Genomic DNA, 71,199 nt, shown 5'->3' with positions numbered 1-71,199 from the left:
CTTAACAATTAAACGAATTGATACATGGGCTAAGCTAGATCAAGCTTTCATGATTCAATTTCCATAAAAATAAAAAAATGGCTTAGATTAACTTAATTAATGTTTTATTATATTAGTCTTATTATTAATTAAACTACGTGGAAAAATCATATTCATCCACTATCTCATATTGAATAATGGTTAAATTATCATTTTGGTCCTTTGATCAATTGTTATTGTAATAGCTCGATTTTCGTGGTACCAAAAATGTAGTTTTGGAACCCCATTTTCATAAATCGATTATGTAAATATTAAATATGAATATTATGAAGTTGATATAAAAGAATATTAATGTTTGGTCCTTCAATTTTGTCTATTAATTGCTTATTTAGGTACAGGGCTAAATTGTAAAAGTCTTATAACTATAAGTTTTATTTAGCTAAAGGTTGAAAATGATAAATAAACCATTTTGTTACATCAAATAGTGGATGGTGATATAACTTCCATTAATTTTGATTAATTGTGATTAAGGTTTAATTGATTAATTAAGGTTAATTAACTTTTAATCTAAGTATAAAAAGGTTATTTAGTGCAAAGTTTTCATCTTTATTTCTTCTTCTCCACTGTTTGAGCTTAAAACCTAAGGGAAAAAACCATTTTTGAACTCAAAGTGTTTGACTCTTGATTGGTAAGCAATTTGAAGTCATTTTCTTGTAATTTTTATGTTTTTTAAATAATGAGAACTTGATTTAGCTAGCCCATATACCGGATTGAATGGATTAATTGTATAGATCAAGACTTGAATCAAACCATAGATAATCAAGGAAAAACCAAAATTATCGATTAGTCCTTGAAGATTCAACTTGTTTAGTGTTTTGTCCAGGCAAGTTTATATGGTATTTATTTATAAGTTGTTGTGTATTTGATTTGTAATTATATATGTGTTTGGTTGTGAATTGGTTCCACCTAATATCATTTTTAAAGGTTTAGCTCGAACGAGTGACTTGACATATATACATATTTAGCTTGTACGAGCAACTGGCGCGGTGTAGATACTTGTGTATTAGAGTCCGTTTACTACGGTTCATCGGGTGAAATAGTTTTTATGAAACGAGAAATTAAAATGAGATAAAATGAACTTGATGTTCAAATATAAAAATGTTGAACTGAACAATGTATTGGAATCATGACTTTGATATGTATGTGATTGAACCATTCCTTGATAGAATGGGTTTTGAGATTAGTTTTTTAAAATCATATGAATTGACATGATAAATAATTGAGATATCATATGGTTTGATTATATGTTAAAACTCACATTGTTGATGCTGTGATTTGTCATGTCTAGCCAAACTATGTCAAATTGTGATAGATTGTTATATTTTATTGAATGATAAGGTAAGTTTTGTTTAATGCTTATGAACTTCCTAAGCATTTTATATACTTACCTAGTTTATTTTCCCTTCTTCTTGTAGATCGTCACCTTGCGGAACATGTTAAATCGGATCATCTTGAAGCTCACACTATCCCAAAATTAGTAGTTATTCGGTCATTTTAAGTCAAAGGTTGTGGCATTTATTGTAACACCCCTAACCCGTATTCGATGCCAAAACAGGGTTAAGGAGCATTACCGGACTTATAACTCAAACAATCATATATTTCATATTCATTTCTCATTCCAAACAAAATTCATTCAAATTCATTCATATAGTCCCTAATATGAGCCCTCGAGGCCTTAAATAGACATTAAAAATGGTTCGGGACTAAACCGAGTACTTAAGAAATTTTAAGAAAACATGAAAAAAATTTTAAAGTGCAGGGGACACACGTCAGTGTGGCTAGGCTGTGTGTCTTAGGCCGTGTGGGCATTCGAAGTGGGATCACACGACCGTGTTTCAGCCCGTGTCTAACCCCGTGTAACTCACTGACTTGGGTCACACGGCCAACCCATACGCCCGTGTGCTAGGCCGTGTACCCTTCAAAATGGCCTCACACGACCGTGTGCCAGGCCATGTACTAGGCCGTTCGAAAACTGGAGGGTATACTGACTTGTGCCACACGGCCAAGCCACACGCCCGTGTGCTAGGCCGTGTGAAGCTACTGACTTGATTTCTATAGATGTATCAGGGGACACACGGCCGTGTGTCACACACAACTGAGACACACACCCGTGTCTTTGCCCGTGTGGACAAAAATATGTCATTTTCCAAGCCATATTCCTCATCCACATTGGTACCAACCTATTTACACATAACCATGGCATAAATAAGCACTCAGAACCAACCAATATCAAGTTTATATCATATACTATCCACACATACAACATGATACCCATAATTACATCCATTGACCATTTATAACCTAACAAAATATGCTTCCAAAATGTGCCTAGATGGTCATCACCTATATGAGGCATTGTGCCTAAAACTTAGCATGCATACTACATCTCAATTTCAACCATTTGGTACCCAAAATACCAAATCACAAACAAAGCATTCACCTAACCACTTTACACCATATATCATAAGGCCATTTACATAACAAAACATATAACATATTCAAGTCAAATCAAATGACTAAATACACAACAAAACATATAGACCACATTAGCCAAAATACCTATACATGTCATTTAACCCAAAATATAAAGTCCAAAGTACCAAAATAAGAGTTTGATAGTGCGACGCGATCTCTGACAACTTCCAAACTGAGCGAGATTTCGAATCACTATAAATTATAAAACACGGAAATTGAAACGGAGTAAGCAATTAAGCATAGTAAGTTCGTATGACTAATAAATACAACTTACCAAACTATCCACAATTTAGGTAAACAAAAATAAAAAACATAGATGCAACTTAATTTGTGTAATAGCCCAATTTTAGGCCTAGTCAGAACAGTGGTTTTAGGACCACAAATCCGACGAGAAAAAAAATGTAAAAAAAATGTAATGCCCTGAATTTTCAAAGGTGTCAGAACGGTGATTCAAGATCACTAAATTTGACAAATGAGTAGAAAATATTATTAATTTAGTGAGTATAAGTTAAATATGAAGTTAGGAAAATTTTTTAAATAGTGAACAGTGCACTAGAAATAAATATTAAAATAATTAGAATCGAAAACGAGGTATTGAGACATCAGAGATTTTAAACCGAGCCATAAATATTTTTATAAATATTTATGGAGTGTTAAAAAGTTATTATTAAACTTTCGTCAAGAAATTTTAAAGTTCCGATAATTAATTGAACAAAAAGGACTAAATTGTAACAAATGCAAAATTATAGGAAATGATTAAATAGCTTAAATGATAAAAGGAAGAGGGCTTAAAAGGAAAATAGACCCAAGGTCTATTTGGGCTGGACGGCTAAGGCATGAAATCAGCAAGAAAGTAAGAAGAATTAAGGGCAAAATTGGAATATTGCAAAATTTGCTTAATAAAGTTAGGACCAAAGTGGAATTATCTAGACTTCTCTTCATTTTTCTGCATTCTCATCAGCTAAAACACTATGGAAGAGTTTCTTCAAGCTGGTTCTTCATATTTTTACTGCAAGTAAGTTCAATTCTTGATCATTTCTTGAAATTTTTGTGTTTTTGTGACTTTTACAACTAGGCCCACTTGTTGAATTTATTAGTTTTTGATTCTATGAAAGAAGTTGAAAGTTGCTATGAATATTTTCTGGAAGTTTATGATGTTATATAATGAAATTGAAGCTTTAATTTGTTTATGAGATGATTTTATTAGGTAATTTCTATAGAAATTGATTTGTAGGACCTAATTGTGAAAATGTTTGGAATTAAAGTCTAGTGCTAAAATTCTGATTTCCAAAGGTTATAAAGTAGTTTAAAGTGATAAAATAAAGTGTTTATTGAGAAAAATCAGCTCAATTGAGAGGTTGATTGAGCAGAGATGAAATTATCATTTACTGAAAGCTTAGGGGAAAAATGGTAATTAACATCATGCACTAAAACAGTTTTGGACAGTAGCAGTAGTCTAACTTTGAAAAATCACCAAAAATTGTAGAGATTGAATTAGAGGATTAATAAAATATGAAATTAAATCTTATTGAGTCTAGTTTCTTATAAAAGAAACTGTGTAAGCAATGGAGTTGTAAATCATGAGATATAATAGATTTTGTGAGACAATGTCAGAATGAATTCGGGTTCCCCTGTTCTGGCTTTGGAAAATCATTAAAAATTTTACAAAAATTATTATGAGTTATAATCTATATGTTTAGAATATTTAATGAGTCTATTTTCATAAGAAACAAATAGAAACATCATCCGAATTTTGTACAATGAGATAATTCATTTTTAGTGAAGAGTGGTCGGAACTGTCAGACAGCGAAACAAGGGAAACTTAAAAGAATAAACTGTACTATTTGGCTAAACTAAAAATTCTGAAAATTTTATGGTAAGAATATATGTGAGTTTAGTTTCAGGAAAAATTAACGGATCTTAATTTGGAGCTCTGTAGCTCCAGATAAAAATAATTTAGTGACTCTGACTCGGATAAACAGCTTTGAATATTCATGTGAGTGAATAGTGAAATTATAGTTAATGTTGATTAAGTGTGTTATACACATTAAGGATGTGGAATGGAGAGGAGGGGGAGGAAAATTGGGAAATATATGAATGATTTGTGTATAATTGGTCATATGTTTGATTATAATTGATAAACGATGAAATAGATATGATGCTTATATTTGTGCATTATTGGTCATGGTTTAAGCTCATGTGTGAAAATAAAGTTTCATAGTATGTGTGTATGGTATATTCGGTATATTATTTGGCATGAAATAATGTCATGAATGATTTATGAATTAGCACATGTTGGTAAGCCTGATACATGAATAAATGTGGTGCTCATCCATGCTTATAATGCTTATGCTATATGTGTATTTGGCTAACATATTTGGTATACATGCTTAGGCTTTGGCCAAGTAGTGGCTAGACTATGCCACGTTAAATTTATAAGTTATGCATTGAAATGGTTTATCATGTGGTTAGCCCCAAAAAGAGTTATGTTTAAATACACTAGCTTGCGACTATGGTTGAATGATATGTTTATATCTTGTGTGATGTGCATAGAAAACGAGTGTGGAAAGATAATGAAAAGTAAGTTCATATGGCTGAAATTTAATGATTAAATGTTAATTTCATGAATTATATAATGTATGATGAAATATATATTTATTGATGAAATGAGAATAAAATAAAAATGCGAAAACTGAATAAATGATCAAATTGAGCGGAACGCCGGATTTGAGTACTTCTGATCAGTGACAAGTGACAAAGTGATAAGTGGTAGCTTTAGCTACACTTATCTGATCAAGTGACAAAGTGATAAGTGGTAGGTTTAGCTACACTTATCTGATCAAGTAACAAAGTGATAAGTGGTAGCTTTAGCTACACTTATCTGATCAAGTGACAAAGTGATAAGTGGTAGCCTAGCTACACTTATCTGATCAGGGACAAGTGATAAGTGATCATATGTAAGACCATAGTTATACTATGGCAAAGTGAAAGTGAAGTACTCAATTTTCCGTAACCGTTCCCTAATTTGATTAAGAATGGCAAGTGACAAATGGGCCCAAAAGAATTAAAGTAAATGGATAAGTGGTAGTGTATTTATACCAGGATGATGTTATTTTAAAGTGATGTTTTCATTGCAAAATTGAGAATTTCATAAATGTGTTAATGAATGGTATAATCGATAAACGTTGATTTAAATGGTAAATTCGTATTAGAGTTAAACTTAGTGACATTGAATTGTACTTGAATTAAATAAGAATTGGTAGTGATATGATTTAAATTGTGAGCATGAGAAATTGCGAATTGAATGAAATGGAAATGAAGCATTGAATTGCATGAGTATGTATCGGGTCTCGTAGGCCCTAATTATTATGATTATAATATTTTGAGGATATATTGTGAAAAGTTATAGAAGCATGTTAATTTTATTATGATTATTATGATTATAAATTTATAACTCGGTTAAATACGTTTACAAGTGTATGTGTTTTAGTAATGCCTCGTACCCTATTCCGGTGTTGGATACGGGTAAGGGGTGTTACAATTTGGCCCAAAGCCTATCACACAATCACAATCATGTTAGCCATGTATTTATATATATAATATAAATCACTTCTCGTATTTCACATATATAACACCCCTACCCCGTATCCGTTGCCGAAATAGGGTTTAAGTGTATTACTAGAGTTTACCGATCAGACTCAAATATTTCATATTACTTCATATTCATATCAGAAATTAGTCATAAATTTATCATATCGTCACTTATATAAGTCCTCGAGACCCAAAACACACATTATAAACAAGTCGGGACTAAATCAGAAACTCAGAGAATTTTTCACAAAATCTCAAAAATTTTCTAAGGTACAAGGGACAGACACCCGTATGGCCAAGCCGTGTGGCTCACACGGCTAAATGACACACCTGTGTGTCAGGTCGTGTAGCGTTTGAAGTAGAGCACACAACAGTGTCCCCAGCTCGTGTAACTCTCTGACTTGCAATTCTTCTAGATGTAGGAGTCACACGGCCAAGTCACACGCCCGCGTGCCAGGCAGTGTGAAAATTTCTGAGCATCCTATTTTAAATTTTTAAGTTGCAGGGGACACACAACTAGAACGCACACCCATGTGCTAGGCGGTGTATCACACACAGCTGAGACACACGCCCGTGTCTCTCTGTCTGTGTGGACAAAATAAGGCCATTTCCAAGCCTTATTCTTCACCCAATGGCTAATTTCAACCAACATTAAATTTCCATCAATGGTAACATTTAACCTATACATGTCATTATTACCAAAATTAGTTTACTATTTATATATATACCGAAAAGTCTGGGGGATAGTGTGATGTAGCTCCGACCAGCTTCCAACCTTTACAAGCCTCCAAGTACTATAAAATAGATGAAATAAGACAGAGTAAGAACTTAATGCTTAGTAAGTACGTATAACGAGAAATTAACTTACCATTCATTTACTTATATAATAAACACGCATAATACATCTAAAGATATTTAACAATTAGCCTAACACATATAACCTCAAGAAACATATTAGTCATGTATTTCATGTGAATAACAAGAACAAGGATGAGCTCATCAAGTATTGAGTTTCCAAGTATTTCATGCGTATACAGATAACAGTTCATTTTGATTTCACATGTTCTCATGTCAGAATTTCACTCGTTGAATCATTTGAAATCTCGATGGATACTTGGGTAGTACACCTGAAGTGTACAATACTATAAATCCATCAATTCATACCCGGGAGTGCTTTTATGAGCACTTAAACAGAAAGCTCTCTCTCAAGCACTATAACGGGAAGTTCATTGAGCCTTATAATGGGAAGCTTATCCAGACAATATAAAAGGAATCTCACAAAGAGCCTATAACGGGTAGCTCCAAAGAGCAATTAACGGGTTGCTCCAAAGAGCAATTAATGGGAAGCGTCGGATAGCCATATAATGAGAAGTTCAAGCGAGCACTAACGAGATGCTCACAAAGAGCCTTTTATCGGGAAGCTCATGAAGAGCCATATAACGGGACACTCATAAGAGCTGGGGTGTGCCCACAGCACATGTAGGGTCACAACCAATCGAGATGCTTCAAAGAGCATTTAACGGGAAACTCACAAGAACACTATAACAGGAAGCTTGAGAGGGCTTGTAACAGGATGCTCTTTCGAGCTATGGTACGTCTACAACATATGCAGGAACACTACCATTTTAGGAATCAAAACCCTGTATCTATCGAATCTCATTATCCAAACGAGACATATTTATTTATTAGGGATTTTCAATTATGAGATCAATTACATACACATATATGACATTTACAAAATTCACATATTCAACACTCAATATAAGCATATAAATATACACAATTAAGTTACACGAACTTACCTCGACAATTGTGAGTGACTTGTAAACTACTAATCCGATGCTTTTTCTTTTCCACGATCTAACTCCGTTTTTTATCTATCTGGATCTATACGAGTAAATTTAACATCAATTTAATATAATTTAAATTCAATTCAATCCAAGTCACATCTTAGGCAAAATTATCATTTTGCCCTTATAGTTTTAATTACTGACGATTTCATCCCTAGGCTTGGAAAATGAAATTCATGCAATTTAAATCCTTATCCCAAGCCTAGATATTTTCATATATATCAATAACAGCCCATGAATTCCATGAAATTTTAGAATTTTCCATGAATTCAACAACTTTTCAATTTAATCCCTAAATCATGATTTCATCCAAAATCCTTTAATAAAATACCTTTAAATATCCTTCAACATCTCAATTTCATCATGTAATACTTATCAATGGTATCTTCCAAAACTTTCAATAAAATCAAAAACTAATGAAATGGTTAGTTGGACCTAATTGTAAAAGTCCCAAAACATAAAAATTTCAAGGAAAGAGCAAGAATTAAACTCACATAAAGAAAATATTGAAAAACCAGCTTAAACCCTCTTCAATGGCTATTTCAGAACCGAAAAATGATGATGAAAATGTCTAGAATTTCAATTTCCCTTTTATTTCACTTAAATTTAGTAAAATTTACAATTTTGCCCTTGTTTCACATCAATTCCTTGATTTTTCTATGCTTATGCCGCCTCTCAGCTATCCCATGTGGGTCTAATTACCCTTTTAGTCCTCCTTTATTTACTATTTAGGCTATTTAATCACTATTTCTTTAATTAGCAAGTTTTGCACCTTTTTTAATTTAGTCTTTTTAAATTAGTTAACTACCAAAACGTTAAAATTTTCTAACGAAACTTTAATACTACCTTAATGATACCCGTAAATATTTTAAAAATATTTACGGCTCGGTTAATAGGATTGAGATCTCGATACCTCTTTTCTAAATCACTTAACCTAATAAAGCCTTATAAAATACAAATTACTAATTCAAAAATCTTTTAAAAACCACATTTGGCTCGTAAATATTAAATAATAAAAATTTACGAGCTTATTTACCAGATTTTGTGGTCTCGAACTGCTATTTCTGACATTACTGAAAATTGGGCTGTTACAACATAAATACATGTACTAGTTCGAATCGAACTCATGTAACCTCAAATCATCATTGTGCTTGTTAAACCACTTGGAATACTATCGGATACTCGGGTATCTCGCACACTAAGTTCCAATACATGGTCAAAACCACCTCCATCTCATATCTCATATAGATGCTCACTCTCGAGCCATCACTAGGTCTGCTCACACAAGCTGTCAATCAATACATAGCTACACGGTGTTGTTTACACAAGTTGTAAAGTAACCGCAACACATGCCAGAAACTCAACCACCGGTAGGACGTACGAGACCAGCTCCCAAAACACGGTAACCCCTAATGATATGTCATTTGTATCCTATCTATTCCTAAGATTCAACCAAGATCCTTATGTTGTCGAAACTTCATCGAATATTTCTGTGGAGTCGTATCATCACAATTATAATAATAAAACATTTAAAACACATTTAATTTAATGCTTATTAACATACGAACTTACCTCGAATTAATATGGAGAAAAATTGATCAAATAGTCCACTACTTTGTCTTTTCCCCGATTTAAATCCGAAGGTTGCTTTTCTTGATCGATATAATCAAATTTAACTAATTTAATTTACATTTTACTCAAATTAATCCAAAATTCATATTATGGAAAAATTGCTATTTTACCCCTATACTTTTGACTTCTTTACAATTTAGTCCCTAGGCTCGTAAAATGAAATTCATGCAATTTCATCCACATATATGCCTAGCCAAATTTACTATATGCTTATAGAATCCCCCAGACTCCACAAATTCACACATTTAACACGCAATTTTCATATTTCACAATTTAACCTCTAATTGGTAATTTCATTAAAATTCCTTTAAAAAAAGTTGTTTATTTAACAATAAAGATTCATTTTCTTCCATTAAACTTCAAAAACAACAAGAATTCTCTCATGGAAAAACCATATACTTTCAACCAATTTGCAAACGAATCCCCTAATTAGCTAGGTTAAGCAATAACGATTCCCAAAACATAAAAATCAACAAAAACAAACATCAAATTCACTTACATGCAAGGGATTATTTGGCTGAAATTTTCAAGCTCTCAAAGCTCCCTTTTTGCTAGAAATTTCGGTGAAAAAAGAAACATTAAAGATGATAACTTTAATGTTTTATTTATTTATTCATAAATTACCTAATTACAAATTTACCCTTACCTAACTTTAAAAATAACAAAATTGCCAAGCCATGCTCATCCACTATCACTTTTAATGGTAAATTTACCATATAAGGACCTCCACTTTAAATTTCTATAGCTATTTAACACTTTTAGCTAATAGAACACAACTTTTGCACTTTATGCGATTTAGTCCTTTTTCACAAATTAAGCATACAAACGGTAAAATTTCTTAACGAAAATTTTATACTATCATATTATCATGTTGTATATATTAAAATAAATTTTTTGACTTCGGATTTGTGGTCCCAAAACCACTGTTCCGATTTCACTGAAAACGAGCCGTTACATGTATATAATGTGTAGGTGACATGAGTGTAGTTTAGTATGTGAATGTGTTTAATTGTGGCAAGTTTGTTTTAATCACTACCTATTATATTGAATTGATAAATTGGATTGTCTATGGTGTTAGACATATATGTGCTTCTATGCAAAATATGTGATGTTCTATAACTACAAGAATGATATATGGAATGGTATGAAATGAGATAGAAATGGCAGCTTGTTTGATTGGTGTGTGAAATGAAAATGCATTTAAACATTAGTAACTTGAAACATGCTTGGAAAATGTTACTTAATTTTTATGGTTAATGGTTAAACCTAAGGCTTATATGCCATAGATGTGCATAAGGTTCACAAGTTTAAGCAAATGAAGTGGAAAGATAAGTTTCAAAATGGCATGGCATAAGTATAGTTAGGAAATTTCATGACTTGATTATTAGGTTGAAATGACATTAAAATGTTTAGGTTTAATTGATGAATAAGTGTTGTTTATCATATAAGATGTTGAATTTGAAAGTCTAAGCTTGTTTAGCATGATTTGGTAAGTTTTCAATCAAGTAAATGTGATGATTTGTGAACTTATTAAAGGGTTGTTGTTGTAAGCTTTGAAATAAGTACCAAATAGTCTATTTTTGCCAAAAATAGGGGCCACGTCTTGACGACCAACCTTTCTTGTTGCAACGTCAATTGATAGTAATTGACATCATGATGCCGAGTGGCATGAGGTTGTGATATGACATACTGTTTTGGCGACTTCACGATGTTGGCCCTGAATTTCTAAAACTTTGCAATTTGGTCGTATTTCGTGCTTGGATTGACAAAAGAGCTTTCGTAAGCTTGATTTAGACTCGGAATTGATTGTTTAACATGATTTGAATGTGATTGACACTTAATTGCACATGTGAATGATTATTTACTGTGATTTTGACTGTAGTTACTCTGACAACAAATGTGGCATATTCTAGCTCGGACTCGATGATCAGGTTGGACGAGGGGTGTTGTAGCTATATAGGTCCCCAAGCATTTTTCTAAATTAAAAACTCAATAGTTGTTGAACTTTTACAATTTAGTCCATGAGTTTTAATTAACTATTTTCTCGGATAATTTATTTAACTGATCATTTTCATATTTTCATATGAACTTCGTATATATTCCTATTTTTTATTTATAGACTCGGTTTATGGAAATGAAGTTCAAATGCGTTTTCGACATCACTAGAAATTGAGTCATTACATTTATAATGGTAAACATTAAAAAAATAGAACTACTATAATGTAAACATTGAGAAATGTAAAGATAAATATATATAAAATTCAACAAATAAAAAACATATAAATTATTAAATGTTAAAATGAAAATAATATAAATATATATTTTAATTTAAAATAATAATATAGACGAACCTAAAATTGACTTGAGTTAAATATTTACAAATATTGACGGATTTGACATAATTTAGACTCATATTTTGGACCAAACCAAATTTAAATAAGTATAAAATATATTAATATTATACTTAGTTCTAACCCAACCCCAATCTAACCATAAATACCTCTAATTGCATCCCTCGGGATTTCAGTAGTAGTTTGAGCTTAATTATTCCTAATATAGACAAATAGATGCGTGAGAAATCAAACCTAACAGCATGATCCAAATGCTGAGAACTTGCAAGCCGAAAACATAAATCACTAAAAGAAAAGGAAAATCGATTTAAGAAACGAAGGGAAAAATAATACAACATTTTGATAATTACGTTCCTAAGATGACGTATTATGGTTTAATTTTAACAAAAGGAAAATTAAATTATGGAATTTTCAGATGTTTTAAGAAATTTTAAAGAATTATTATGAAAAAATTAAAAGTATTAAAATGATTATTTAGGGATCAACTTAATTATTAATTATTAAAATTAACGCATTATTTCATAATTTCGTTAAAAGTAACATAAATTAACAGATAATGATTAGAACGTAACAATCTGATATTATTATATAATATTTATGGAATTTACTCTTAAATTATGTGATAACTAATTTAATATTTAATGTGCCACATTTTTATGTTGATGAACATATTTGTGCCATTTCTTAGAAATATGGGCACCAAAGAACTATTATGTATTTTATGATTTAAGTATACAACCTCTAAATTTTTCTCTAAACCCAAACCTCAGAATCAGGAAATTCTTTATTTTCGCATTGGCGCCTATCATTCTCTCTCTATCTGCACTCAAATTTCCCGGTCAACTTCTCTTGGAAGTTACTCAAAATCACAAGCCATGGATGACGTCGCGCCTCTAGCCTCCGAAATTACCACTCGCCATTCGGTATTTCTCTACTCCCCTTCACTGTCTGTTTCTCCGCTTGTAATTTCCGTTCGTTTAGTATATCAACTAACCTAATTTTGGTGAAATTTGTGTGCACAGAAGAGGGCTAGGGTTCATGCTCTAGACGGTGGAGATGAGCCCAGCAAGGCAAACGGTAATGATAGGGAGAATCAAGAAAGGAGCAGCGATGGCAGTGATAGGAGCCCCAACCCAGGGGAAAGGGAGGGTTCACCAGATGATTTTGAAGAAATTCGTCCCAAAACTAAGCGACCTCGACCTGCTGAGGGGACTTCTGATGTCCCCAACAGATCTGAAGAGAGATTAATTGGTAATTGACTTTGAAATTTCTTTTGTTTTGGAATATTTTAATTTATATGCCCATATTGGAGATTTATAGAGTTATGAATGAAGCTTCATTATCTCAGTTTTGTTGGCTCTACATGTTCTGCATATTTCACTATTTTTTCCATAAAATTCCTCCATTTAAGTACTATATTACAGTATAGTGTCTTCCTATGAAGAGTATTTTCCTTGTGGCTATTTGGCCTACATCTTTTAATTTGGGGATGTGCCTATTAATATTTTTGTTTGGATGTGATTTTCATCAGAGGTTATCAAAGGTAGTGGTAAAAATATTTCTCAAGCTGTCAAGCAGTGGGTTGAGCGATACGAGAAGAATCCGAAACCTGCTATGGTTGAACTCTTAATGATGCTTTTTGAGGTAATTCTTGTAGAATTACGAGTAATGCTCATTAGAGAGTGGAAAACAAATAAAATAGTGAAATTCCTGACAGAGTACCGACTACCCACAATATTGGTTTACAACCTTATTGGAAAATTCTCACCTGACCCTGATACTTCTTAGTTCTCTGAATCACTAAATCGCATCATTTGGATTTTTCAACTGTATGCCTTTTTCTCAGTTTGGAGTTTTTGGCTGAAACTAAATATTTTTGATTCCACAGGCATGCGGGGCAAAGTATTACATCAGGGAAGAGTATCTGGATGAGATTGATGTTGATGATGTTGTGGTTGCTCTTGTCAACCTTGCTAGAAAAGTATCCTGTCCATATATATATATATATTTGTTTATGTAATGTTTCCCATTTTTCCTCTTTGGAGGGGGGGGATCAGTTTTTTTTTTACGGAGGTTCACTGATAACAACCTGATATAGTAGCAGTATACTTTTCTGTAGCTGTAATCTGTGTAAAATGCACATATTAAGTGCTCTGTTTTCCAGAACCTTTTATGACTAGAATATTTTTATCTGCTTAATTTAGGTTCAAAAATTTCCAGAATACCTCTATATAAATCATTTTCAGTTTTAAAAGCATATCCTTATTCAGTTGTTTCTTGAACTCCGCATTGGTTAAAAGTATTTAATAGTTCATAGCCATCTTTTTCAAAACAACTTAATAACTCATTTAAAGTTCTAGCATCCGAAATTTCAATGTAATGTGTTGGTTTAACTATGAACTTCAGGGGGAAATTGAAGATTATCAGGGTTCAAAAAAGAAGGAATTCAAGAATTTCAAGGAGAATCTTGTTTCATTCTGGGACACTTTGGTTATTGAGTGCCAGAATGGGCCTTTGTTTGATAAAGATTTGTTTGACAAGTGTATGGATTATATAATTGCACTGTCGTGGTTAGTACATTACCATTGTGAGTATTTTTATTTTGTGCTGCACTATAAGGTGACTTATTATTATATATTTTTGCCTGGTATTGACACTAAGCAGCACACCACCAAGAGTTTATCGTCTAGTTGCTTCCCTGATGGGTCTCCAGCTAGTCACATCTTTCATTTCTGTTGCAAAGAGGCTTGCTGTACACCGTGATACTACTCAAAGACAGTTAAATGCTGAAAGGAAGAAAAGAGTTGATGGGCCTCGTGTGGAGTCACTAAATAACAGGTTATCAGCAACTCATGAGCAGAAACTTGTAATAGATGAGATGATGCGCAAAATCTTCACTGGGTAGGGCTTTTATTTATTTTATTTTTAATAAATTTAAGTATCACTTGATAAATTCATGTTTGATAACAAATTTCTTTTGTATCTAACATGTTCCATATTATGCTTTTTGAAGGTTGTTTGTGCATCGATATAGAGATGTTGATCCTAATATTCGAATGTCATGCATACAGTCGCTGGGTGTTTGGATTTTGTCATATCCTACATTGTTCTTGCAGGATCTATACTTAAAGTATCTTGGATGGACTCTAAATGACAAAGTACAATTTGCTATTTGAGTTATAGGTTCTTACTTGATTTTTATTCTCACTACATTCTTCATAATACAATGTTATTGTTTCTGAAGAGTGCTGGAGTAAGAAAAGCTGCTGTCCTTGCATTACAAAATCTCTATGAGGTGGAGGATAATGTGCCCACTCTTAGTCTTTTTACTGAAAGGTTTTCTAACCGGATGATTGAGCTTGCTGATGATGTTGATGTTTCTGTGGCTGTATGTGCCATAGGGCTTGTAAAACAATTACTTAGGTAACCTATATATTTGCTTTTAATATTTTTCCTGGATTTTATTGCTAATTCTATTATGGAGATGTCTGTCCACTGAAATTGAATCTTTCTGTGTTTTGCAGGCATCAGCTTATACCTGATGATGATTTGGGTCCTTTGTATGATCTACTCATTGATGATCCACCAGAAATCAGGCGTGCAATAGGAGAATTAGTATATGACCACTTAATTGCGCAAAAATTTAATAGTTCCCAACCTGGCCCAAAAGGTTTTTGTTCATCTTTAGATTTAAATATCCATTGTTGACAAATGATTGTATCAATTACTGCTCATTCTTAAATGTCCTTCCTTTCTAGGCAATGAGAGTGAGATTCATCTTGGAAGAATGTTGCAGATATTACGGGAGTTTTCAACGGATCCCATTTTAAGTATATATGTTATCGATGATGTCTGGGAGTACATGAAGGCCATGAAGGTACGTTATAATTTTCCTAAAATTTGGGACGGGGAGAATGAGGTATTAGGAGGAAGGTTTGTACTTATGTTACTTGGAATTGGGTTTGAGTATTGGAACCGGGTATGTTCAATTTTTTCTAAGCTTTTCCATGTGTTTGAAGAGTCCTTGGAGGTCATATCCTCTATTCATATCCAGATATGCGTATGACTCTTTTGTTGGACACATGTGCTTCAAGAAAAATGGAGAGTTGTAGCAACATAGGTTCAAACCTACTTAATCTGAGTGATGGGCAGGGGCAAAGCCAGAAATTGTTTTTGGGGGGGCCGGAATTAAATTGTATATTTTTACGATAGTAAAAATGCAATTTCACCATTTTAATATCTATATATTTATAATTTTTAAATGATTAAATCAAAATTTTATCATTTTCAGGGGGGGGCAAAATTAAATTGTATATTTTTACGATAGTAAAAATGCAATTTCACCATTTTAATATCTATATCTTTATGAGTTTTAAAAGATCAAATTAAAATGCAATTTCACCATTTTAATATCTATATCTTTGCTAATTTAAATTTTTATAAATTTGCTGGATAGTGGAGGCATAGGCACAAAATGGAAAATATTGATTTCCTAAGGCTGGGTATGAGAAGCAATAAGGCCTGTTGGGTAGTCTATTTGTTGCCTAGAGTGTTTATGAGGAAGAAACATGGAAGTAATGCTTATAATTTAACAAAGAACTCGAAAGTTTCATCTGTACAAATTTATATGTTTCAAGGATATATTTTGTCCTTGTGGTGCATGTGAATGTTTGAGTTGTCCTATTTTGATATTTTAAAATGCCAAGTTTTTCTGATTGTTATTATGGTGAAAAACTAGTTAGATGGAATATTTTGGGAGTGTACTTACTGATTTTGCTTCCATCCCTACCTCTATAAATCTGGTCTACATGCTTCTGAGGAACAACTGCATATAACTTTAAAGACATTGATATTCCATAATTATATACGATCTATCATAGTTAATTTTGCAATTTGGCTTTTGCTTACAGGATTGGAAGTGTATCATCTCCATGCTTTTGGATGAGAATCCATTAATAGAGCTAACAGATGAAGACGCAACAAACCTGACTAGGCTTCTTTTTGCTTCTGTCAGAAAGGCTGTCGGATTGAGGATTGTTCCTGCTTCTGATAATCGGAAACAATATTTCAGTAAAGCTCAAAAAGTATCTGATTTCTTTGTTTCATATTTCTTATTCTGATTCCTCACCTCATATAAGGATTTATTTACAATATTATGTTCTTTTTTTGCATTATTAGTTGGTGATTTCTCTGCTCTGTATTGCCACTCATGAAGAAGACTAAAACTCAAACCATCTTTTTTCTTAAATATTAGGAAGCAATTGAAAACAATAGGCGGGATTTAACTATTGCCATGATGAAGAACTACCCATTACTTCTACGTAAATTCATGGCTGACAAGGCAAAAATTTCATCATTGGTTGAGATTATTGTATATATGAACCTTGAGCTTTATTCTCTGAAGAGACAGGAGCAGGTAGGTGATAAAGTTTTCTTGTTGGAGTCTAACAATTAAACACCAACTGATGTGCTTTTCCTTTCAGAATTTCAGAACTACTCTTCTGCTCATCAAAGATGCATTTTTCAAGCATGGTGAGAAGGATGCATTGAGATCTTGTGTAAAGGCTATTAAATTCTGTTCCACTGAGAGTAGAGGAGAGCTGCAAGATTTTGCTCGTAACAAACTAAAGGAGCTTGAGGATGAGCTTCTTGATAAGCTTAAATCTGCAACTAAAGAAGTGATCGTATGTGTTTCCATCTGAGCCTTTTGTTCTTGGTTGTGGCCTTGATCACTAAATGTATAAGGCTGACAACTTTTAAATTTGCAGGATGGAGAGGATGAGTATTCTCTTCTTGTGAATTTAAAAAGATTGTACGAGCTTCAATTGTCAAGGCCTATATCAATTGATGAATTCTATGGAGATAGTATCACAATCTTGCACAGCTTCAGAAATTTGGATGATGAAGTAAGTTGGATGAGCGAAATTTAAAAATTGTTTTGTTTTTTATGTCCATCGCATTTGTTCTTAATCACTTCTCATTCTCATTTAGGTTGTTAGTTTTCTGCTGCTGAATATGTACTTGGATGTAGCCTGGTCTCTGCACTCTATTATAAACAGTGAAACTGTCTCTGAAGGATCCTTATCATCTCTCCTGTCTAAACGTGATACCTTGTTGGAGGAACTTGAGTATTTTCTCAATGCTCCTCCTGAAGTCGGGGAAGGGAGCAAATCAGGAAATCAGCTAGCCTGCAGGGTAATCTTTTTTCCTTAATATATGAATTTAAAAAAATCCCTGAGATTGTTTTCTCTAATGAAGTTTATGTAATGACCCAGGTTTGTACTATATTAGCAGATGTCTGGTGTCTGTTTAGGAAGACAAATTTTTCGTCAACAAAGCTTGAAAGATTAGGATATTGTCCTGATGTTTCTATACTTCAGAAGTTCTGGACCCTTTGTGAGAAGCAGCTGAAAATTTCAGGTGGCAAATTCTTTCTTTTCTTTTTCTGTGCTCAAGCTTTGAAATACTTAACATGCTACTATTGGGGGAATCACCATCTGGTTGAACCAATTGGAGCCAAGTAACCTTTATGTGCTTTCTGCATATTGTTTGCTTGCACCCTTTAGATGTTGGTTGCATATTTTGACGAGAATTCATTCAAATTTCACACTGCTGTTAATTTGCAAATTTTAGTTAAGCCTTGCATGTATATATTCAGATGACACAGAAGATGAAGATGTTAACAAAGAGTATATAGAGGAGACAAATAGAGATACAGTCATGATTGCTGCTGCAAAGTTGATTGCTAGTGATACAATCCCAAAGGTACCTGTACGCTACAGAATTTGATGTCTATTTCTTGCTTTCTAGGCAATTTTTTTCTTGTTTCAAATTATTGTTATCTCTGAAGTCTGGTTAAAATTTTGCTTGCAATAGCTTTCTTTTCTTAATTTAGATAAGCCTCAAATTTTACTGCAGGATTATCTTGCTCCTGAGATAATTTCTCATTTTGTGATGCATGGAGCTGGCATTGCAGAGATTGTTAAGAGCCTGATTACAGTTCTGAGGAAGAAAGATGATAATGTCTCTGAAATCTTTCTAGAAGCTTTGAAAAGGGTAGAATTCTTGACTTCAATTGTTTTGGTGAAATTTAGTTGATGATGCCACCTATCACGTGCTAATCTACAAATTCATTCTTTTTTGCTGCATGGGTTAATTTCAACATGTCCTGAAAAATACTTATTTGCATGTTGAACTTCCGCTGGAATTTTGTTTATATTTTTTCGTCTTGAGTTAAGCGCTATGTGCTGAATGGCTGAGGTTCAACATTGAAACGAACTGGCCACTTGTTAGGTGTAATGACTAATAGGGCCTTTTATATAGGTTGTTTGAGACTATATTTACATAGAAAAGAGTGAAATAATTTATGATTGAAAATTTCTATTTTGCTCCAATATAAGAATATGTTTGTCATATTTATTGGAAATAATTAAAGTGGAATGAAACTGGAAAAGCTATTAATTGGAGTTTCGTGTGTTGTCCACTTAAATTAATGATCCATTCTTCAGAATTTGTAGAAATGGTATGACGGTTATAGAGCGGTAGGGCCATATTCTTTGACAAACCTAAAACTGAAATGTGGTGGAAACATTGTTATATTTCTGTCTCTGTTTGTGTATCCCTTTTAAGTTCACCCTTTTTTTTTTCTTTTCACCAGGCCTATCTTCGACACCTGGAACTTTCAAGAAGTGATGATGAATCCATAAAAAGCGAGTCTTTTCAGGAGTGTAAGAATTTGGCTGCTCGGCTTGCTGGAATATTTGTTGGTGCTGCTCGGAACAAACACAGACCTGAGATTTTAAAGATTGTTAAGGAAGGCATTGAGTATGCTTTTGAAGACACTCCAAAGCACCTGTCTTTTCTGGAAGCTTCTGTGCTACATTTTGCGTCAAGACTTCCTGCACCTGACATACGAGACGTGTAAGAATTTCTCTGAATTCAATGTAAAACATTTTATTTCATTCTTTGAACAGGGACTGACCATAGTGTGTCACTTATTATTTTATAGTCTGAAAGATGTCCAGAAGAGGACAGAGAATGTAAATGCAGAAGAGGATCCAAGTGGGTGGCGCCCTTATAATACATTTTACGAGAGTTTGCTGGAAAAGTGTGCAAAGAATGAAGGGATCCAAGGTACTAGTGAGCTTCATTTCAATCATTCCCTGGATCATTTTTATGCGAAGTATAAATTGGCAATAGGTGGAGGCGGTCCAACTTTAATACAAGACCACTAGATATGCAATAATTAAGAAATGCGGGATAAAACCCCTTAACAAAATACATGTTCCCAAGCATTTAGGTTTTATTATTGTGTCTTTATATATATATATCTGATATAAATTGTGTTGAGTAATGAGTCTGTTCTCTGGAATTTGAGTTAAGAACTAATCACGCTGTTGTGTTGCAGATGAGAAGGAATGGACAACTACAAGACAAAGGGGTCGTCCTAGGAAGCGGCAAAATATTGAGGGGAGGAGACTTTTTGATGAGCATGGTTCAAGTGATGAAGAGGATTCAATTAACACATCAGACCAGGAAGATGCTCAGGTTGAGGGAGATGAGGAAGATGATAATGCTCCTCTGATTCATTCACTTAAGTCCACTTCTAAGTTGAGGTCATTGCGAGTCTCAAGACAGGAAAACTGAGGCAATTGAAGGTCTGGATCATCTGCAAGAGGTACAGATTATTAGCCACTTCACGTAGGTGAGGTATGAAATGCATTTTCTAGTTCCCATGCATGACTTGGAGATTGGTCCTTCGATGAAAGATTTTAGAGTGTGAATTGCAAGTGGATTGTGGAAGACGATCATAACTTAAGGATTTATGCAGTCGAACTAGATTGGGATATCATAGAATTCAAATGTAAGTTTCTGTTAGGAATGTAATATCAGGATGTTTTTACCCCTCTGTTAGGTTATTGTCATTGCTAATGAAAAACTCGGAGTTCCGCTCATGTGACTATAATAGTTAGGTTTTCATGCATGCACATACAATGCAAGGTCTACAAAATTTCCGATGTGCTACAGCTAGCAAAGTCCAGCGGTGGCCTATGGATTCAGCCAGGTTTTCAGCTTCTTTTGCTGGAGGTTAATCGAACCGTGAGAATTGCTTACATCCATCTATATATATATTCTTCCCTTTTGTTGGGTCATCCTGAAGAAAAACAAAAGTTTGCTCTACAATACATTCAATGAATTGAATGATGAAATTTGTTTATATGTAATAACTAGAAAGGACAAAAAGAAAGATCCATTTTTGTTGACATGGGACTAAAAAAAGAGCCGAGACGATACAGTGCTCTGATCTAAAATCAACCATTATGTAAATTCCAAATCGGGAAGTGATTAGGCTTTTGGGGTCTTGGGAGCTTGACATAACAAATAACAATTGATGATGGTGGGTTAGGTTAATGATGTTTGAAACTTGAAATATTTTTGGAACACGTTTCACCAATTTCACTAATGGAAACACATCCTCTCAAATGCCCAGATAAACGAGGTTGTTCATCATCATCATCATCATCATCATCAACCCATTTAGCATAATAAAAAGAGACATTAAATATATATAAAAATGAAATTCCACAAAACTGAAGAAGACTTTCTGCTCTCATCATCAAATTTAGTTGACTTCGATGTCAAAAAAGTCCTTGAAAATCAAGATTTTGGCAGATATATAAGAAATGAAATGGGTGCTTAACGTGAATAGTTGCTTCTTCCATAATTAAAACTACAAGTCGCTGTTGCTGCTGCCTCTGGCAATATGAGATGGGGGATTAAATGCCAGAGGTGCAGGGTTCAATTGCCCTGCATCTCCAAGTGGGTTTTTAATTTTACCCTTTTTAACGTATTATCAGCTGTATTTAAATTCTCAGTACGACCCACAATCGAAGTTCGTTGCAGAGCCTGGAAAGCCTCCGTTATTCTCTAATATATATCGTTAAACGGAACATCCTTCCCGCCATTTTCACCGGGGGTTTTCTTGACATTAGGAGCAATGTCCGTTCCTCTCTTCAACCTTGCTCCTAATTTGACAGTTTCAAGACTCTGTTTAGGTTTGTCAATCCCTATTCTGTCTTCTGCATACCACCATATATCCACCAATTCAGAACTTTAATCCTCTCTCCATTTCTCTTTTGGTTTTTTATCCTCAGGAACAATGACTTTTGGGGAGCAAAACTCTCTTCCTCAGACATTACGTCTTCTAGACCAAGCTTTTGACGCCGGAATCAACTTCTTCGACTCCGCCGAAATGTACGGTGTCCCCCATGCTTCATCTCAAACCCTTTCTGAGTTTTCGGCATTCTTTTGGTTATTTATGTTCATTTTCTATCTTGTAAAGTATAGGTACCCAGTTCCTCAGCGTGCTGAGACTCAAGGGAAAAGTGAAGAATACTTTGGCCAGTGGGTTAGAAAGAGGAAAATATCCCGTGACCGTGTTGTCATTGCTACCAAGGTTACCTCTATTTCCTGCCTTATCAGATGTTACTTAGTGCTTCATGTCTTCTATTAATCATTGCCCATTCCACATTTGTACTCATCTTAGGTCTATGTTCTATTCGAGTGTGAGTGCAATTCAAACAGGTAATTTTGGGTTCATTAAAGTAGTAGTAAGAACTTCAATTAATGGGTCTGCATGCGGAAATCTTTCCAAAGTTAAATAAAACATTTCAAAAGGCAGAATAACTTTGACAAGGATTGCAGTGATTTAGTTCTGAAATTTATAGCTGGCGTTGTGTGGACTTATGATGGTTCTCTTGGGGAACAAGACTTCCAAATCATGTATTTTCCTAACGCTACATGTGTCTTACTAGTTTTTGCCACACATTTTGAAGTTTTGCTTTTGAATATTTTATGATAAGAAGAGGTTATGAGACAGGTTGCTGGGCCATCTGGGCAAATGAGTTGGATTAGAGATGGACCAAAGTGTTTAGATGCCAAGAATATTACTGAGGCAGTAGATGGCAGGTTAGTCCCATATGTCATGGATTTTGTGTCGTCAGTTGCACCAGAAATGTCTCCAGGTTGTTCCCTCTTTGAAATCATTTTGCCATGTAATGAGTGTATTATCATGTATAGCACGGGGAGCTCTATTCTTCAAATCCTAACCATCTTTGCATGTTAGGGCATGCGTTGAGTTTTAGGCCTAGTCTTAAAAGCTATGTTGCTCTGACTCTTCATTTTTTCCTTGAATTACCCATGTCTGGCATATATTTGGGTATGGGTATGGAAATACAACTCTCCAAATATATTAACTTGGAAAAGATTGAGCAGACTTGTGTCGCAAACATACTCATATGAGTCATATCTGACACTAACTTGGATGTCCGAGTAACATAACTTAAAAAGTTTGTAACTTTGTTTCCTTGAAAAAAGTCCTTTTGTATTCTGAATAGTCAATTTTTTACTTGTTGAATGTGTAACCATTAATTTATAATAGTTACAATTACCCCTCTGAATCTGGCTTTTCTTTTTTGTTTTCCTAAAAAAGTGTCTAACTTGGAATCAATAGATGGTCAAACTTTTAGTGACTGAAAGTTGTCTTAGTAATGTATATATAGCTTATTATGGTTGCAAATATACCTATTTGAATTTGGTTTTCTTCAATGCCTCGTTAGAAGTCCGGGAACGATATTGCTCAGTTTTTGCAGATTGCATAAATAGCACATACGCATACAGCTTGAGTTACTTGGAAATTGTTATCTACTTAACCAACATCATATTCTGTATCACCATGAGTGCATAACACTAACACAAATGGATTTCTAGTATGAATATATATATATGTGCACTACCCATGAATACTGCAAATTGATTTCTAGGAGAATAATGAAGTGAGTGCCTGTGTCTGTGTGTGGGGATTTTGTATTCCTTTATGCTCTAATATCTTCATGTCTGGGTTTCACAGTTTAAAGCGTCTGCAGATGGACCACATTGATCTCTATCAAATCCACTGGCCTGACCGGTTTGTATATAGATCTTATCCTTTGTTTATTTCCCTGGGGGACAGTTTGGGGTTGTGGAGTTGCCATTTTTAGACAGTGTGTAAACAGAGAACAGATAAGTGACTTTTGTAGATATTGTAACAAATACTTTAGGTTTTCTTTCTTTTCTAGTTTCTTCCTCTATAATACAGGAGCCGTCATTTTAAAGTGCTTCACAGTTGTGTCTCCAGCTATGTTCCCATGTTTGGAGAAACCGAGTATGATCCAGTCCGACAATTCTCATCTGTCCCAATTGAGGAGCAACTTGATGCTCTTGGCAGAGCTGTTGATGCTGGTAAGGTAAGTGATACATGATGTGTGTTTGCCTTTACAAAATCTCACCATTGGAATTTAGTAAAACTTTTGTTTTGACTTGCAGATCAGATATATTGGACTCAGTAACGAAACGCCATATGGTGTCATGAAGTTCCTTCAGTTTGCAGAAAACAATGTTCGCTACCCTAAGATTATAAGCGTGCAGGTTGTCTGTGCATTTATGGTTAAAAGCAATATGCCCTCTGTATCTCTGATTTGTATAGGTGGAGCTGATAACTTATATTTTTCAGAATTCATATAGCTTGCTCTGCCGAACTTTTGATTCTGGAATGGCTGAGTGCTGTCATCATGAGAGGTACACTCTGAATTTAATGTTTTTAAATTAGAATAATGGATTATTTTTAAATTTTAACTGCATCATGTATAGGATCTCAATAAAAAATTTTCATTATCTTAGAGTTGGCAATCTCTTGAAATCATTGGATTGATCTGGATAATTTATGCATTCTATGTTCTTGCATCATATCCATTTTTATTCTGGAATAAATAATCATTCTGATCAGGATATATGATGATATGTCATAGGTACAGAATTTACATCCACCATGATATGGTATTGACATAAGCGATTTATAGCTACTGCTCATAGTTGAAGTGCTGTAGGATTCTTTTTTTTTGCCGCTCACCATGCAAAAAGCATATATACTTAATACCAGTCTTTGCTAAAAAGTTTGGGTTATATTCTAAAGAAGTTACCTTTGTTAACTCTTTAGTTAGTTTTACTACATATGTAGATTAATGGAAAAGGTTTTTGCGTGTTTGTTTCGTTCTTATACTCCCTCAATATTTTATAGGATCTACTTGTTGGGCTACAGTCCACTTGCAATGGGCATACTTTCAGGGAAGTATTTTGCTTCAGATGGTGCTCCTTCCGATGCTCGGTTAAATCTTTTCAAAGGTTGATTAACAACTCTTGTTTTAAATTTCATTCTTTAGGATACTTTCAGAATTATCATTGAGCTTCTTCTTTTTTTCTCTTTCTTAATCTCATTTCTGCTTTCTAGGGAGGTATTCAGAGGGTGAATCCCGATACAGCCTGGCCCGAAACACTTTAAAATTAGCTACAATGGTAAACAAAATATTGTGAGGTTTTGAACTTAGAGATTATTCCATGGCACTGTTTTTTGTACATGGAATGGAAAAATAAAATGCATTTTCACATTTTGTAGTGAGTTTATTGTATGATTATTGATTCAAATGAGTTAAATGGATGACATCTATCAAGAAGGATATTGAAGGATGTTCCAAAACATGTGAACATCCTGGCAAATCAGTGTATTTGGTGGATATGTAGGTTGTCAGATAAACTTTATTGTTTGACATGGAAACCTTTTTGCATCAAAGCATACAGTTCTTTGTTTTAAGTTTTACTTTTACATGTAATTCATCTCTCTTGAGCTTAATTTTTATTTGAATTTTTGAATAAGAATTGATACTTATAATTCCATTTCCCTGTCTTTGCAGGAGTACCTTGGTATTGCAGAAAAATATGGTCTTCATCCTGTATCACTTGCAATCGGTATGTAGTTGCTACACATGCATGCACATGTCGACGTTTGCTCTCTATTGGCCAAGTAATTATGTCCATCGAATTACATGTATCCATTTGTCGGCAGGAGCTCGCTAGGATCACATACTCTGAAATTAGGTGATCCTTAATGATTCTGAAAAGTATGGTTAGATCGAAAATGACGTTTTGTTCCTCTCCCATGTTTCAAAGGCCATAGCAAATCTCAAAAGTTGGAAATTTTAAGCTAGTTTTGCTATCAAGCCGTAAGGCTGGAATTCAATGAATTTACGAGTTTAAATACATACTCTTTAGTGCAAATAGCAGAAGGTTTGAGCATGGAATTAAGCAGCTTCTGTAGAGAGCTGTGATCTATTAAATATCTTAATGTTTCAAAATCAGCTAGTATGCTTTTTGCTTTTGATTTCTGTTTTACCTTAGCCATTATTGATTTTCAAGCTTTTTTTTTTTTTTTTGTGGTAGCCTTTGTTTTGAATCATCCTCTGGTGGCAAGTACTGTGTTTGGGGTGACCAAACCATGGCAGCTTGAGGAAGTCATCAGTGCATGCAATGTTGAGCTAACATCTGAGATAATTGCAGACATTAACAAAGTTCATGCAAAGTTTCCAAATCCATGTCCCTGATCAATATATACATGTTTATATTTCTTTCTGATTTTGAAGGTTCTGAAATTAGGTAGAATGACAGACGCACTTTTCATATGTAAAACACTCTTCCAGGAGACACTATATAAATGGCAAGTTTTGAAATATAGGTTACAGTATATTTTTGGCATTTGGATGCTCTGTTGGCTATAGAGGTTGTTAGTTATAGGGTTTTAGAATATTTATTTTGATTCTATATTTAAAATACGATTTTGGACTGTCAACTTGATTACACCCTCTACAATACTACAACTGCAATCACTACAGTTTTGTACCAACCCATAAATAAACTAAAAGTAGTTTAAAAGAAATACCTTTATTGATATTCATAAATCACAATGGGTGAAAATAAAATAATGTCATCACACGAAGTGTTATGTATAAATTTTAAGCTTATATGTTGAAAATGCAAAAAGTTAATTAACTTTATGCATTCACCTAATTAAAATAAACAATTAAGCCTCTCGGTTAAAATATTTAAAAATCATAAAAAATGAGAAATTATAAATTATAAAATATAAAAAATTAAATGTTAAATATTTTAAAATATTTGAAAAATATGAACTTATAAAATGATAAATAAATATAAAAAATTATAAAACATATTTAAAATATTTAAAATTTTATAAAAAAATTAAAATCCTATAAAAACCATAAGATTATAAGAAGTATTAAAATTTGTATAAACTTATAAAAAATCATAAAAATTTGAACTGACTAAAGATTAGTCAGTTGGATCAATTAGACCAAAATTGACAAAAGTATCGATTTGAAGAAAGTCATTAGACCTATTGACCTAGAATAGTTGAACCGGTTTTTTTTTTGATGTTTTATTTAATTGAGCTAGACAAAACAATCGAATTGAAAAATCAAAGGCCTGGTTGGTTCGACCACCGGTCCGATTATGAAAATATTGGTTAGAATATGGCATTCTGATATATGCTAAGAGTTGGATAATGAAATTTTGTTATGATAAAAATATTAAAAATAAAAAACTAGTTCAACCGCTCGGTTTCCAAGTCAATCGGTCTAATGGATTTTCCTAGACTGGTACTCTTGCTGATTTTGGGCTAACTGGTTTAGTTCAAGTTTTTATGTTTTTTAATAATTTTTTATAAGTTTATAAGTTCAATTTTAATATTTTTAAAATTTTTATAATTCTTTACAATTTTTTTTATTTTTAAGAATTCTAATACCTTTTTGATTTTAAATATTTTAAATAAGTTTATTAATTTTATAATTTTTTATAAATTAGTAACTTTAATAAATTTATATCAATTTTAATATTTTTAAAATATAATATATTTATTTTATTTTTCTAATTTTAATGATTTTTAATCATTTTATGGAAAAATATTAGATTAAACCCGAAGACACGGATGTCATTATTTGATTGGTGTGTCAATTTATTTTAGTGGTCAACATGACTAATGACAAAAAAACATTAATAGAGGATTTATTTGATTATTTTAATTAACAACAAAAGTTTAATTGAGTGCGTATTTAATATAAGGACTTAATTGGTTTTTTTACATTTTTAAGGATTTTTGAGATGTAAACCTAAATTTTATATTTTAGAATGTAATGATGAATAACAAAATGGGTTATTGATGAATACAGAGTAGTTTTTAATAAGTAGATTGGTTTTTTTAGAAATAAATATTTTTTATAAAAGTATTAAGTAAAAATTTAAATTACACATTTTGTATTTTTTAATTTAATGAATTTGATTCAATAAGTATTTTATATTATTATAGTAAATAATGAATACACCGTTATTGTAAAAAAAAAAAAAAACGCCCATTCACTATATATATGTGGCGCGGGCAAGGAGAAGGAGATTTCTTCAGAACAGAGCACCATTTTTGTACGAAGGCAGCCACCACCGTCCACTTATTAGAAAAAAAAACGTATAATTATCTTCCACACTCAAATTGTTTCTCAATTTTAATTAAAATTAAAGAAAGAAAATAGGTTATCCAAGGACGGAATTCCGATCTTTTGGGTTCTTTTCTACAGGAACAATTGATTGATTAATTTCTTAAAGAAAGAAAAAAAGTGGACGAGAATGAGGGTCCCCAGCAAGAAATCTGGGCCCACCATGGAGCTCCGATTTTTGTATTATCGATTCTTTTGTGAGTGTTTATGATACTAGATCTGAGGATTGAAGGTGTGAATATTGTTTGCATTGCAAGTGAGGGGTGGGGTGGGGTGGGGTGGGGTAGGGATGGGCTCGAAACCGTGGCAATCCCGGGCTCCTACTTATCGGACTTTGGAGACTTTTTGGGACACCGATGAAGATGCGCCTGGTCCCAGATGTGGTCACACCCTTACCGCCGTCGCTGCCACCAAGACCCAGGGTCCTAGGCTTATTCTCTTCGGTGGTGCCACCGCCATTGAGGGTGGCGCTTCCTCTTCTTCTCCCGGAATCAGTTAATATATCTCCCCACAACCCTGTTGCTACTTTGTCTATGGATTTTTAAAAATCTCAAATACATTAGTTTTCCTTCTTTTTTTTTTTTCTGTGTTTAGGATTGGCTGGTGTAACCAATTCAGTGCATTCTTACGATGTTCTTACCAAAAAGTGGACAAGGTTATTATTTCCCTGATTCTTCCTTCTCTTTATTAGTTTTTTTTAATTATTTTAAAAAAAAAAACCGAGCTGGAAATTTAAAATGATATTTTGGACGGTTTAAATTGAATTATGCAGAATAAGACCAGCTGGTGACCCGCCTTCTCCCAGGGCTGCACATGCAGCAACTGTTGTTGGCACCATGGTCGTATTTCAGGTGCCTACACTGCAAAATGAACTCTAAAGAATACTGCCTTTGTATCATTTGTTTTTTTGGTTTATTTTCTTTTAACTTGTTATTTATTTCTGTTGGGTAGGGTGGGATAGGTCCAGCTGGGCATTCTACTGATGATCTTTATGTGCTTGATCTAACTAATTATAAGTTTAAGTGGCATAGGTGAGTTTAAGTTCTATTTCTCATTGTAATTTGTTGTTTCTTCATAATAATCTATTTTTTTTCCCCTTTTGGTGGTTTTCTTTGTCTAGAGTGGTTGTGCAAGGGCAGGGTCCTGGACCACGCTATGGCCATGTCATGGATTTGGTTTCCCAGAGATATCTTATTACTGTAAGCGGAAATGATGGTACGAACATTCATTTTCTAGCTTTATCCCCTCCATCTTTTACTGTATTTCATTTTTGTAGAAGAGACCAGGATACGTTGTGCTTGGAATACTTGGTATGAAGAATCGGGAATGAAGCTATATGTCTTGGTCAACTTGTTCTCTCTGTTGATTACTCTTCAATCGTCTATAGTTATAGGCAACATCCTCACATTACTAAACCCTTTTTGGAAGTACTGGATGAAACACAGTTGCTTTATATTAGTATTCAATAAGATTGCGGTTTAGTATAAAAAAGACTTGCATACATTACTTGTCTTGTTTTTCGGCAACTGAGATTGAAGCATGGTCAATTGTGTGCATTTTCATGTTTGTCTGGTGATTTTTCTCTTGCTCTTCTTTGTTTGTTTGCATTGAAATCCGAACAACAGTTCTTTTATTTCTAAACAGGAAAAAGAGTTCTTTCCGATGCCTGGGCTTTGGATACTGGCCAGAAACCATATATATGGCAGAAGCTAAATACTGAAGGTGATAGACCTTCTGCTAGGATGTAAGTTCATTTATTGTTAACAATATACACATTCGATTAATGTGTTTATATTTCCACAATCTGTGTTTTAAGTATTTGCATTATTTGTTCCACTCTCTAGGTATGCAACCGCTAATGCTCGCTCAGATGGTATGTTTTTGCTTTGTGGTGGAAGAGACTCTTCTGGGACGGTACGATCTACCCTCATGTAATATGTGCTTTATGCTCACCCTTTGGCGGTAAAACAGATGCTCTCTCTTACTTTTGGTTCGTTTAACTGTTGATGTCAAATGTCTTCTGGATCGAGCATATTCATTACAGTGTGCTAAATGTTTAGCATAAGTTGTGATGTTTAAGTTTTGTTATTTTAAATAGCATATATCCATGTGACTATTAGACTGAATAATCTAATTTCTTCTCTTATTAACATTCTATACCAAACTATAATTAGGCATTGAACAGTCTTTCTAGGTGGTGAGTGGGCTCTCAGTGTGAGATGTTGTTTTTCAGTTGATGGATTAAATTTTCCTCTACAGCCTATGGCAGATGCATATGGACTGCTTATGCATAGGAATGGTCATTGGGAGTGGACTCTTGCTCCTGGAGCGGCCCCTTCACCAAGGTATCAGCATGCTGCGGTAAGTAGAATACGGTAGCTATGAATGTAAGACACAAGTTTTGTGGGCCTGCAACATTTTTTTGTTTTATAAACAACCAACATGATTTTTGCATGCTACTAGGTTTTCGTTGGTGTGCAATTGCATGTTACCGGGGGTGCTCTTAGAGGAGGACGTGCAGTAGAAGGGGAGGCAGCTATTGCAGGTAAACTTTTGATTGTCATCTCAAAATTATTGCCCACATTTTGAGTTTGATGTATCTCAATTTTATTTATATTCGCTCTGTTCTGTAGTACTGGATACTGCTGCTGGAGAGTGGTTGGATAGGAATGGGCTTGCTAAGGGACATGTTGAATATGATGCTTCTTTGGAACTTATGCGTCGTTGTCGCCATGCATCTGCATCTGTTGGTGCTCGAATATATGTTCATGGTGGTCTTAGAGGAGGTAAAGATAGTAAAATCTATCTGAAAAGCAGCATGCATGGACCTGTCTTAGTAAATAGGTTTTGTTTTGACTAATTAAGGTACTAGTAAAAGAGCAATTAAAGTTTAAGTTTTAGAAGTTTGACCTCATTGATTGTTGCAGTTGTAGATGATAAAACTAGAATAAATACATATGAAGAAGGCTTCATATATAGGCTCTATTGCTATAGTGGTCATTTTTTGGATTGCCATACAGCTAAGAAGTTAAGAGGCCACTGATATTTTCTGCTTTTGATTGGTATATATTACCTTAGTGTGTATGAATACACAGGATCATATTATAAGTATGTGTTTCAATGTGAATTCAATCACTTTTTCATGCCCTTTGTTTTCATTGGGTTGCTGCAACAACTGGGTTTGAAAATTTACATTTGTGCAGGAAACCTTTAAAAATAGTTTCTTCGGGTTTTGTCAGTTCCATCACTGGAGCAATTAGCTTTTGTTGGTTTGCTACAGAAGGAACTGCTATGGGCAGTATGGGAAACAGAGCACAGGAAGACATTGGTCTGTCTTCCTTTGGCTCGTAGGTACTAAGAACTTCATTATAGATTTATTCTTGGACCAAAGGAATGCATGCTTGTCTGCATACTTAAAAGAAATATTTGTATCTGAAACTATGCACACATTTGTCTTACAGCTATATGACATCTCTCCTCTTTTTAGTGAGTGATGATGCCATACCTTGCTTTTGAATTTATTTCAGACTGACAGTTATAAAAATCGAATTGTTTATGCTATCTTACCTGTTCATTTTCATTTTTTTGGGGGTTTACACTGTTAATTTCCTTTTTTGGATGAATATGTCCTTAATCATTTAATTTTTTGCAGATACACTGTTGGATGATTTCCTAGTAGCAGAATATTCATCATTCCAGTCTGACATTAATTCTCCTGTATTAACCCCTGAGAGAGTCTTAAATTTTTCCAGCCCCAGATTCAATAATGAATCTAATTTCACTTCATTTGAGACAACTTCAGATGATGTTCCAGATTTTCCTTCAGCTGGGGGCATGATGTATGACTTAATAATTCTTCTCTCCCTCTCTCTCTCTCATGCATGTGCGCATGCTAATATAGACACCATGGGATTATTTGTTTATGATGGATCTTTATCATATAGTATGGATGAATATTCAATGGAGAGACTGAATGAGGCTTCTGCTGCTGAAGCTGAGGCAGCAAACGCTGTATGGCAAGCTGCACAGGCTGCATCTGCTGTTTCTTCAGTAGCATCTGTATCTGATGAAAACTCACATGCTGCCGAAACAGCTTCAGATGCTAGTGAAATTGAAGCTGATGTTCGCCTTCATTATAGAGCTGTATGTATATTCCAAGTCGTATTTTTGAATGGTCCTCTAGTTGTCTAACCACAGTATTCTAATGGTTTTCTTCCACAGGTTGTGGTTGCTAAAGAGGCTGTGGGCAACCTCGGTGGGATGATTCGACAACTATCTTTGGATCAGTTTGAAAATGAGAGCAGACGGATGATTCCTTCTAGTGATCTGTCCTATCCTGCGAAAAAGTTTTATAGACAAAAGTCTCCTCAAGGCTTACATAAGAAGGCAAGCATATTATTTGCTTTTCATTTTAGCTTTTTTTTAAAAGTAGACTAATTTTATATTTCTCTTGCAGGTTATTTATACACTGCTTAGGCCCCGTAATTGGAAAGCTCCAGCTAATAGGAGGTTTTTCTTGGATTCTTACGAAGTGGGCGAGCTTTGTTTTGCTGCTGAACAGATTTTTATGCAAGAACCCTCAGTCCTTCAGTTGAAAGCTCCTATAAAAGTCTTTGGTGACCTTCATGGACAATTTGGTGATTTGATGCGTCTATTTGATGAATATGGGTTTCCTTCAACTGCAGGAGATATTACGTAATTTTGATAGCTTTGCTGCTCATTCAAGTTAGATAATTCCTTGTCAACTATCATAGTTGAAACTTTAGGCCTATAACGATTACTTGGACTCAGAATATCTAACTAACATATATATATATATATATAAAAGGTAGTTAAAATGTTATAAAATCTTATAAAAGATAGTTAAAACAGGGCTACTTTGATCATTTTCAGGGCAGAGTGGTGTGTCAAAACCCTACCCCGACCCAAACTTGAAAATTTAATTGAAAACCCGACTCACTCCCGAACCCGATTTTCAACAAAAAGAACACCCGTATAGGATTGGATCAGGTCGGAACCTGTCAGGCTCTGATTATTTTGTCATCCTTAGTTAGATATAGGTACTTCAAGAAAAATGAAGAGTTGGAGCAACATAGCTAGTTCTAAAATTTTTTCCCCAAAATTGCTTAATCCTTGTGTTTTATATTTTAGGTACATTGATTATCTGTTTTTAGGAGACTATGTTGATCGAGGACAGCACAGCTTGGAGACAATAACATTGCTTCTTGCTCTTAAGGCAATCTTCTTGACCTATAAGCCTTAGTTTGACTGTAGATGTAAACCTTCTGCTATTTCTTAATGAATTCAATTGTCTTGTTTGTGATGATTATGCAGATAGAACATCCTGAAAATGTTCACTTGATTCGCGGAAACCATGAGGCTTCTGACATAAATGCACTCTTTGGTTTCCGTATCGAATGCATCGAGAGAATGGTCTGAACGAGTGTTCAATACAAGGATTAATTAACTTTTTATCCATAGAAAAATGTGCTTATTTGTCTACTTTTAGGGGGAGAATGATGGTATATGGGCATGGACACGGTTTAATCAACTATTCAATTGTATTCCACTTGCTGCTCTTATTGAAAAGAAAATTATCTGCATGCATGGTGGCATAGGAAGATCAATACATGCAGTTGAACAGATAGAGAAACTTGAGCGGCCAATAACAATGGATGCAGGATCCATTGTTTTAATGGACCTATTATGGTATTCCTTCTCTGAATGTACTAAGTTCAATTGATATATATATATTTCTCGAGACTAATTTTGGCTATCCTTTTGCCTATTTAGGTCTGATCCAACTGAAAATGATAGTGTAGAAGGTTTGAGACCCAATGCCAGAGGCCCCGGTCTTGTCACTTTTGGGGTATGCATCTTTTTGGCTTTATGTGTAAAATAGTTTATCGGTTCTTATATTTAATGCATCAATCGGAAATGGAGAAAAGGCAAGGAAACCATTGTGCATTTGATTGAATCTATTATGACATTTCATATCATGCTAGATATCTTTTATTATACATGCACACGAACCTACATTGATTTCAGTCGGCACATGCAGCCTGATCGTGTGGCGGACTTCTGTAAGAAAAACAGGCTACAACTTATTATAAGGGCTCATGAATGTGTAATGGATGGGTTCGAGCGATTTGCTCACGGTCAATTGATTACTCTTTTTTCTGCAACAAACTATTGTGGTAAGTAAACCACATTGAGTAATATATCTTGCCGGTCTGGTATTTTCTGCTGCCTAATCAGGTGTATATGTAATAACAACCAGGTACTGCAAACAATGCTGGAGCTATATTAGTAGTTGGTAGAGGATTGGTTGTAGTCCCTAAGTTGATCCATCCTTTGCCACCTCCCATTCATTCTCCAGAGGCATCGCCGGAGCGTGTTGGAGATGATGCATGGATGCAGGTACTTTTTATAAACTTCAGTGCATAAAGCAATACCTTCAAACTGCATGTACATCAATAATACATACATAAAATGATTATATTGCACTACAGGAGCTGAATATCCAAAGACCACCAACACCAACTAGAGGTCGTCCTCAACCTGAGGTGGATCGGAACTCACTTGCATATATATGAATGATGTCAGAACCTGATGACTTTCTGTAATTTACGAGAGTAAAGATCGATGCTTGGGTAATGAGAGTTTCAAGAAGTATAATATCAAACCACTTCCGTACACCATGTATTCGTATTCATGTTGGCAGTAGACAAGTGAAGAAGATGAGTAGAAGCTCTAGGTTTGAACCGGTAAATGTAATATACATGCATATAGTTTTATTAGTTCATCAAAGGGTTGGTATAACATCTTTTTTTGGTTGTGCAATAATACAGGTAATTTAGTCAGGGTTGGGCCTAATTATTATTATTATTTATCATAACCTAAATGGTGATTCATCTAGGGCTTTCAATTGCAGGAAGCAAATTTTGATTCTTGATTTTAACATCGTGACGCTGTTAGTGTAAACAATAAAATCATTTTATTCTATGTAAGTTTGTCATTACATTGATGAGTTCATTCTGTCATGTTACTTGCTTTTTCTTCCTCATTCCACCTTCTATATTATTGAATTTGACTTGTGAACCCATTCAATTTCAACTAATCCTTAACTAAACCATCCATCTCTGATGGGATTGTCCTTTCGCTTTTCACACCATTAATTAACTTCACTTTTGCCTTTCATGGGAACCCGTTCTTTGTGCTTCCTTCCACCTTCCTTTCCCAACTCCATTATTAGTTTTAGTGTCACCTTACCATTAGAGTTAAAAGGTTGTTCTGAAAATTTTAATATAAAAATATTTTGAAGATTATGAAATATTCATTACAAAAGTAACATTATAAAGTAAAAGATTTAATAAAAGAAAATATTTTTCAAGAAATCAAAAAGTCGAAAAGTTTTCCTTTCAAGTTCTGGTCAAAATTTAAATTAAAAAGTTATTAATCTCATTATAGTTTTTTTATGATATATGTTTTTTACACAATACCTAAAATTATCCATAGTCCCTCCCTAACTTTTAAATAGGAGGATAATGCCAATCGAGCTAAGACTCAATCGACGATTACCAATTTTTTTTAAACCACCATTGAATTGAATATTAAAATCTTTAATTTATAACATATTCTTAACTAACAATATACATTTCTTTTAAAAAAAATATATTGACAATGGAAGCTTTCAAGTTTTTTATTTATGGGATAAGAATTCAATGTTGGTTTGAACAATATAAAAAAAAAAAAAAAAAGGGTGAGAGTGCATGTGAAGCCTTTTTGTACATTGAACACTTACCCACATATAAATACACTGTACTTCTTCACAGTGTTAGGTATTCAACCTTTTTTGCTTTCTCTTGGGGATATAACTTGTTAATCATCCACTTGCTACTTGTTTGACTATCAATTAATCAATTTGTTTTATATATTAAATGTTTAAAGTTGGTACCAAACACATATATTTTCATTATTCCACATTTTGTTTTCTTTAATATATAAACAATATTTAATTTTTGTTACACATTTATTATACTCTTTATTTTGGGTTTCTTTTAATAAAGAAAAAATTAATTTTAAATTTAATCAAAATTCAGTTGTACTATGTAAAAAAAGATTAAAATGTGAAGAGAGATTTAAGATTAGTAGGTTTTAGATAAGTGGTACTGGTCATGCCTGCACATATGCTATTATAATTATTTATTATTGCTTAAGTCTTTCAATGGGCGAAAGATGTTTGATTTCTGTTTTGACATGTTTCATGACTTTGTTATCATTTTAATATATCAATGAAAATGCTATTTTGCTTTCTAGCGTATAAAAAATAAAATTTTATTATTTATATTAAATTATGACACATTTACGACTTAGGAAGATACTATGTTCCAACGCACTCAAACCTACGTCCTTCTATATTGACAACAATATTTATACCAATCGAGTTAAAACCCAATCGATTGGTAAAAGGATTATTTAATAAAAATTGTATTCATGTCACCAAATATAAGTATGTTATAATATTCTAAATTTATAATATATAATTTTGATGATATGTAGAATAAATTTATTTCAAGTAATAACTAAGGGTGGGTTTGGATAGGCGGCGGGGTGCGGTGCGTTTAGTTTACTTTTTGTTTCACGCTACTGTATCGTTATAGTATCTAATCTCATTGTCACCATTGTTTTTACAGTAATAGTAGATAAACACGCTGTCCATCCAAACCCACACCAAACCTCTTTATATTTGTTTCTTTCTAGAAATCTTGTTGTAGGAAAAATTTATTAGACCTTTAAAACAAACTTCGCAATACTAGACATTGTATGACTATAGAAAACATATACGATATAGAAAGATAAATAAAACATGAGAAACACATACAAACATAGGTAAAAAAACCATTACTTAATCATACGTGAAAGGAGAATAAAACCTTAGCAGCAACGTGACTAGCATCACTCAAATCTAAATTATACCTAAAACGGTAAACATTTTAATTATCATGGTGCGGATCCTAATTATTCTTGGTACCATAAGTAATTATATTAATTTGATGGGAATTGAATAGAGAGAAGCAGCCGAAAGGTGTTCCTAGATGCTGCTAGTTTGTTGACCTAACGCAGAAGCGGCCAAAACACTGGTGGGTCGCTCTTTAATTTAACTTTGAACCGTAGAGGGCGACACCCGGTCTAAAGCTATGCTACACGATAATACATATTATTACAAACCAAAAGCAAGTATGTTTGGTACGGGGTGTGCGTGGCACATGTTTCAGCCACTTTCCTATAACGACACTTATTATTAATTAATTAATGTCTTTGTTATTACCAGAATTAACCCCTGTTTCGTTAGTTTTTTTCATAATCAGAAAACATCAATAAATATATATTTTAAATTAATGTTTTACGTTAAAAATTATTTAGTTAATTGTAATTGTAAAATTGTCTGTTTGTGTTTTGGATGGATTATTGACTTTTGGTTGAATAGCCAATATTGAAGAAGATAGCCTACACACGTAACACATGTCAATTAAAATATTTAACATCAATTGAATGTGTTTGGTTAGCACGCATTGTCCTTTTTATTATTATTTTTTACAATTTTATGATTATATAAACAGAAAAATAATACATTTTGAATATTCTTATGTTTAATTTATTATGATTATATAAACCGAAAAATAATACATTTTGAATTAAATATTTATTATGTTTAATTTTGAATATTCTTCTCATCGTTTCGTCACACCATCGTCACCATGAATATTTTAAATAAAATGTTGCATTTTTCGCTGCATACACAACGTCAAGGCAACAAGGGGAAAACCCCAATAAAGCCTTTCTTATTAATATTATTGTTATTCGCCACTAAACCCCCAATGCGCCTTTGAAAATTGAACCATGTAAATCATACAACCAGCTAAATTAACCAATAAAATAAAATAAAGATCACATAAATCTCGTTCTAAATCCATATATGCTTATATTCTATTCATTACTGTACAATTTATTAAATAAGAAAATAAAAATAATATTATATCCGTTAATTTTAACTTGATTCAATTCGATTTAATCATAAAAAATTAATTATGCTTATGTAATTAAAATTAATAAAACAATTAATTTGATCCCATTCTTAAAAAATTAGGAAGTACTCCCACTTAGAGAGAAACCGAGAAAAATATATGTTGTAATTATTAGATATTTTAATATTTAATTAATGGCAATGAAATTGGAAGCAGAATCCGATTGGGTGAGGAGCCTCATCTGCCTTGCAACTTTAATAAAGTAGCCGGCGGTTTCTTTCTCGTTTGTTTTGTCAACAGTCGTTTTAAGCTAACCGACATCATAGCTGGGAATTGGGATCTTTTACATCAAACAAAACCAACGGCCAAGATTCACCGTCAGGATCCACTCGAGTGATGATAGATAGCTCACGGGAGAAAATCTACCAATCAATCAAAGCTCCAAAGTGAACACGTGGTCCGGAAAATAAGAAACCAGTGCGGGTGACGGTTCCACTCAAATTATTATTTAAAAAAAAATATTGGCTCCTTCATCATCATCGTATCAACTTGTTTCAGGAAGGAGAGCTTTGAGGGAAGTGTCTACGTGGGGCATGCCACGTGTCTCTATCCCCCCACGCTTGATAGATATACACACCTCCCATGGAAATACGACAAAATCCAAAGCCCACACATTAGATGAGATGACATCAGAAAGGAGGCAAAAAAAGAAAAGAAAAATCCAAAAAAGATAATTAATAATAGTAAATAAATAAATAAAAAGCAAAAGCCTCCTTCCTTCCCAGGCTGACAAGAAACATGCCGCCACGCGCTTTCCACTACTGGACAAAACACGGTTCGCTCTCAGTGGCTGTTTCGTGGTTTTGATCGTGATGTTGAGGGTACTTTCGGGATTTTTCCCATTTTGGGCAAAAAACAATTTGTCGCCACGTACCTTGGCGTCGGCCGCACGCAGGAAACTCTTGTCTCCTTCTTTTCATTTGTTTTTATTTGCGAAAATTTTCCCTTCATTACAGCTATTCCCACTTCTAGGTTTAATACTACCACCATTGCCCCTTTTTTTCCCATCAATTTCTCATTGTTTATTATATAAATTTATACATAAATTTTAATTTATAAAATTATATACATTAAATTTTGCTTTTTGTTCAAATATATAAAATTTATTTTTAAATATATCCAAAGAAAGAAAGGAGGGGGACGATAGGCATAGCCTCATAAAAAATGTATTTCGACTTTCATACTCATAAAAAACATCATTGGAAAAACAAACAATAAATTATTAATAAATCTAAAAAAATAATATAAAATAAGTTTAGTTTATAGAAGAAAGCAAATTTGAGAAGGTTAGTACCCTACATAAACAGTTAAAATCGGCCGCCCCATTTTGTCGTCTCTTTCGTCTCCGTCCTCCGATTCTTTTTTTTTTCTCCTTTGACCCTCCAAAAATATTTCCCCCCCTCTCTCTCTTTATCTTATTTACTTTCTTTAAGTCGTGTATATATATATATATTTGCTTTTTCTCTCTTTTATTTCCCGTCTTTTTCTTCTATTTTCTTGGTGGTTTCGTGCTTCAGAAAGGAAGTGTCTCTTCTTGTTTAGAAAAAAAAAAAAACCCCGAAGAACGAGGAATCAATCAAAAAGAGAAGAGAGGTGTCACGGTCATAACGAATGCACATGTGCTTAGTTTTCTTGAGGCTTTTGTATTCGCTCTTTGCTTCTCCCCTTTGAATCTGCTTCTGCTTTTAGAAAATTTCCTGAATTCTCATCTTCTAGCCCTGTGACAGACTACTACAAAGAAAAGACACCCAAGAGCAGAGAAGGAAGGACAATACACCTATGCGGTCTTGCTTTAGTTTCTTGCTACTATGAGGCTGTCTTTGTGAAGATTGGTTTTGTTTCTTCGGTGGGTTCTTTTTCTTGCATCTTTTTTCCCTTTTTTGTTTTCCGTCTTGGGGGTGTTCTGAGTCTGGTTTATTTGAGCCATGGCTGGTAGCAATGAAGTCAACCTCAATGAATCCAAGGTATTTTCTTTCGTTTTCTTTTTGGATAGACAATTGGGGTCCATTTCGAAAATTAACTGGTGATTTTGTTTGTTTCAACAGTAATTTTTTTCCCCTACTAAGTAGATGCTATGGGAGATTTGACTTCCATTTCGTGGAAACGATAACTTTTTTGTTAAAAAAATTCTCTGTTTATGATTTGATCTTTCTTTTTCAGGAGTGATGTTGGGTTAAACCAAATTTTGTCTAATTATGAGCTATGGATTAATTCGTGGGATTGTGCTGATTTTATGATTTCTTCAGAAACGTTCATGTTGGGATTTCATTTATTTTCTCTTCCTTGTAGTACGATCTGTCTTTTCTCAGTTTCCAAATTGATAGTCAAAACTTCTGATCGCTTGAAATTTTGGATTTTATGTAATTTCTTTTGCAGAGGGTTGTACCGTTGAATACCTGGGTCCTCATTTCTAATTTCAAGCTATCGTACAATCTACAGCGCCGTCCAGATGGAACCTTCAACAGAGACTTATCGGAGTTCCTTGACCGTCGAGTACCTGCCAATATCAACCCAGTCGATGGGGTCTTCTCCTTCGATCATGTCGACGGAGCCACCGGCCTTCTTAACCGGGTTTATCAGCCATCTCCTAAAAACGAGGCTCAATGGGGCATCGTCGACCTCGAGAAACCTTTGAGCACAACCGAGGTCGTTCCGGTCATAGTCTTCTTCCACGGCGGGAGTTTCACTCATTCCTCCGCTAACAGCGCCATCTATGACACCTTTTGTCGTCGCCTCGTCAGCATTTGCAAAGCCGTCGTTGTGTCCGTGAACTATCGTCGATCGCCCGAACACCGATACCCTTGTGCGTACGACGATGGTTGGGCGGCTCTAAAGTGGGTTAAATCAAGAACTTGGCTTCAAAGTGGAAAGTACTCCAAAGTGCACGTATACTTGGCCGGCGATAGTTCTGGTGGCAACATAGCTCACCATGTTGCGGCGAGAGCAGCAGAGGCTGACGTTGAGGTACTAGGCAACATTCTGCTTCACCCAATGTTCGGTGGGCAGATGAGAACGGAATCCGAAAAGAGATTGGACGGCAAGTACTTCGTGACGCTCCACGACCGCGATTGGTATTGGCGAGCTTATCTACCGGAAGGCGAAGATCGAGATCATCCGGCTTGTAACCCGTTCGGGCCAAGAGGTGGAACCCTCGAAGGTCTCAAGTTCCCGAAAAGTCTGGTAGTCGTGGCGGGTTTGGATCTGATTCAAGATTGGCAATTGGCATACGTTGAAGGACTTAAAAAATCGGGTCAAGAGGTGAAACTCCTTTTCTTAGAGAAAGCCACCATCGGCTTCTATTTCTTGCCTAACAACGATCACTTCTATTGCCTCATGGAGGAGATGAACAACTTCGTTCATTCTAACTGTTAATACCACTCACCCTGCCTAGTTATATAACCTCCACTTAACCATACGTAACAAAAGTTCCTTTCCCCCTTTAAATTTTTTTTTTATCAATGGTGTGTAGTTATAAGCTTGTTTTGTGTTCTTACTTGATTACTACGTTTCGTTTTTTGCGGTGGCGGTGGCCGATGAGCACCAACCAGATACAAGGAAAAGGGCCTTACTCCAGTTAGCTTCCTGCCTCAAATAACGGGAAGAGAGAAGTGTAGGGGGGGGGGGGGTTATTGTGTTAATTGTTAAATTCTTAAAAGCACTAATTTCAGAACAAGGAATGGAATTTCTTTTTTCTTTTTTATATATGTGTATGTGTTGTCTTGTAATGAAGTTGTATGTTGATGTTATACTTGTACTGTGTGTTCTAAAGGTAATATATAAAAGATTTTGTTCTGTTAACATTGCTTTCTGGTCTGGGTATCAACAACATGTCTTTTAACGAACATCCAATGTTTGTGGAAATGCTGAGCCATTCAATACTTACACTGCGGATCATTCTTATGATAGTTGGCACCAAGGGTGATCTTATAGTATCTATGAAATCAATTTGGACACTAGAAGATAAATCAAGTTCATGATTTTCATCTACTATACTTTCCATATTTACTCTTTACACAGTCATATACACGCCATTCAATTATAATATTTGTCATCATACCCATTCTTTTTAATATTCTATTTAACGCGATTTTATAATAATTGTTAATATAAAAAATTACTCTTCAATTTTTTTTAAATAGTTGGAAATATATATATTTAAAGCTTAGTTGGAAAAATGTAAAGAAAGCGTGCAAAAAGATGGGGGCGTGTAGCGTGGCGGACCACATAGGCAGGCAATTTTTTTTCTCTGTCAGTACTCTGAAGCCCAAGACCAAAACGAACCCCAACCAATCAAAAACTTTTGGAATCATTAATTAAAATAATAAATTTTTTTTTTTTTTGTAAATGAGATGAGTGGATTATAAGTCCAAATCGTGTTTTAGCCAACTTTCCACCTTGTTGTTTTTTTTTTTAATTTGGAATTTTCTTTTTTCTTTTTAAGGGACATCTGTCAGAGCTTTTGTTAAATAATAGGTGTAATAAATATAGTTATGGTATTTTTTTTTATGTTTAAGATTTGAAGCTGTTCACATATTTTGTTTTGTTTTATTTGTTTTTACGTAAAACAGAATATAAAATGTTAGTTTGGTTTGAAAGAGGAATACGGTTTGGTTTTCCGATGGGTAGAAAGTAAAAAAAGTCTTCAAAATAGTGGTTGAAAATTTTGGAACCACTCTAAGGGGACCACCTTTTTTTTTTGTGATAAATAAATATTTAAAATAAAGAATAAAAATGTTGGATTGCTTTTAAAGGGTGGTTTATTGGGGGAGCAGTAAGTGGTAGGAACAGCTAAGCCTTGGATAAGGACATAGAACTTGGAACCTGTCTCTTTTTTTTTTTTTTTTTAAATATATATATATATAATTCGGAAATGATGTTATTAAGATATCTAAATTAAAAAAAATAAAAAAATCATAATTGATTAACTTAAAAATTTATATACAAATACAATTATTATTTGTCGTTAGTTTTTGCATCTTCCCATCAGTAAAACAAAACACAAATCAGATGTATTCATTATTTAAGAGTTTTGTTGTTTTGCGTTTTCTTGTTTAGATAAGATTAAACATTTATAAATGCCCAATGTTCATTTATTTTTGTTTTATTGTTCTTCGTTGTCTTATTGTGAAGCTGTCTCATTGTAAATTAGCTGTTTACTTTTTTGTCTTTTATACATAATCCTTTAATACGAAATGGTGGAGTGTTTCTCAACCCCCCCCCCTCCCTTTTTAAAAATGATTTTCGGACAAAAATCCTTAATCTACTCGCTATATTTCCATTGCCTCACATAATTCTATTTTTTTTAAAATGGTAAATATCAAAACTGTATATTGTGTATAAATAAATAATTATATTAATTTAATATAAAAAATATATATTTATTTATCTAAATGTTTATAATTGAATTCAAATTTCATGTATATAGTTGCACCAAATTAAAATATTTATATCAAATTATAAATTTAATATTTATTCCTTTAAAAAATAATTTATTTTAGACAGTAATTGCTTGCGGACTTTAAGCTTTGCCCCCATCACGCTAATCCTCATTATATTAGTACTCTTAATTATTGTTGTTATTATTTTGTTTAGCCTAACACACGCTAAGGTCTAAATTGACTATTCCCTACTCTCATCAACTCCATCCATTTGAGGGACCGTTTTATTCCATTTAAATATAAATGTCATTTTCAATTTTTGGTCAGTCCAAGATATAATGATGTCATTTTCAGATTTAAAATTAAATTTATGAGAACTCATGTGATTTAAATTATAATAAAATTTAAATCGAAAATATTAAAAGTATATTATAAATTGTAATGACAAATAACCCTCCAATAAAAAGTAACAATGGGCGATAAAATTATAAGAAAGAAAACAGTGGGCGATAGGTAGAGGACAAGAAGAATAAAACATGAGAAAAATACAAAAAATAAAAGAAAGTAGAATGGAAAGGATTTACATTTATATAAGATAAAAAGAAACACGTGGTTGAAAAAAATTATGCGAAAGTGAAAGACTCAGATAAATAATAAAAAACCAAGTTTTTGTGCTTATGATACATTCAAATGTAAAAGAGAAATTACAAGAAAGGGAAGTTGTTAGAAAGATATTTAATTACGAATATGCGGGGTGGAGCCTACAATGAGTATCCCGTATCTGACAACGTACCTACCATTTGGTTTTTCTATCTACCTAGTATTATTATTTACAAAGAATACTAGTTCTTTTATGGACTTTAAATAGGAAGAGCTTTTTCCATTTGGTTGTTTTGAAAGAAAAGATCTGGTACTACTACTGGCTGCCCCTTCTGATATGCACCTTTTTAGACTTGACTATAGCTATGGCTACTTCTCTCAATGAGAGGCAGCCGTACCGGATTTGATGAAGATGGACAATGCCCTGTGCTTTCCGCTATGCTTTTTTCTCACGCTCGCTTCTGGCCTGCTTTATATTTAGCCACTTTTCTCTTCTAGTTTCGACTCAACTTAATAACTAAATGTAAAATTAACTCAACCTATAATGATCCTAAATTCGAAATCGAATTAGACTTAAAATAAATGCACTTAAAAAGATACTGTTTTTAGAAAAATTAATAAATCCAACCCCTAAAATAAAAATTATTCATTTAAGCCCTTCAAAAATTTTAAACTCTTAAAATAATAAAAATAAAATTATACTTTGACCCCCTTAAAATGCTAAAATTTTAATTTAATCCTTTAAAAATGATACAAATATAAGTTATTAAAATCACAATTTAATTCCGGCAGCTAAAATTTGTTTTTGTTTTGGCTTCGCCCTGTATAACATAAATTATTATTTGCCGAAATGGCCTACAGTTGGATATCCTTCAATGTAAAGTAGAATTGTGTAACATTATAGATTAGATACACTTCCATCCATGCATACAAGGTTTTTAGCCTTGTACGAAAAAATAAACCTCAACATCACCTATCTCATCCACACACTGAATCTAGTGAAAGATCAGATGTGGTTGAATCAAACAATTAAGTCATTACTAAAATAGAAACAGAACTACCATATGTGTATATATGCTTTTTGCAGTTTATTCACAGCCTTACCCTATTCCTCATACAGGTTTTAGATGCAAATCTAAGCAAAACCCTTCAGTAACATGCAACAATGCTGCAATTAATTAAATACAAAACCTCTTCAGAAAATGGTATCAAACAATAAGTAGTATCAGCTGTTTCAACTTTTCCTTTGCTCTACCATGAGGATGATATGAATGGTTATTTATTCCACTACTGGAATTGATCCACCAGCTGCCAGGATTTGTTGCTGCAGCTGAAACAACCAACCGTAAAGAATCCACTTAAAAAGTAGTATTGGAGATAGAAATGGATAAAAATCAAACTCAAGGAATGAAGCACTTTTTTGTGAAAAATGGAAATCTGTTCTTGCATTATCAAAAACTCATGCAGGAACATAACAATTCCTAGTAGGAGCATGTTGTTATGTGTACCCTGAATAAGGTTTGAAGCTTGTTCTTCAGTAGGGAGTATTCATGAGTCACCTGTTGCAGGCATCTCAAACACCTGTCCCAAAACATTGTCAAGTTAACCAGTCACTTCCTTCATTGTATGATTCAAGGGAGTGCGAAGCAAAAAACTTACAGATCAGATATAAGAAAACATTTCAACTAGAAAAATTTGTATTTAATTGATACAAGTACCAAAAAAGCAAATATTTACAAATACATGAAGTTTTCATTGCATGCACACTCAATTGGAGAGTTTCCTGGATCAACATCTGGTCAGACCAACAATCTAGAAAAACTAAATTATCATATATTCATATTAGCTAAATTACTTGGTTAAGCAAAACGGAAACACTATTTGCACTTGAGACTGTTGAACATGATGCCTACTGACCAACTTGTATCTAATCTTCCCATTTAATTGATAAGGTGATGTGAATAGATAAGCTCAACATCATCTCTTCTCTATGGATGACTAAATGTTAGCTTGTCATTCTATTTTTCTTGAGCTGAGTTGAAGAGAGCAGTAACTCAGCTCTCATAGCTGAATCAAATGGCATTTCACATATCCCTCTTTTAATCTATATTATGCTTCCTAACCAAGTGAATCGTTCATGGATGAATGCATTGTATCCCATTATGACTTACTGCCATTTTTCTCATGGAATCTAGGAAAAACATCCAAAAACCTTCAAAAAAGCATCATACAGGTTACAGTAGCATGCGAATACGCTAATTAGGTCAACATTCTAATTCAGCATTTCATGCGATCATATAAAGAAACTAATGATGAGAAAAGATGTGAATGGAAAGCAAAGCTCACCCTTCTCGATTTTGGGCTTCACAAAAGCTTCTGAAAGCGATGCATACATCTTTAACCCTCATTGCACCTATGCTATTACCATAAACACACAAACACTCATAACAAACTTTCAAACACAATTAAAATACATTCTAATCTCTACAAGAAGCAATGAAACAACCATCTGATTTTCTAGAATGATCATTGCAAAATCCCAATTAAATAAGATAGCAAAGTCAAGTAGAAAAATCAAGCGTTTAAGTATTTATGAATACCTGGAACTACTACCCTTTAGCTGATGGACACTAGCATCCACTTGCTTGAAATCAACCCCTTGTTGTTGCTCTCTGATAGTAATAACATCACAGTTTACCAATTAGTTTCAGTTTATCCAACAAAACCCAAAAGAGGGGTTATTCTAAGAATAAAACAAGAGAAAGCAAGACAAAAACAATAAAACACTCACAAAGCTCTGGCCATGTTGTTAATAAGCTTCTCACAATCTTCAAAGAAAAGAGAAGCTACCTCAACCACAAAATCAGGGCTGTTATCATCTTGCAGTTTTTGGAGCTGAGTAAACTGATCATCCAAAAATCCCTGTTCAATAACCCATTGTTAGGAAGCCTCCAAAAACCACTCCAGGGGAAAAAACAAATAAAAGCGCAGTTAATGGATACAAAAATAAGAATAAGAACCCAAAAAGTTTTTTCCTTTTCAGGTAAACTGATTTATAATCTCGGGGAAAACAAAATATGACAAGTCCCCACTCGATTTGGCTTTTTATAACAATTCTTTTACCCCTTTTTTTGTTGGAAATAATCTCAATAGAAACAATCATAGGAATGAAAACCCAAAACCCATGTACAGATTTTAATGAAAAGATAAATATTTTGGTCAAATCTAAGCAATAACGCAAAAAAAGAAGAAAAAAGAAACTATTTGGACCTCACGGTGTAGTGATGCAGAGTAGTCAATGAACTGTCTCTGCAACTGATTCACAACATCCATGGTGACCAAGCCTCCCCTGTTTTCTTTCTTTTAAGCTATTTCAATAATAATAGTAATCACTTGAAAACAGACATTAAAAGCACAGGATTTTATAGCATTGAATATACGGACCAAAAAGAGAAGCAATAGACAGACAAGCTAATAAAATCATAAGATAACCGACTTTTGTATTATTAATTAATTATTACCTAATCCGATTTTTTTTAATTTATTGCGGTACGTTAAATTTATGTTAGAGAAATAAAAGGTAAACTCCATATTTCTTCTAATTAAAAATTAAATTAATAGGAACTCGTGATTGACTTATGGTTAAGATGTTCATCACTTCAAGTGTCGCCTGGGTTTAAGTTGCTCTAAGCGCGGGTTTTGTCGTATTATTGTAATTCATCAAAACAAATTAAATTAATAAATTGTTAATATGACACATTAATCATTAAGTGATCGATATATATTTTTACTTTTAACTAAAATTAGAACTGAAAAATAAGCTTGGGTAAAATTTAAGACCCGTTTTTTATATGGAGTAATATTTTTTTTGCTTGAGCCTGACCCGAATATATTATGTTATGTAAAAATATTATATTTTATATTTATATTAAATCACTAATCTAATAATAATTAAACCCATCATCCAAAACATAAAAAAAAATTACCCAACTAAATAACTCAACCCAAAATATAAAATTTTAAAACTATATTTAATGTAATAAATATTTATTATATTTGTCATAGTGTTTTTAATATAAATATTTTTAATGTATCTTTAATGGGTTTATTTTAGCCTATTTTAGTGCATTTAATGTATTATATTTTTAAAAAAAATTTAAATAAGAAATAATTTTAAAAAAATTAAATATGGACGGGCCGGATCGAGTCCGAATTTACTTTTCTTAAATTAGATTGGACAAAAAAATTAAACTTATTTTTTAAGCCGGGCCTAATCTTAAAAATTTTATATAAATACTTTGCATGAGTTGATCCAGACCCCTGAACACTTATAATTTGAACCCTGCTTCTTTTTCTTTTGTTTCTTTTTTCATACAATCTCTTTTTAAATACAGTCTTCGATAAACTTCTCAAACTCATTGCAACTAGACTTGATGGCGACATACCTCTTCATTGAAGTTCATCATTATTGGTACATTGATTTTATGTCCTGATGTCGTGTTTTACACACAAAGGTTTGACATATTATGGTTTCTTGTAGGTGGAGTTTTCCGAACTCTCCCGCATCTATGATTTTGCCTTCTTCATGTGGTGAGAAAATGCTTTAACCAATGGTGTGAATATGTTGATATTGAGTTGCTACGTTTATGTTCATCTCAGCGCCATCTTGAAACTCTTTGTTGTTGTTCCAATGTCGAAGCCCACTTCCATTAGAATCATTATACATGCCCTATTTCCTTGTGTGTGCCGAATCGAATATATTCATATCTTGTGCTGTACATTTGTTCTGTTACTGACTTACTGCACTCTTATTCCGAATTAAAGCTTTTAGAGAAGTCGGTGACACTATATTTGTTTGGATACTTTGGCAGCAAAATTTAGCTTTTAGTAGGTGTATATATGAAAGTCTGGAAGGGCATGAATATGATCCTAAATGTATTAAGTTTCTCCAAGTCCGTCCTATGGACTTGCTCGCTCGTGTATTTCTACCAAGTGAATCGTAGTTGTTCTTCTGTTTTGCAGGTGATCGGCTTGTTCTCATCTATAACTTTGTTGACCAAGTATAGGTTCATTCATGATCAAGATATTCTCGAGTGTCCAAACCGTCTCCTTTCCTTGCTGTCTTCCCATCTCTGAATTTTGAGGTCCGTTCAAGATACAAATGCTTAAAGAAAAAGATTGTATGGAAAAGAAAAACAAAAGAAAAAAAGGTGGGTGCAGACCACAGAGGGGAGAGGGAGGAAATTTTTTTTGGACTAATCATGGAGACATCTATAACTTTAGTCAGAAAAAAAAAATGTCACGTGTCAATCGTTATGAGCTAATGTGTGACATCAATAATCTATTAGTGAATTAATGAAAATTTTAAAAATAATGATTAATTCAACTAATTGTCTTAATTAAAATAATTAAATTAGAAAAATAATTAGAATGACCAAAATAAGAAAAATCTTATTTTAGAATACTCATAGATATAATTAAAAAAAAAAAAAAAACCGAAGTGCCCACGTTGAATGATTGTCTTAAAAAGATAAGAAAAAACATGAAGAGCGAATGTTCTATTTTGGACGTTCAATCCAATTCCAATGTTATTGGATAACGGTTTCCACAATTTTATGTTTTGATATTATGAAGACAAGGTGGTTGAAGCTAACCCAAATGTTGTTGGTTCCACAAACAGTTTTGATTTGATTTTGAACACTTTTCCTAAAATTTATGATTTATCTTTTTATGAGTTATTTGTCAATATCTTCAAGTAATCTGATTTGATAGTTGAAGGTTGCCTGAATAGTGACACAACCAGCATCATATCTGACAATTCGTAAATATTTGATATCGAGAATTTTTTATTACAATATATGAGTGCCAGCCAAGCCGCTTTCAAGCTCTCCAACGCTAGCAGTGCAGATTTTTAGCGGCGTTTTTTAGGCATTTAGCGGCGCTTTTTAACGCCACTAAAGGCATTTGCGGCGCTTTAGGAAGCGCCACAAAAAATGCCGCTAAGGATAACATCGCTAACTTTTTGCGGCGCTTACAGAAAAAAACGCCGCTAAAGGTCATGTTCTTTAGCGGCGCTTGTGCAAAAAACGCCGCTAAAGATCATGTTCTCTAGCGGCGCTAAGAAAAAACGCCACTAAAGATCGTGTTCTTTAGCGGCGCTTGGGAAAAAAACGCCGCTAAAGATCATGTTCTTTAGCGGCGCTTTATCTACAAACGCCGCTAAAAGTAGTGTGCTTTAGCGGCGCTTATTTCAGAAACGCCACTATATGATATAAATTTTAGCAGCGCTTTTTAAAAAAACGTCACTAATTTTGAGATTTTTTAAAATAAAATTTTATGTTTTTTCAGCCCTCCTGCAACAACAAATTAAAAGCAACCAGATCTAAACTAACCAAAAACAATAAATTTATATAATATTTCAAATTAAATGACTAAAATGATATTAATATCAGTAAATAAAAGTAAATTCATACTTTTCTTTACAAAAACGTTAAAAGTTAGAATGATAAAAATATTTATGCAACATACATTATGTAGGCGGAAGTTGCGACTGCTGAACATCTTCATCATAATCTGAAGTTGCTGTTGAAGTTCGTCGTACTTTTTGCTCTGTTCTGTTTCTCTCGATGCCGCATCTGCTTGAAGTCGTTGCTGTAGTTCTTCATATTTCTTTTGAACCTTTGCTTCTCTCGCTGCGGCATCTGCTTCTCTCGCTGCAGCCTCTACTTCCCTCGCTGCCGCCTCTGTTTTAAGTTGTTGCTGAAGTTCTTCATATTTCCTTTGAACCTCAAATGTGGTCGCTTGCATCTGAGCCATCTGGTCTTTTAACCTCTGAACTTCAGCTTGAGATTGACTCCCCGAAGCCATGTATTGGTGCGAGCTGGTTCCAAAATATTGGGTTGGGCTGATAAAAGATCCTTGAAATCGAACCCGACCATACCTTTCTGGACCCAAAACTTCAGTAATAATCTAGTTGTCAATGTCTTCAAGATGAATAGAACTATCAGTAGAAGCAATCGCTTCGTACTCCGCCTTTTTATCCTTTAGTTTTTCCTAATAAATAAATCACATAGTTAGGAACACAATATATATTAAAAAAACAAATGCAATATAACAATAGTCGCATTAAAAGCAATAAATTAAACCATTAGAAAAGAAACACTATAAATAACTAAAACAAGTCAAATCGTATTAAGTAAACGTACCATAATTTCAGCAGCTTCAAGAGTCATAGCAGATCCATCTTTCTTCTTATGTGTAATTTCAAAAAGTTGAAGGCGTCCAACTTTTTGACCGGACGCCCGTTCCTACAATATAGTAGTAAAAATATTATTTAATAGAAAGTTATACATATTGTAGAATATTAAAAAATTAAAAATACCTCCGCCTCAGCTACACATGCAAAACTTCTCGACCCGGCTGTTTGAGTGAATTTTTGTTGCTGCCGGCTGCTTTTTCCAACTCATTCACGATCCTACGTTATAAAATTTTTAGAACGTAAATAGTAAATAGTATAAACCAAAATAATTACAATAGTTTGGAAATACGTCGTACCTCGCCTTTCTTCGAATGCCAAAATCTAACCGCATCTTCCCATTGGTACCTCAACATACCAAGCGGGACATTTTGCAATTTCTCATCGAGGGTTGTTTTTGTCTTATAATAATTTTTCTTCAACGTACTTTTATTGTCTCTCCATCTTTTTCCCAATGCCTTCTTTACATAAGCATCGGAGACCTCTAAAGCAAACCTCGCCTACAAAAAACACAAGTTAATAAAGTAAATATAAATGAAACTATTTCCCAAGCATTACAGATGACATTAACATTTTGTTACCTTAATATTATCGAGGGCTTGGTTTTTGTTGCTATCGGGCATTTCACGCCATGACTCGTAGTTGATAGGCAACATATTCGCATTTCGTGCTAAAATGCCCATGTATCCTGCTAAAAGTCGAGCTTCTGATCCAACAGGCTGACCAAAACTGTTTCTACATACCTTGACACGCTCGACTGGATCTAACTCGTACAACTCTTTAAGTAGCGTACGTCCTCGACCTCTGCGCGTCCCACCATTTTCAGCTACAAACGGTATATTATAATATAAGAATTTGAAAAATAAATCAACTATAAGTTAACACGCATGTAAATTAAATGTAAAATTACTTTGAACTTCTGTAGGATCCTCAGCTGGAATCGGAACATTTGAAGATCCAATTGCTGTCTGTTGTTCAGTACTATTTGTTTCTTTCGAGTTTGGATCATTTTGAACAATGCTTCCCCTTAGAATTTTTCTTCTAGGCATTTTATCTGCAATACACATAAAATAGTTGAAAACTTAATAACTAATTACAACAATAACAACACATATAAAACAGTTGATATGATATAATAAGACCAAGATTTAAATGATGATATTACATATAATTAAACAATCGTAAAATCTTACTACATCATTATTCGTAAATATCTTCATTCGTATCCTGACGAACCCATTGAAATTGTGCACTAGTACTAGGGATATTATCGTTTAAGTTTTGTTCTGGAAATGGCAAAGTTTCTGATCTGTCGTCGATGTTATCTCTACTTCCACTGCCCATGTCAAACAAGTCTCTAGGGATGTTAAGGAGTACAACGTACCAACCCTCATCAGTTGGATCTTTTGAGTAAAAAACTTGTTTGACTTGACTTGAGAATACATACGGCTCATCTATCAGTTGTTGTCCTGTGTGAATCAATCGGTCAAAGTTCACCATTGTAAAACCAAATTGATCTTGCTTGATTCCACGAGTTGTATTAACATCGACCCAATCACCTCGAAATAAGACAACTTTCCATTTGTCGTAGTAATCCAACTCAATAATGTCAGTAAGCTGTCCGAAATATTCCACATTTCCCTCGACAGGATTATTGTCCCTAGCGCTAGCATAACTTGTAATTGCAGAATTAACAACTATTCCACAATTTTGCGTTCTCCTCAACCTCTCGCGATATTTTGTATGAAATCTGAATCCGTTGATGAGGAACGTACTATATCTTTTAACCACTCGATTTGGACCTTGGGATAGCCATTTAACTTCGTCGTTTACGCTCTTCCCACTCCAAACCTATTGAATGGAAAGTAAACTGACTAATTAAAAATCTTATGAGAAAGTATTATAATTTGTAAGCGGAAGCTCGAACTGCATACCGTTTGACACAACCATTCATAAAAAGATTCCGTAAACAACTTATTGATATCTCGATGTTGTGTTCTTCGGGAGCGCGAACGAGATCTCAATATTTGTTTGTACTCGCTATGTTAAAAAAAATGTGATCTTTGTTAGAAGATAAACAATTTTTAGTTTGATAAATATTTATAAAATTTGTAGAACTTACTTCCGTAAAGGTTCCAATGATTCGTGGTGAAACAGAACATATCGATGTGCTTGTACCCACGATAAATGATCTAATTCTGCAATTTCAATTTTGCCGATTGGTTCTCCAAAACTTTGGAACAAATAAATATCGGCTAAGTTATAGTCCGTGAGTCCAGCATTCCTATTTGGTCTGTTCAACCTTGTTTCGACATCTTCCAAATATCTTGAGCAGAAGGTCATACATTCCTCTGCCAAGTAGCCTTCAACAATTAATCCTTCTGGATATCGCTTGTTGCGGCAGTAAGACTTTAATTTGGATAGGAACCTAAACACAATATACAACATTATCAAAAGTTGTAACTAAATGCATAGAGGTGAATGAAGAAAAATTTTAAAAATACTTCTTTAACACCTTTCTATGGGATACATCCATCGATAGAAAACGGGTCCGCCAAAAATTACTTCGTGCGGGAGATGAATTATCAAGTGAACCATAATGGTGAAGAAGGAAGGTGGGAAGATTTTCTCCATGTTGCATAAAGTCAAAGCGACTCGATCCTGTACCTTTTGAAGTTCTTGAACATCCAAAACTTTGCCACAAATAGCTTTCATTATGTTGGATAGTTCAATGATACAAGACGTCACCTTCTTGGACATACAACATCGTAGAGCAACTGGCATTAAATCTTGCATCAAGATATGATAGTCATGTGATTTTAGCGAATATAATCTTTAATCTTTAACACTAACACATCGAGATATATTTGATGCATACGCATCCGGAACCTTTATATCCTTCAACACCATGCAAAACAGTTCTTTCTCCGTCTTGGACATTGAGAAAATAGAAGGCGGCAACCGATATTTCCCATTCGGAAGTGGATTGAGATGAAGATCAGGCCGAATTCCCATTTGGACTAAATCAAGTCGACTCTGAAGATTGTCTTTTGATTTTCCGTCGACGTTCAAAATTGTACCCACAATGTTCTCGCAGACATTTTTCTCAATGTGCATAACATCAAGATTGTGTCGTAAAAGGTGATGCTCCCAATAAGGCAACTAAAAAAAATACTTCTTTTTTTCCACAAGTCCGCCTCATTAGGATCGTCCTCTTCGTCGGAGCTTTCATCAGCTTCATCATATGATCTTCTGTTTCTCTGCGTGTTTGGCGGTTGGTTCTTCTTCCCATAAATGAAATTCATATCTTCCAACATGAACAATATTTCAGAGCCACTGGTCTGGGAAGGAGCTTCTCTGAACTCTTCAGTGCCGTCAAATACAGAACTCTGAAATCTAAATCTATGATTTTCTGGTAACCACCGACGATGCCCCATGTAAGAGAACTTCTTCCCATTGTACAACCATTGCGAACATGTTTGTACAACACAACAAGGACACGCGTAACGACCCTTGGTACTCCAACCGGATAAATTGGCATAAACAGGAAAGTCATTAATGGTCCACATCAAAGCTACACGTAAATTAAAGTTCTCTTTTCTCAGCACATCGTATATCTCGACACCAGCCCATAATTGTTTTAACTCTTCAATAAGTGGCTGTAAATAAATGTCGATATCATTCCCAGGCCCTTTCTCCCCAGGGATAATCATAGATAAAATAAGGGAAGATTGCTTCATACAAATCAACGGAGGCAGATTGTAAGGAACAAGCACTACTGGCCAAGTACTGTAAGCAGTACTCATGATCTTGAAAGGATTAAATCCATCAGATGCTAGCCCAAGCCTCACACTCCTAGGATCGCTTGCAAAGCTTGGATATTTATTGTCAAATGATTTCCAAGCTAAAGAATCTGCCGGATGCCTCATCTTCTCATCATCGATTCGTCCGTCATGGTGCCACGTCATAGACTCCGCTGTCTTCGACGACATGAAAAGCCTTTGAAGCCCTGGTATCAGCGGAAAATATCGTAAAATCTTGACCGGCTTCTGACTTGGTTGTGCAACATTTTCATCGTCGTTCCCACCTTCTGTGTTTTTACTTATCCAACGGGAGTGGCCGCATACGTGACAGCACTGTTGATTTCTCCGATCGCCCCAATACAACATGCAGTCATTTGGGCAACTATGGATTTTGTTGTACCCAAGGCCTAAATCTTTTATCATTTTCTTCATATCTTTGCATGACCGAGGGATTTTTGCAAAAGGAAACATTTCTCCCAAGAACTCTAACAGCATTGTCAAAGAGTCAAAGAGTTCCCGGTCCACCCTCCCAAACATTTTAATTGAAAAAGACGAACACAGAAAGACATTTTTGAAAATTTGGATCCCTCATACAGTTCTTCGTTCATGTCATTAAGTAGCGCATAGAACTTCGCCGCTTCTTCATTCGGCTCTTCATGAGGTACACTACTTCCCGGTTCGGTAAAAGCATTTCTCCCAATATTACAATCATCAGAAGCCACAAAGTCCGCTGGGAACGACTGAACGCCATGATTATGCATATTAAATGCATCCCGCAACATACCTTCCATGTCATCCCCTATCGATCGATGGTAAGCGACGAGTAAGATACATCCATCGTTGAAGAGGAAGTACTACGCGGGCATTCTCCATGAAATAACTATTGTTTATAACCCCGAACAAACCCATCAACAATTAGATGCTCGTATACAACCTCACGATAATGCCAGTTTATGTTGACACACTTCTTACACGGGCAAAGAATCATGTTCTCTTGGCTTGCATATTGAAATACAAAATTTAAAAAATACTGTACTCCATTTCGATAACCATTGCTAACCCTTGACAAATTTATCCAAGACCGGTCCATTTCTTAATTCTTGAATTCTGACGTTCACAATAATTTGCACGGGTAAGTTAAAACGCCAGTTATAACCATAAATGAATTTCAGAAATTTGTGATATGATATATTTTTATGTATTATGTAAGTTATGTAACTTACGTAAGTTACCAAATTAATGTATGTTATGTAAGTTGTAAGTTATTATGTATTATGTAAGTTATGTATTATGTAGGTTATGTAAGTTGTGTAAGATATTTAAGTTATGTAAGTTTTGCATTATGTAAGTTATGTATGCTATGTATAATGTAAGTTGTTATGTATAATGTAAGTTAATATGTAAGTAATGTATTATGTAAGTTTATATAAAATTTTATATAAGTTATGTATTATGTAAGGTAACATATAAGTTTATGTAAGTTATGAATGTAAGTTATGTATTATGTAAGTTATTTAAATTATTTAAGTTGTGTATTATATAAGTCATGTTGCTATGTGTAATGTATGTAAATTATGATTTATAAACGCTTTAAAATTTTCAAATATATCAATATAATTTTAATAAATATATTAAAGCGTATATAAATATATATATCAAAGATGTTTTAAAATATAACTTTGAATACATTTCATTTAAAATTTAATTTTGTAGCTATAATCTCCGGATAATTCAAAGATCGTTACGATATGATGTATATTTTGTAGCTTTTATTAATTCAAACAACAAATTATGTCAGTATTTATAAAAAAACATTGACTTGAATTACAAGATATAATTAATTTGTTTATATTTATGAAAACAATTTTGTTATTAAAGAAATAATACTTTGAATTGCCATTACAAAATAAATATATTTGAAAAAGTATATTTTTATTTTAATAGAAAATATAAATAAATATACAAATTTATTTGTATGTAAAAGATTATTAATCATTAACATAAAACCATTATGTAAGTTAAGATCGATAATTAATCATTAATTTGAAGTAAAATTTATAATTGCAACACATAATATCGAAATCGATGATTTATAAACGCTAAACCGATTAAACGATTCGCCCATAATTTATTCAATTACTCAAATATATAAAGTTGTTTAAGAGTTGTATTCAATTTTAATAGTTTAAAACAATTGCCTTTGCCGAATATCTTGAGCAGAAAATTTAAACATCAAATAATGTAATAAGTCGCAAAGTCAAATGCAAATTTAGCTAAAATGGTAATTAAAACTCCCATCTAAAATGAAAAATAATAATTAAACTATACAACTAAAATATAACAAAAAAAATTTAACAATTTGACTTTTTTAATAAGAAACCTAAATAGAGAAAAATAGGAATAAATACCTTAAATTGCCTCAATTCAAGCAAATCTCGGAAAAAAAAGACATAAATACATTAGTACCAAAAAATAGAAGTAATTAAAGCCAAAAACTAAAAAAACAGGAGTTTATACTCACAAAGTTAGCTAAACTAAAAACTAAAATTGAACATATATATGAATACATATATGAATATATGTTGAAACATGACAGATGAATTAGATGATATTAGAGGTTTAAAATTGAACTTATATAACTGTTCGAAAATAACATGTTCCCAAAATTGAACATATATATATGTTCCCAAAATAACATTTGTCATATTTGCAAGTTATGCAAAGCTATTTATGGACAGAAACATACGCATTTTAAACATTTATAAATTTCATAGCTTTATTTTTTTATATATCTAATTGACCTCATGAACAACATGATAACAGAAATGAGTCTTATATATTTTGTAATCAATTTTTGCAGGCATTGAAGGCTAAATTGGCGAAAAATAGTGAACTTCAACTCATCTGCTTCAGCTTGTTTGATTTTCTGTTTTCAGTTGCATCTTCTGTTTTCATTTGCAAATTGAATTCTCTGCAATTCTCTGCAACATTTATTCAGCAAATTGAATTTTCTGTTTTCATTTGCATCTTCTGTTTTCATTTGCATCTTCTAATTTCTAATTTCTAATTTCATTTATCCAAGTAGCATAGATTAAAACCGGTGTTTATTTCTTCTTTTCTAACAAAATCCTAACCAAATAACTGACATTTATAATAAAAAAAATCATAACATAAATAAAATACCAATAAACATAAAGCACAGCAATGTTATTGTCAACAGAACATAACTAAAGATTTAAAGAAAAAGAACAGGGAAATAAACAAAATGAAGGGAGAAACACGCAGAAATCCCCAAACCCTAGACATGCAGAAATCCCCAAATTCCCCAAATTCCCAATCCCTAAATCAAGATACAGTATTTCGAAAGGAAAAAACGCTTACCTTTTAACCACAAATTCCGCAGCTTTGATAGTATCCTGTGAAGATTGAATAAACCCTTGCTTCGTTTGCCTTGCTTCTGAGTTCTCCTCTCAATTTTTTTTCTTTGTATTTTTTCACGATTTCTGGGGAAAAGTTGGGGGGCCTTTTTGGGGACGAAATACGTTTTTCGGCTAAGTGTTGGGATGAAATACATAATGAACAATTGCGGTGTTTGTAATATAGCGCCACTAATACCGTTAATGTTGTAGATAAACGACAGCGTTCTTTTAAAACTGTAAAGCAAATTTGCGACGTTTTCTCCTCGCGCCGCTAAAACATACCTTTACTGGCGCTTTTACAATTGCGCCGCAAAAGCCAGTAAATTCCCGAACAAAAACTACATCGTTTTGCCCAAACTATTCATAATTTTTTGCGGCGTTTACGAATAAAACGCCGCTAATGCCCATTTTTCTGGCGTTTTCTACAAAAGCGCCACTAACAAATTAAATTCTTCTACTGAAACGACACTGTTTTTTAGATATTTTAAAACATTTTTTTAATTCATATTTAAAAACACAATATATAATTACAAATTGCGGCGTTTACGAATAAAACGCCGCTAATGCCGTTAATATGCAATAGAAAACGACAACGTTTTGATTAAAATACAGAGCAACTTTGCGGCGTTTTCTTCCTAGCGCCTCTACTACCCAACCTTAGTGGCGTTTTTGCCCTTGCGCCGCGAACGCCGTTAAATTCTCAGCCAAAAACTACACCGTTTTTACCAAATTATTAATAACTTTTGCGGCGTTTTTGCTCAAAACGCCGCTAAATCTCACATCTTTTACTTAGTATTATTTGTTTCTTTCTTTCTTCTATGTTTCATTAGAATTTTAATTAATTAATTATTAAAATTTTAAGTAATGTTTAAAACTATCTGATAAAATTATAAATTTTAGTTTTTTTATTTCATTTTTATATTTTTATATTTTTTCATATATTTTGATCCTATTCAAATTAAATATAAATAATTACTATATATATATATATAATATCGAATTGTTAATGTTAAATATTTTAAATTTAAATTTTAGTAATTAAATGTATCATTTAACAAGCTGTCTAAAATAAACCAAAACCCTAATTAATGATCACTGAACCTCCACCAATTGTAAGATTCTTGACATGTGCTATCGGTGCCCTAGGAACATTGCCAAAATACCGAAAGGGGGCATCTGCTAGCTTCCAACCCTCCAAATCCCGTCGTTCATCAATAAATATTTTTAAAACGATCCTTTCTACTATAAATTAGAAGGCTGAACCAGATTTTGTAGAGTAGTGAAAAAGATTTGGAAAAACAAAACCGGACGGTCACTACTTAATATTAAATTTATTATTATATATTTTACAAACATATAAGAACATATTTAATATATAAATTAATAAAACTAATTAATCTAAGCAACCATGATCCCTAACTTGAGTAGTACCCTTAATTGACACCCTAAACCCTAAATCCCTAACCCTTAACCCCTAAATCTCCTAGTCCCTAAATTTCTAACCCCTAACTCCTAACCCCTAAATCCCTAACCCCTAAGCCCTAACCCCTAAACCTTATATCCCAAACCCTAATAATCATATATACCCCCTATATATATACCTTCCAAAAAATTTCCTAAATCTTTAATAATATATATATATATATATATAGTTGAATTGGTGAAGTGATAACAAAAGGAATGATAGCGAGTTAGGACGTATATATATGCATATATTTTAATTAATTGAATGAGATCAATTCAAATTCACAATTTGATTTAAGTATTTAATTAAATGTTTGTCATGAAATATTATAATTGGTTGAGTATTACGTACAATTTCAACCTTGAATTTAAATTAAATAATATATATTATCCATCAAATATTTTAATTCTAATAAAAACATAATTTTAAAATTTTAACCTTTTTTGGATGTTGATCACATCCACAATATATAACCAGATCATTTGAATTAATTAACTTAATACTATATTAAATTAATAATCATATATATATATACCTTAAACCTAATTAAACCCTAAATTAACTATACTGATAATTAATTAATTCAATATTTTAAATTTAAAATCATACTATATCTATTTTACGATTATATAAAAAATTTTACTATATATAATAATATAAAAATAAGCAGATTAATTCATGTATCCAAAAATCTTAAAAATTATTTTAAATAATAGTATTTTAATTTTTTTCCATGTGATTTATTTCAAATTATTTCTATGTGTTATTTTTTCTGAATATTTTAAATATTTAATTAGATTTAAGTTGAATTTTATTTAATTAATCTAAATAATAAACCAATTAAGATAAAATATTTTTTTGCGGCGCTTCAACAAAAACGCCGCTAAAACCTTAACATTAGCGGCGTTTATCATAAAAACGCCGCTAAAAATCTTAACTTTAGCGTCGCTTACATAAAAACGCCGGCTAAGACCAAATATTCGCGGCGCTTCAAAGAAATCGCCGCTAAATACCTTAACTTTAGCGGCGGTTGATTAAAAACGCCACTAAAACCCCCAACCATTAGCGGCGAGATCCTAAAAACGCCGCTGAAAGTAAAAGCCTTAGCGGCGCAAATACAAAAACGCCACTAAAGCCCTCCGAAGACCACCAAACGACGTCGTTGGGATTTTTTTTGGCGGCGTTTTTGTCAAAACGCCGCTAATGCATATTTTCAGCGGCGTTTTCTTAGTAACGCCGCGAAAGCTCATTTTTTAGCGGCGTTTTCTGTCAAACGCCGCTAATTCCTGACTTTTACTGGAGTTTTTTATCGAAATGCCACTAAAAGTGCCGCTAAAACCCTATTTTGGTGTAGTGATTACAAACTTCTATTATAGTAATTGGGATAGTCAATGCGCTTGCATAATTCAAAATCTCATACCCAATTTTAGGTATATCTTCGACCTCCACTGATATATGTGTTTTTCCGATGCCAAAACACACACTATTGTGCCAACATTTTCATTATCATAAATCCGCCACAATGTATTTACAGCTCCTTTTGCTAGACCTTAGAATGCTATACTTCATATTGATTATGCACTTTATTATTTCCAACTTGGATTTTCCTCGTGATCTTCCGTTTCCTGTTGCCCAATAAAATATCATTCTTAAAGGTAATGTTAAAAGTCATATCTGATTGGAATATGACTTCAACATCAGCCAAAATCATATATCCATTCAAATGGATTTGTTTTATAAATCGATCTGTCATCTTGATACTATCAAATATTAAAATTTAAACATTACAACCAATTTTAACGATTTCAGTAATTCTTTATTCAAAAGAATCCAACAAAATTAACATTAATTTACTTTAATTGAAAGCAAAAACAATAACGTGATTCCTATTCAACAAATGTAACAATAATAACATAACAATTTTAATAATTCATAAAATAAATGATTCAACAAAATTAGTATTTACTACAATGACAAACAAAACTTTCTTATATCATACACATAGAACATATTCAATAATTGTAACAATAAACATAACATAATATTAACTCCAAAAATACTTACAAATTTATTATCAACATTTGTAAACACAATGAGAAAATAATATTAACTACAAAATTAAAGACAACTTTTGTACCACTAATTCATAAATTATGAAGAAAAACATACTTAACTAATTAATTGAATTATAGGAACTTTTGTGAATAGTTTGATTGATTTTGAAAGGATTAAGGGTGTTGTTTGAAAGTTTTTTTTTTCTTACTAAAAAACTATAGAATATATAGGAGAGGGAATGGGGATCAGGTATATTAAGTTTATCTAAAGTCGAAAAAGGTGTCAATTTCTATAAGTCATAAAATGTTTGAATTCAACACCTTCAGAAGTAGAGTTTCCATTTCACACCAAATTCCTATATATAACGAACAGGCCTGGCCTTGGGGGTCGTCTAGAGGTGTGGCCGCCCAGGGCCCAAGGTTGAAAGAGATCTAAAATATTGTTTTCTAATTTTTAAGGGGCTCAATTTTTTTTTCTTTTAATACCAACTTTTAAGGAACCTAAAGTCCCATTTTATTATTTTGCCTAGGGCCCCAAAAATGTCAAGAACAGGCCTGACAACAAAGCACATTATTCTTGAGAGAAATCCTCAAAAATTGTAGTCTAGAACATTGACACTTGTGGGTGTTGAGCTCATCGTTACATCTTTTCATTATCAACAAATGATTGAACAATAAATTTCGCACATACTATCCCACACTTACTATGAAACTTGATACCAACAAATATAGAACATATTTAGAATTTTTTTTTTGGAGAAAACTAAAATAAAAAATAAAAAAATAAATTATGTCCAAATAATAAAAAAAAACCATGGGTGAACGAATCTAGTCGTTACGTTTCTTTTAAGAAAATGTTGTCACCAATCTAATCTTAGAAGATTTATCTCAACAAAACATAGATTTATATGCCCAATCTCACATGATAAACTAAATGATTCATTTGATGTTGCGTAGAGGTATCCTAAAGGACTTTTGTCATAAACTTACTTCAAAAGAGGAAAAGAAAACGACAGTTCTTACATTTCTGTCTCCTACAAAATTGACTAAATCATTGGATATTCTTATCTTTTGTTCTCTAAGATTCTTTTCTTTATGTACTGTCTCCAAAGACACCGACAGTCTTTACTTTTGTCCCTTCGGACTGTTTTTGGTTTTCGTTTTTCGTTCTTTCATGTCTTCTCTGAAGCATTTGTCATTTATTGAACTTGCTCTGTTTTCTGATGTAATAACTTGTTTCTAGGGCCATTTGGTTGGACCACAAACCTTGATCTTCCAAAAGTGTATTAAGCTTTTAGTTCCAAATTAATCTCAAGTCTTGGCTAAGCTTATTTCTTCTGCGTTCAATGCCTCTTCAGGGAATGCTTTTCTGAAGAACGGGATCCGACATTTTCTCATGCTCTTTAAGCTATTGAGGTTGCCATTAAGAAGCTGTACAACCTGCATGACATTACATATTCAAAGTAATTGTTAGAATTGAACTTTATAGAAACCTGCTATATCGAACGCGGTTCGGTTTCGGACTTGTTTAACATAACCTGATTCATTCGAGGGCGTCGAATCGAAGAGCGATGAATGCATAAAGAAGCAGCCAAGAGGACAAGGTTCATTTGTCGCAAATTGTATTCTTCCCCGATGGCAGGATCGATTAGCTCTCTAATATCATTCTTTTTGAGCAACGGTTTTGCCTGTAAAAAAGAAAAATAAAAACGCATGACAAAATCCAAATCCTTTATCTGCCGCCTTAGATGTTGAGAAAAACGTACCCACAATACAAGGCTTTGCTGAGAGTAATCCAAAGCTCGGCGTCCAGAGACTAGTTCAAGCAACAGTACACCAAAGGCAAAAACATCAGTTTTTTCATCCACTATGCCATGCATTAAGTACTCGGGAGCCAGATAGCTGCAAAGAAAAAAAAAAGGTAATTTAGAGTCTCTAATGGATAACAGAAAAGAAGGGTGGTTACTAGTGTGAAGGCATTACAAACCCAAATGTGCCTTCGAATTTGGAAACCGTATGGTGAGTCCAATTCTCTGGTAGCCATTTTGCAAGCCCAAAGTCACAAATCTGAACAAAAATGTAAAGTTTACTAACTGAAGAATTAGATTTAGATATATCTAATTTCTTCATAAAATTTCAGCATCTGGTTCTAAAGGGTACCTGAGGTTCAAAGTCCTTGGTGAGCAAAATATTTGCGGCCTTGATATCTCTGTGGATGATTTTTCTCTTACAACCCTCGTGAAGATATCTTAAGCCTTCAGCTGCGCCTTGAGCTATTTTAAACCTGATGTCCCATTTCAGTTTCTCCTTTGAACCTGCAAGTATGTTTACTTAGATTTGGAACCTGGTTATTCAATGTACATAATCATGTATTTTAGGGACACCATAAACTGACCATAAAGAAGAGAAGCTAAGCTCCCATTTGGAGACAAGTCGAGGACAAGATGCATTCCACCTTCAATGCCATAGCCGATTAACTTAGCTGTGTTGGGATGGTTCACATGAGCCATAACCCCAAGCTCTGCCAAGAAATCCCCTATTATATCATCGGGTGTGCCCTTTGTTAGACGTTTAATGGCAACCAGCTGCCCGTTTTGTAAACTCCCTTTGTAAACTTCAGCATAACCCCCCTTTCCAATAAGATTTTCTGCCCAAAAAAGAAGCAGCAAATCAAATTCAGTAACATAAGGTGTAAAAACCAAATTCGAAATGCTAAAGGAAGTAACTGACCACTGCTGAAGTTTTTGGTGGCAATTTGAAGCTCGGAAAGAGTGAAAACCTTCACTGGAGACTTGAGATTATATGAATTGGTGTTGTTGGCAAGAAAATCCGGTGAAACGGTGACGTTGTCTCTCATACTACTGCTCCTCCTCAATGAGAGCCTCAAAGATCCAAGGGGACGGAAATTGGATAATGGTTTCTTCAATTTATAACCAAATAATTGTGCGAATTCACGCCATCGAGAGCTTTGTTTCGAGCTTCCCTCATTGGCTGAGTCTGCGGTGGATGGTTTAGAAGAACAACTGGTTTCGAATTCTTCAGTCCTGAAGAAATCCTCAAGAACCCCTGTTGGTGAACATGTATCCACTTTCTTCTCCATATCTAAAGAGGAAAACTACAACCAAAATCCATTTTTTTGCAGCATCAATGAAAAGAAACCATTGGAAATAACAGAGCACTCTGTTTTATATATTATGTAACAATGGGATTTTTTTGGTTGAAAAGAAAGCAACCCATCAAAGAGAAAACTGATATAGAAGGGAAGCAAAAGAAGAACAAGACACTAGAACCACATAAAGACGAGAAAACCCAGGAAAAGGAGAGGACAAAAAAGAAGCAAAGACAATGGACATGCCATTAAGAAGAAGGAGGTGCACATAAATTTGCAGTCACTCTAAAGCTTTTATGAGTTATGATCACTTGCTTCTCTAACAATATTATTTCTAATGATTCCCTCTTTCTGGAAGAAAAATAATAATAATTAAATTTTATTTATTTATTATTGTAAATATTGTTAGCATTTCCGAATTTTGGTACTAAAATCTAGACGAGAAAATCACAATGTAAACAAGAAAATTTTGGTTAGTTTAAGATTTGTTTTTTTGAAATGGACAACGTTGTGAACTTGTCATGTTGCTGAAGTTTCGTTATCTCGGATAAAAAATGTACACCGAATTGTCTTAACAACAATCAAAATTTTCATTACAAATAAAAGAAATTATGTGTGTCATTCCATTATTCATTCATGAATTAAAAAGACTTAATTGGATGGAAAAAATGATTAGCCATGGGGACATCTTTACCTCCAAATGAAGAGATTATTACAACTACATCATTTCCTCCCTGGGTTGGTAAGGAAAATATCTCATTTTTTTGCTTGTTTTGTAAGAGTTATGATAACGGCAAGGAGAGTATAATAGTATTAGTTTACAAATTGAAGTCACTTTGGAAGGTGGTTTTGATTGAGATACAATCATAATTTGGTTGTTGGCTCTTACGTTTAAACAGCTTATTTGGTTAAGAGATTAAGCATTAAATTTTGGTGTGTCAACTAGTATATAGTATACTACCGGCAACAATGTCTATACCAATTAAGCTAAAACTCAATAACATTATGATATATATATTTTGAATTTTTTTAAATAAATAAATAAATGGTACCGTTTTAATTTGTGAAATTTTTACATCTTTGGCTCACAAAATTTTGCATTTTCTCTTGTTTGGATTTTAAATATTAATTTTACGTTTCCAATAGTATTGGGGAATTTTGATTACCACGTATTCCTTAAATAATGAAATATTCTAAAACTAATGTCGATTTTATAACAAAAATTTATCGTAAAGTTTAAAATTTTATATATGGTGAATTTTTTTATTTATTTCAACTTTTTATTTGTACATGATAAAATAATTAATTTTTTATAATAATCACAATTTGGTAAAATGTTATTTTAAGTAATTTTATATCTCAAGAACTAAACAAAAATTTTATATTCCAAGTTAAGAGATGAATGTAATATATACAATGATGTGTTAAATAATCTTTATTTTTTGATTATAATTAAACTTTGAAACAGCAGAATGCAAATGGGTTGGCAAACGCCTTAGCAAAACCAGTGCGATGCTTGAGAAAAAAATGGATATGTCAACTCGTTTGGATAGACCGTATTTTTCAATGTTTCAATCATATCTGACCGGGACAATATTAGCTAGTAACATTGGTTGGATTCAACATTAATCTTAAAATTAATACGAATTGATTAAATTAATAATCAAACCAATTTTTATTTTTTTAATAATTTATTTAATTACATCATCCAAATTAATTAGACCGATGAACCATCATCACAGGTACAGTTTTAGGGTGGGTTTGAATGGGCGATTGGGTATAGTGCGGTGCGTTTAGCCTATTTTTTGTCTCACGCTACAATATCGCTACAGTATCTAATCTCACTGTCATCGCTGTTTTTACACTAACCGTAGGTAAACGCACCGCTTATCCAAACTCACAACCATTTCAACTTCCAAGGGATGACTAGTGTGTTGATTGACATCTTTGATTGAGTTGGGTGTTGATCGTAACTCTAATTAGAGATTCTTTCACTTCCTTGGTCTGCGGACTCCACTTTTGTGCCTCTGGGTGGAATTGACATTGTTGACACCATTTTTTGGATGAAAATGGGGTCGACTTGGGTTTTGACGAAAACTGATAAAACGGGAGTCGCCACCAATCCTTTTTGATAAGGTGTGATCGGGTCACCTTGAAAAATGGTTGTTTTTAATAAACAATTTGATTTTATTAAAACAACAATTTTGGTCCACGAAATTCAGAAAAAACAGGTTCGGGAGTCGGTTACGCACGAGGAAGGATTAGCACCCTCGATACGCCCAAAATTGGTACCTAGTTGATTACTTAATGTCTTAGTGTCGAAAAACTAAAAACTTTAAAGAAATTTAAAATACGATCCTAAAAAAAAAACTCGAATGGCATGGATTAAAATTCAAGAGGATATTTGGCAATTTGGTTAAACGAGAAATCGAAACCCAGCACATTAGGGCACGTTCCTCGAATTTCCAAACGCAAAACATTGCCATATTTTGAAATTTTTAAAAGGATATTAAGTCATTTGGTTGAACGAGAAAAATCGACACCCAGCACCTTAGGGCATGTTTTCTCGAATTTCCAAACGCAAAACATTGCCTTATTTTAAAATTTTTAAAAGAATATTAAGCTATTTGGTTGAACGAGAAAAATCGACACCCAGCACCTTAGGGCATGTTTTCTCGAATTTCCAAACGCAAAACATTGCCTTATTTATAAATTTTTTTGTTTTTTTGATAAATCCGAGTAAAAATGTAAAATAATGATAATGATGAAAATGCAAATGCAAATAATACAAGTAAAATAAGAAAAGATAAATAAATAAGATGGCAAATACATAAATAAAAGAAACCGACAAATAAAAGTAAATAAACAAATAAAAATTAAAGCACCTAAGCAAATAATAATAATAATAAGCATGCAAATAGATAAATAAATTAACACCAAATGAAACAATAGTAATGGATAACATTATATATATATATATATATATATATATATATATATATATATATATATATGTGTGTGTGTCTATTAGAATGATAAAGCATAAAAATATAGGTATGTGTATAAAACAAAGCCTAAAAATGATATAAGTGTATAAAAAAAAATAAAGATATTAAAAGATATTTACATTTAGATGAACAAATAAAATAGAAATATAGTAATGATAACAATGTAAAAATCATAATCTAATATAATAATGAGAAATAAATAAATAAATAAACTGAGTTAATTTATAAAAAAGGCAAAATAACAGGAAAAGACTGATTTGAATTTTAAGACAAATATTTGGGGCCAAAATCGAAAGTGAAATAAAAGGGGAGGACCGAATGGGCAAAATGCGCAAATTCGGACACGTGTCCACTTTCAGTTCGCCGATGGGTCAGGGATTTGATCGAAATCTAAGCAAAATTCGTGGGGTAAATTTCAAAAAGGTTGAAAATAAGCAACAGGACTAAATCAAAATAAGTTGAAAATACGGAAGGACCTGAATCACAAATAACCCACCCACACAAAAACACCCGGACCCTGGGTATTGGGTCGGGTCGGTCCGATCCAAGGCAAAACGGTGCCGTTTTGGTGCCTGAGAAGGCTGCCCAAAACGACGTCGTTTTAGAAGCCTATTTAAGTCAGTTTTTTTTCTAAAATTCATTTTTCTTCTTTCTCTTAAAAAAAAACAGAAAAGCTCTCAAAAAAATCCTCTCCTCTCCCCAAAAACTGGCGAACAGCGCCGCCAAGTCGCCGCATCGCCGGCGTCGCGCCGGCCACCGTGCACGGTTGCCGAAAATTTCAGAAAAAGGTAAAAAAATGTATTATTTTTTATTTAAAAACTCTTGTACTAATATATATATTGTTGTTAGAAGAGAAAACAATAAAAAGACTAAATACGTAAAAAAAAGTCACCTTGAATGTTTTTTTCTGTTTTTATTTCTGGAAAATGTTACCAAAAGAAAAAGAAAAACCAGCCCCCCCTACAAATCTGTTTATCATCGGTTTTTAAACCGAAAATCCCAAAAAACCAAAAGCCCCATATTCATTTCGGTTTGAATGGCTTATGTAGCCATTTACAACTTTCTCTTTTTTAATCTATTATGCTGTCATTTCTCTCCTTTTTCTTTGCTGTTGTTGCTGCTTTCTTTGCTTGTTTGCAGGTGAGCAGTTGGGCGATGGGATGTGTGCGGCACAAGTGGCAGAGCAGTTGGTGGCTACGGCGGTGAGGGCAGATAAGCTAGGGTTTCAGTTTTCTGAAACCCTAGTTTGACTGGTGATTGGGTCCTGGGCCATTTTAATTTGGGCTTCGAGTAGTTGGGCTCATTTTAGGTTCTGGGCCGGGCAAAAATGGGCTTGTACAGCTGCCCCTCTTTACTCGTTGTCGTGTAACGAGAACAGAGCAAAGACTAAGAAAGACCAATTTTGCCCGGTCTCACCGAGTCTTGACTTCTTGGTGCCTTTCTTTTTCAGGTAGCTTCATTCCAGACCACTGTGTCTTGTCGCTTCAATCCACTCCACTGTACTTAAAAAAGATATGGCTTATAGCTTCAATCTTCTTCGCAGCAACTTCAGGGGGACGAAATTCATCATTTTAATCCGCTCCACTGCAACCTCAGGGAGATAGAATTACTGGCTTCAATGTACTCCACTGTAGTCACAGGGAGGTAAAATCTGCCATCTTCGATCTGCTCCGCTGTCAGTACCAGAAGGCAGGACTGGTTTCTTCGATCTGCTTCGTCGTTAACGCAGGAAGGCAAGATCTGCTATCTTTGACCTGCTCCACTTCAACTGAGAGAGGAAAGGTTTGTGTCTTCGACCTGTTTCGCTGTCAATGCAGGAGGGCAAGATCTGTTGTCTTCAACCAACTCCATCACAATCGAGAGAGGCAAGGTTTGTGTCTTCGACCTGCTTCGCTGTCAATGCAGGAAGGCAAGATCTGTTGTCTTCAACCAGCTCCATCACAACCGAGAGAGGCAAGGTTTGTGTCTTCGACCTGCTTCGTTGTCAATGCAGGAAGGCAAGATCTGTTGTCTTCAACCAGCTCCATCACAACCGAGAGAGGAAAGGTTTGTGTCTTCGACCGCTTCATTGCCAATACAGAAGGCAAGATCTGCTGTCTTCAACCAGCTCCATCACAACCGAGAGAGGCAAGGTTTGTGTCTTTGACATGCTTCCCTGTCAATGCAGGAAGGCAAGATCTGTTGTCCTCAACCACCTCCATCACAACCGAGAGAGGCAAGGTTTGTGTCTTTGACCTGCTTCGCTGTCAATACAGGAAGGCAGGATCTGTTGTCTTCAACCAGCTCCATCACAACCGAGGGAGGCAAAGTTTGTGTCTTCGACCTGCTTCGCTGTCAATGCAGGAAGGCAAGATCTGTTGTCTTCAACCAGCTCCATCACAACCGAGAGAGGCAAGGTTTGTGTCTTCGACCTGCTTCGCTGTCAATGCAGGAAGGCAAGATCTGTTGTCTTCAACCAGCTCCATCACAACCGAGAGAGGCAAGGCTTGTGTCTTCGACCTGCTTCGCTGTCAATGCAGAAAGGCAAGATCTGTTGTCTTCAACCAGCTCCATCTCCATCACAACCGAGAGAGGCAAGGTTTGTGTCTTCGACCTGCTTCGCTGTCAATGCAGGAAGGCAAGATCTGTTGTCTTCAACCAGCTCCATCACAA

At 33.7% G+C, this 71,199-nt stretch overlaps 6 protein-coding genes across 13 annotated transcripts; 4 read left to right on the top strand and 2 right to left on the bottom strand.

Annotated features, from left to right (window-relative positions):
* Positions 1-12,650: 12,650 nt before the first annotated feature.
* Positions 12,651-20,892, top strand: LOC105803064 (sister-chromatid cohesion protein 3). The gene is made up of 21 exons (XM_012635023.2): positions 12,651-12,861; positions 12,961-13,189; positions 13,470-13,582; positions 13,827-13,919; positions 14,345-14,508; positions 14,603-14,839; positions 14,952-15,096; positions 15,183-15,361; positions 15,463-15,608; positions 15,697-15,815; positions 16,849-17,022; positions 17,193-17,354; positions 17,422-17,622; positions 17,707-17,844; positions 17,930-18,133; positions 18,214-18,358; positions 18,597-18,703; positions 18,857-18,994; positions 19,596-19,858; positions 19,947-20,071; positions 20,346-20,892. Exons 1-21 carry the CDS (start codon positions 12,814-12,816, stop codon positions 20,582-20,584), a joined length of 3,369 nt encoding a protein of 1,122 aa, XP_012490477.1. The 5' UTR covers positions 12,651-12,813; the 3' UTR covers positions 20,585-20,892.
* A 641-nt stretch (positions 20,893-21,533) lies between these two features.
* LOC105803065 (uncharacterized) lies at positions 21,534-26,560 on the top strand. Of its 8 annotated transcripts, none has more exons than XM_052624242.1 (12): positions 21,534-21,993; positions 22,093-22,192; positions 22,286-22,394; positions 22,818-22,906; positions 23,847-23,903; positions 24,114-24,222; positions 24,302-24,406; positions 24,489-24,553; positions 25,053-25,156; positions 25,263-25,341; positions 25,723-25,906; positions 26,249-26,398. In XM_052624242.1, the coding sequence occupies exons 1-11, from the start codon at positions 21,936-21,938 to the stop codon at positions 25,883-25,885; spliced, it is 1,038 nt and encodes a 345-aa protein (XP_052480202.1). In that variant the 5' UTR covers positions 21,534-21,935; the 3' UTR covers positions 25,886-25,906; positions 26,249-26,398. The 8 variants fall into 8 exon arrangements, 7 of the variants coding, with proteins under 7 accessions (XP_052480202.1, XP_052480201.1, XP_052480203.1 ...); XM_052624243.1 differs by having other exon boundaries at positions 21,536-21,993; positions 25,723-25,777; positions 26,249-26,405; XR_008191145.1 differs by having other exon boundaries at positions 21,538-21,993; positions 25,263-25,327.
* A 2,080-nt stretch (positions 26,561-28,640) lies between these two features.
* On the top strand, positions 28,641-35,403 carry LOC105803067 (serine/threonine-protein phosphatase BSL1). The gene is made up of 21 exons (XM_012635034.2): positions 28,641-28,862; positions 28,963-29,023; positions 29,141-29,219; positions 29,320-29,399; positions 29,489-29,583; positions 30,013-30,112; positions 30,213-30,282; positions 30,628-30,729; positions 30,832-30,913; positions 31,002-31,154; positions 32,021-32,207; positions 32,313-32,511; positions 32,590-32,754; positions 32,825-33,063; positions 33,520-33,604; positions 33,703-33,801; positions 33,878-34,077; positions 34,162-34,237; positions 34,430-34,565; positions 34,649-34,788; positions 34,881-35,403. The coding sequence occupies exons 1-21, from the start codon at positions 28,658-28,660 to the stop codon at positions 34,962-34,964; spliced, it is 2,637 nt and encodes an 878-aa protein (XP_012490488.2). The 5' UTR covers positions 28,641-28,657; the 3' UTR covers positions 34,965-35,403.
* A 4,529-nt stretch (positions 35,404-39,932) lies between these two features.
* Positions 39,933-42,254, top strand: LOC105803068 (gibberellin receptor GID1B). Its single transcript, XM_012635035.2, has 2 exons — positions 39,933-40,420; positions 40,833-42,254. Exons 1-2 carry the CDS (start codon positions 40,382-40,384, stop codon positions 41,826-41,828), a joined length of 1,035 nt encoding a protein of 344 aa, XP_012490489.1. The 5' UTR covers positions 39,933-40,381; the 3' UTR covers positions 41,829-42,254.
* Positions 42,255-45,475: 3,221 nt separating this feature from the next.
* LOC105803070 (histidine-containing phosphotransfer protein 5) lies at positions 45,476-47,888 on the bottom strand. Its single transcript, XM_012635036.2, has 6 exons — positions 47,705-47,888; positions 47,226-47,356; positions 47,035-47,106; positions 46,781-46,852; positions 45,943-46,015; positions 45,476-45,764 (listed from the first exon to the last, which is right to left on the bottom strand). Exons 1-6 carry the CDS (start codon positions 47,765-47,767, stop codon positions 45,714-45,716), a joined length of 462 nt encoding a protein of 153 aa, XP_012490490.1. The 5' UTR covers positions 47,768-47,888; the 3' UTR covers positions 45,476-45,713.
* A 15,221-nt stretch (positions 47,889-63,109) lies between these two features.
* On the bottom strand, positions 63,110-65,827 carry LOC105803071 (receptor-like cytosolic serine/threonine-protein kinase RBK2). The gene is made up of 7 exons (XM_012635037.2): positions 65,161-65,827; positions 64,826-65,077; positions 64,591-64,745; positions 64,418-64,497; positions 64,197-64,332; positions 63,969-64,118; positions 63,110-63,870 (listed from the first exon to the last, which is right to left on the bottom strand). Exons 1-7 carry the CDS (start codon positions 65,528-65,530, stop codon positions 63,742-63,744), a joined length of 1,272 nt encoding a protein of 423 aa, XP_012490491.1. The 5' UTR covers positions 65,531-65,827; the 3' UTR covers positions 63,110-63,741.
* Positions 65,828-71,199: the final 5,372 nt, after the last annotated feature.

This window comes from Gossypium raimondii, chromosome 11 (genome assembly GCF_025698545.1).
Source record: "Gossypium raimondii isolate GPD5lz chromosome 11, ASM2569854v1, whole genome shotgun sequence".
Lineage (NCBI taxonomy): Eukaryota > Viridiplantae > Streptophyta > Magnoliopsida > Malvales > Malvaceae > Gossypium > Gossypium raimondii.
This window is presented reverse-complemented; position numbering and strand designations above follow the sequence as displayed.

Bases quoted from the DNA above. Each gene is read 5' to 3' on its own strand.
- LOC105803064 (XM_012635023.2), top strand. From the start codon at position 12,814: ATGGATGACGTCGCGCCTCTAGCCTCCGAAATTACCACTCGCCATTCG. The intron at 13,583-13,826 runs GTAATTCTTGTA...TTGATTCCACAG, and splicing joins TCTTAATGATGCTTTTTGAG to GCATGCGGGGCAAAGTATTA. The intron at 14,509-14,602 runs GTTAGTACATTA...GACACTAAGCAG, and splicing joins TATATAATTGCACTGTCGTG to CACACCACCAAGAGTTTATC.
- LOC105803065 (XM_012635026.2), top strand. From the start codon at position 21,936: ATGTCCGTTCCTCTCTTCAACCTTGCTCCTAATTTGACAGTTTCAAGA. The intron at 22,907-23,846 runs GTTAGTCCCATA...TGGGTTTCACAG, and splicing joins ACTGAGGCAGTAGATGGCAG to TTTAAAGCGTCTGCAGATGG. The intron at 25,157-25,262 runs GTTGATTAACAA...TCTGCTTTCTAG, and splicing joins TCGGTTAAATCTTTTCAAAG to GGAGGTATTCAGAGGGTGAA.
- LOC105803067 (XM_012635034.2), top strand. From the start codon at position 28,658: ATGGGCTCGAAACCGTGGCAATCCCGGGCTCCTACTTATCGGACTTTG. The intron at 29,584-30,012 runs GTACGAACATTC...ATTTCTAAACAG, and splicing joins TACTGTAAGCGGAAATGATG to GAAAAAGAGTTCTTTCCGAT. The intron at 30,113-30,212 runs GTAAGTTCATTT...TCCACTCTCTAG, and splicing joins GATAGACCTTCTGCTAGGAT to GTATGCAACCGCTAATGCTC.
- LOC105803068 (XM_012635035.2), top strand. From the start codon at position 40,382: ATGGCTGGTAGCAATGAAGTCAACCTCAATGAATCCAAG. The intron at 40,421-40,832 runs GTATTTTCTTTC...TTTCTTTTGCAG, and splicing joins TCAACCTCAATGAATCCAAG to AGGGTTGTACCGTTGAATAC.
- LOC105803070 (XM_012635036.2), bottom strand. From the start codon at position 47,767: ATGGATGTTGTGAATCAGTTGCAGAGACAGTTCATTGACTACTCTGCA. The intron at 46,853-47,034 runs GTATTCATAAAT...TTATGGTAATAG, and splicing joins CTAAAGGGTAGTAGTTCCAG to CATAGGTGCAATGAGGGTTA. The intron at 46,016-46,780 runs GTGAGCTTTGCT...GTTTTGGGACAG, and splicing joins GAAGCCCAAAATCGAGAAGG to GTGTTTGAGATGCCTGCAAC.
- LOC105803071 (XM_012635037.2), bottom strand. From the start codon at position 65,530: ATGGAGAAGAAAGTGGATACATGTTCACCAACAGGGGTTCTTGAGGAT. The intron at 64,333-64,417 runs GTTTGTAATGCC...TTTTCTTTGCAG, and splicing joins AAATTCGAAGGCACATTTGG to CTATCTGGCTCCCGAGTACT. The intron at 63,871-63,968 runs GTTATGTTAAAC...AATGTCATGCAG, and splicing joins GACGCCCTCGAATGAATCAG to GTTGTACAGCTTCTTAATGG.